Source organism: Clarias gariepinus, chromosome 7 (genome assembly GCF_024256425.1).
Source record: "Clarias gariepinus isolate MV-2021 ecotype Netherlands chromosome 7, CGAR_prim_01v2, whole genome shotgun sequence".
NCBI classification, from domain to species: Eukaryota; Metazoa; Chordata; class Actinopteri; order Siluriformes; family Clariidae; genus Clarias; species Clarias gariepinus.
The window spans coordinates 11159845-11231353 of NC_071106.1; the positions used below are offsets into that span (position 1 = coordinate 11159845).

Consider the following 71509-nt stretch of genomic DNA (forward strand, 5'->3'; position numbering starts at 1 on the left):
CTTATCGGAAAACCCAAATTCACAGTTTAATGTCTGAAGCCTCTCTGTTAACACGCACAGGCGTGAGAGGCTTTAATATAAGGGAAATTATTATTATTATTATTATTATTATTATTATTGTTTTTTTTCATAATTTATTATTTTTTTTAATCGTCATTGATCTATGCGGTGTTGAAGGGCACATCTGATGATCTGTGCCGCTTGGGTTTTAAGGGGTAGATCTAACAAAATAAACAAAATCAGACCACCGGGTCATCTCGGGTTACATTCTCTAATTCCTTCATTTCTTCTGAGGTCATTTGTAATATGAGTAATAGATGGGATCCTGACATAAATTGTGTTTTAGATAAGAAGATTATAAAGCTTGTCAAGTGAAAAAAAAACAAGATCTTGGGACCAAGCTGTGCGTTTAAATGCCGAGCGAAAACCAGACAAAATAATGATTCTGATTAACGATTTCTCTCTCTCTCTCTCTCTCTCTCTCTCTCTCAGTGGAGCATGCATGTCTCACTTCTCCATGTTTCAATGGAGCAACGTGCAAAGAAGACCAGACAGGCTTCATTTGTACGTGTGCAGATGGCTGGACTGGACCCACCTGTTCACTTGGTACAAACACATCCATGCACACTCTCATTCACATAGAGATGCATGCACACACACACACACACACACATAGGTGCACCTGCACGTACTGTCATCAGTGCTAATCAGGAGTGGCTTCCATGTCCACTGTAAAGTCCAAACAAGACAGCACCAAAATAACAATGATTCAAGTGGAAGACAATCAACACACACACACACAAGCAGGATATGATGTACAAACAGTGATGTAATGTCCTTGTTGGAGTTAATCAAAGCAAGAATGAATGCTAGCATGCTGTATGTGAACAAAACAATGCATGCGTGTGTGTGAGTGTGTGTGTGTGTGTATATGTTCAGCATTTGGTCACCGGCCAAATCCTAAAAGTGCTCATCATTAACTTCAGTTAATCCAAACACACTTCAAGGTCGACTTCCTTCTTCCTTCCTTTTTCGGTTTCCTCAATTAATGAAACCGAATCAGCTGTGATAGAGGTACACAAATGATTTTCACATTCGTAGGTTTATGTTTGTCTATGATTTTCAATACTGTTATTTTGAATACAGAGTAAAAAGTTCTTAGTTGTTATGAGGCAATCCTGGTCGTGCTATACATTGCTCTTGTTGATTTCTTCATCTTAGGAAACTGTATTCTTAAGGTCAGGTTCACTGTGACTTGAGGCTGGCAAGCACTTTTATGGCATGCCAGGCCATCACAGGGCACCATGCACACACGCACTCTTTTAACCCTACGATCAATTCAGCTTAGTTAACAACACCTACCGGCATCCTTTAGGGATGTGGGAGGAAACCGGAGAACCTGGAGGAAACCCAATAATATCTCACATGAGCACATAGAGTAACCCGAGCTCGGGATCAAAGCGGAGCTGTGAGGCGGAAACTCTACCCTCTGCACCGCTACGCTGCCTTGCCAACTTTCCTTTTACCAATTTGCCTGCACTGAAATAATAAGTGTTAGTGAAATACACATAGTACAAGTACATGTGCAATGTGACACTTGAATCTCACAGGGTGAAAAAAAAACCTGATAGGGTATAAAATAAACCACTGAAAAATTGAATTCTCACACAATCCGTTTCATACTGTAGGATTGTGGCAGGCAGCACTGTCGCCTTGCACCTCCAGAGTGCGGGTCCGATTCCCGATTCGGGTCTATGTGCATGGAGTTTGCATGTTCTCCCCGTACTCGGTGGGTTTCCATAGTGTGCGCCTCGTGCCCTAAGTCTCCTGGGATAGGCTCATGACCCTGTATACAGGATAAAGCGGTATAGACTAAATGAGCCAGTATTACGGGAATCCCTCCGACTGTCTCGCTTTCATTGACTCAGTCCTTGTGTGTTTGATTGATCACTATTTGCTCGGAATCTACACACTGTGTTAATAATACAGAGGCCTCGGGAACATCCAAGGGCACCCAGGCTCTAAGCATGACTTGTGCATGATATAGGTCCACCTGTAGCTTTTACACACGTGCAAAAAAAAAGCATGAGAACCAGCCACATGTCCACACAACTTCACAAACTGTCCGGTAGGGATATTTGCTCCCCATCAATAGATTCAAACAAATGGCTTAACCCCCCTCCCTGACACACACACACACACACACACACACACACACCCTCTCCATGTGTACAATTCAAGGCATACAAGTTTCCTCACACCACTCATGCGTGTAATAAGCCTGCCTTCAGGTTTCACACATGGGGGTCTCACACACACAAACATTCACACACACATATTCACAGCTAATAAAGTTCTTCGGGCAGGATTGCGTATTATCATAAGTATAAGCAAATTTAATATCATTATCAAATGGAGGGATGATTCAGTTGACTGAGTGTAATTTGATTTGGTTAAATGAAACAGTCATGAGTGAGTTTATAAACCAGATTCTTGCGTGGTTAGATATTGAACTTCAGTTTCCTAAACTTTTTTTTGTTTTGTTTTTGTCCTCCGTAGCTGTACAGCACTGCGACTCCCATTCGTGCGGTCATGGAGCCACATGCCTGGAGAGCGTCCAGGGCTTCCAGTGTCTCTGCCCACCAGGATGGACTGGCAAGACCTGCAAGATAGGTAAAACACAACATACACACATAAATAAACACACATGTGCATATTCTCAACTCCTCAACATATCCTATCCGCTCTCTATAATTAGCCGTACCTGCCCATACATGCCTGTGCCGCCCCTTTCTTACCGGTCTGTGCTCTCCGCTACCTGCTTGTTCTTGTCCAAGCCTGTTCATACCCGTCCTCAACCGTTCGTACCCGTCACCACGTGTTCCTCGTTGTCGCCTTTCTCAGGGCCAGTACACAATAAGGAAGCACCACAGACGGTCTTGCACTTTGGGATCAAAGTAAATAACCTCCATCTATTGAGCTGTAAAATAAACACAGCTCAAAGTGTGTGAAAATGCTTGTTATTTCCTGGTATTATTATCTGATTTGTGTTACGTTTCCTGGAGACAACAATGTCGGGTAAAACTCAAATGATGAATTTAAATAATTGAAACAAAATCATATTATAATTCATTTAAATAAATGGGGAAATAAGGAAACGAAAAACAATTCTTTTTGTTGCTACTGTAATTGTGATACACACTCTCACTTACTCATCATCTATACGCTTTATCCTGTATTCAGGGTCACAGGGGGCCTGGAGCCTATCCAGGGCACAAAGTGGGCTACTCCCTGCACATGGTGCCAGTCCATCACAGAACACACACACTCACACACTATGGGAAGTTTGGGAAGCCTTATCTGCATGTCTTTGGACTGTGGGAGGAAACCGGAGAACCCAGAGGAAACCCACCAGACACGGAGAGAACATGCAAACTACATGCACACAGAGATGGGACTCGAACCATGCCGGGAATCGAGCCCAGACCCTGGAGGTGCAAGGCGACAGTGCTAACCACTATACCACCATGCCGCCTTAGAGAGTTGTAATACTCTTAGAGAAATAATTTATTATCTCTTAGAATAATATTGCAAATATTCATAAATACCATATGAGATGGCGTCACTGTGTGCGTATGATTTAGCACCGTGGCCTCAAGATTTAAATAACTTTATTAGGGTTAAGGGTTCGAATTCTCGCCTAGGGTTTTGTCTGCGTGGAGTTTGCATGTTCTCCCCGTGCTTGGTGGGTTTCCTCTGGGTACTCCGGTTTCCTCCCACAGTCCAAAGACATGCAGATTAGACTTCCCAAACTTCCCATAGTGTGTGTGTGTGCGCATGTGTGCCCTGCAATGGACTTGTGCAAGGTGTACCCCGCTCAAGTCTCCAGGCTTCCCAAAGAAAAAAATAAGGAAAGAATGAATAGACTATATGACATTATTCAACTGTTAATTCTTTTATCATTTAAATAAAATGGAAATAAATGCAGTGGTCACCATTGTCCTAGTTGGACTACAGAAATTTCTAGCTAATTGAAAATCTGTCTGTCTGTACTTTAATTAGTCCACTATTATACAATGACTCTATTAATCAGCCATATATTAACTAAAAGCCTCCACAGGCTGGTTTTCCCACGACACCGGGGTTTCTGAGCCAGCTCTCTCCATGTATGACTCTGCTCCGGGTTAATATATAGAGTTAATACCTCTCCACATTAACCTGGATCAGACCAATTCCCGGCTCACTGTTTAATTTTTAAAGCGGGAAGAATCGCAGTGTTTGGATAGATCAGACTCCGTGGCAAGCTGAAGCACATTGACTCATGTGAGAATCTCTTTCACACTCCGTTGCCCCTCGTGCCCCACCGTGCTCCTCGTTCCCTGGAGTGCATTGCACACTTAGATGCAGTCGTGTGTCAAAGTGACACCTCATAACACCGCCGCCAGCGTCAACACTTTAAGAGCGAATTGTCTTTCAACTGGAAGAGCAACCTTCCATCAGCTACAGAGATATTTATCTTGTTTTAAATTGTCCTTTTATAAAGGAATAAAATAAATAATAAGAAGTCGTTAGTCTTTATACGACTTGATAACAGGAACAGTGGTTCATGCTCATGTTATACACTATATGTTTTGTATACACTGTATAACCTACTTTTTTCCCCCGTTCCTTCTCAGACTTGAACGAGTGTGAGACGGGCATCTGCGTCAATGCTCGCTCCTGCAGAAACCTGATTGGGGGATATCTGTGCGACTGCCTTCCTGGATGGGTTGGAATGAACTGTGACACAAGTAAGTATAGATAAGTTACTGTACAGTATATAGAGTAGATTGGGTGGATTTTAGGAAGGTTTTTAAGCTGTGATGAAGCAATAACCATAGAGCGAAGGATCCGTTTAAATTGTGACTCGTTTTTATCAATCCCAACTAAAGTGTAGTTGACGGCTCTAGGCTCACTTTAGCATTAATAATATATGCAGTAAGGCTGTAAAAAATAATAGATCCCTGAAAAATCTCGCCGTCAACGTTATAGCTGGTTACAAGACTTTGATCTTGTCTGTGATTGGTTGGATCTTCACTCACAGTGAAATGCGAGCCAGTTCTGGAGCTTAAAGGTGAGATTTACAGAAGTAGCTCAGTGGTTAAGGCATTGGATTACGGTTCGGAAGATCCCAGGTTCAAACCCCACAACCACCAAGTTGCCACTGTTGGGCCCTTGAGCAAGGCCCTTAACCCTCAACTGCTCAGATGTATAATGAGATAAAAATGTAAGTCGCTCTGGATAAGAGCGTCTGCCAAATGCCTAAATGTAATGTACACATGTTTAGGGCAGTTAAGCACTGTATTGTATCATACAATCAATTATTTAAAAAGTAAATTTAAAGATGACAAAACAATACCTTAATCATGTAGGGCAAGTAATAAAAGAAACAGAATTACAGCTGACGACCTCCGATTGGCGCAGTGGTAAAGTGTTTGCCCCATCACCAGGAGTTCGATTACCGGGTGACGTTGTAACCCCCTCGCAGTCGGAGGTCTAGAGAGAGCTGATTGGTCGAGCTCTCTCAGAGGGGATGGATGTGAGGGACTTCGTGCTCCCACATTAATCACGGCTCTACAGCCAATCAGGGGCGTCTGTGAGCTCGCGCAAGTGGAAGGAGCGGATAGCGCTGTCCTCCGAGTGTGTTACGCCACCTCCAACAGTGTGTGAGCGAGCAGTTCGTAAAAGATGTGGTTGACAGGCATCACGTGGTTTGGTGGAAACACGTGAGTCTTCAGCCCTCCCGACTGAGTGGTAGTAGTAGCCGTAATGTGGGAGCCCCCTAGTGACGGGGAGTCGAAATTACAGCTGCAAAGGACTGTGTGCTCATTTGTATTTTCTCACTCGTTCCTGGACGTTTGTTCTTATTCAGGAAACTGAGACGTGACAAATTTCAGATGTGCAAAAATTAAATGTGCAAATGTTTATTTACTTTTGTCAAGCGTAATGCCTTTCTCACGCCAGTAACTGCTGTTATAATGACTGCCTGACTCCACATTCCTTTTAATTTTCTTACGGAAAAATTACAGTGAAAGTAGTTCCCTCTAACATGGCAATACTGCTGAAAACCCAGCGCTAATCCAATAGTCATGCTATGTCTTGTCTCTGTAAGATACATTATATAAGGCTTAGACACACTGTACTGTAATATACAAGTTTAATGGCCACCAATCTAACACTTCTGTATAATTCTGTATAATAAAGGTAATTCACAGGTTTATATTAATGTGTTTATTCTAATATTAATTAATTAATACTGCTACTGTAGTAGTATTGCTGTATTTTATCAGTTTGTTGTGGATGCTTCAAATATTCTCTTATAGTTTTATAGTAAATTACTGATTTAAAAATCACATTATTTGACAAATGCCGAATCCCTCGCATGTTTGTTAGCTTTTCATGCCCGCCTGATGTATAAAACACCTTTGCTCGTCGAAGAATGTCGTTATTTAGAAATATAATTTGTATGACATTTGCTGTATCGGCTGATAACAAAGCAATAAGGAAATCCACCAGCGATGATCTTAGTATCTCAGTGTGTCTGTATCTCTGTACACTACTGTCTATTGATTGTGTTAAATGTCATCAACTCAACAGGGAACACCAGCTGTCCGGGATTGTGTCTGAACGGAGGGCGCTGTGAGGTACACTTACTTACTGTGCACTTTTTAGGAGTAGAAGCACACATTTCCACTGAGGGATCTTTCAAAGACCTAAGACAGTTTCTGGGTTCTGTGATCTCGCTGCATTGCAGAAGTCTTTATGTGTACAGCATAATAATAATAATAATAATAATAATAATAATAATAATAAAGTGTTCTAAGAGTCGAGTTGGGCAATCAGTCAACGTTTAATATTACATCTTCCAGTTCATCATCTTTAGAACAGGAACAGAACAACCACAGTGCATAATACACATCACGTGTCGGTTTAAAATTTAAATCTAGTGTCCTAAATAATTCCCTAGTGTACCCCTCTAGCTTCTAGGTAGAACCATTTATGTTTAAGTATCACACTAAACTATGGATTTTTTTTTAAGTTGTGCATCTGATTTGTACCTCACAATTTATATTCTGTGATCTACAGGACTCACGCTGTGTGTGTTTGCCGGGTTTTACTGGTAAACTTTGCCAGACAGTAGAGGGAATGTGTGACAGCGCCCCCTGCCTGCATGGAGGACAGTGTAAAGAGCAGAAGGATGAAGGGGGCATAGTCTGCATCTGTCCTCCAGGATATACTGGAGCTCATTGTGAGGTATGCAGCAGGTGTCTGGTGTACTGAATTAGTTTTTTTTTTTTTTATTATTAAAGATTTCCTAGTTTGACAGATTTCCGTGCTTTGTTTCGCAGACGAAAATAGATCCTTGTGATCCCAACCCCTGTCGGAAGGGGGAGCTGTGCCACAGCACAGAGACTGGATACATGTGTACCTGTCCGGAGGGTTACTTTGGAAACGAGTGTATAAGCCTGAAGGAATTGTGTTACGGCCCGCACTGCCAAGGTGAGAGGTTTAACCAGCGATTGAAAAAAATAAAACACACTTTTTTGTTTTGATCTAACATTAACACTTTATCTTGTCCGTATCGGTATATATTTGCAGACACATCGAGCGGGATGTTCATCATGTATATGGTGTTACTTGGCGCGTTGGCCGTGTTGGTAGCCGTCGGATGCTCTGTCTGCGCTCTTCTGCTGTCCCGTCTGCACCGTCGCCAGCGTCACAAGCATCACCCGAGCGCCACGCCACCAGATGGCGCAATCAACAACCAGCGCCAGTTCTGCGCTCTCATTCGCAACATAGAGCCCACCACAACGCTACTCGGGCAACCTCAGACCCAAACCGTTTTGTGCGGTTCCGCAAGACCAGTGCCACCCCTGGAAGAAATCGAGTTGACCTTTCCGACCACGCAGGTTCCACCCCCCAACCACAAAGCAGACTCACCCCTCGTTCTCAAACCCAACCTCGCGCCCAAAATTGACATTTGCAACCGCAAACGCGAGAAACTCAATCGCTTCCACTACTCCGATAACCAGGAAGTGGAGGCATGACCTTGTCCTGGCCTTCGGGAATATGCACTACTACAGCCGATCACTCTAAAACAGTCTCCTGCTGCAGAACTTTGACCTGTAACGTGGAAAACAAAAAGGTCAGCAGGGGTTAAAACTCTATCTAGGAAAGGAATTGCACTCCAGGCAAGAGCTGAGGATGTTGCTGCTGTCAGGTCCAGGATGTAAATGCATTATAAAGGCCAAAGAGTCAGAGGTCAAAAGGTGACTGAGTTCGTCTTGAGACCCGCGACTCTCGTTTTTAAATCATGGTTATTTAACTGTATTCGATGTGCGTTTACACGAGTGCCATCTGTATTTCTACACGTCTGCGTTTGTGTGTATGTGTGTATGTGTGTGTGTGTGTGTGCATGATTGTGAACTGATTGAGTTTTTAGGAACTGAATGCCACACAGCCATGGACATGGGTATGTTTTGGAACACCTTTACTTTTTCCCTTCTCCAGATAGAACAATGCGAGGAAGAGGTGACCCGCACCGCTCAACGACTGAAAAAGCAAAGAGGTTGTCGAGGCTGTCCAAAAGAGTGCCTCGCCAAAGTTGTAGAGATTATTGACTCGATTGTATTTTATATTGCCTGTCGTGTTGCAGCTGTAAGAGATGTATGAATTTTTTTATATTTGGATGTACATAGCATTTTTTTTTTTTTGTAAATATGTTGTATATATTGATCTGGAATTTTTGTACGGTGATTTTCTTTGGGAAATGTCACCATTTGTCATCTTTTCCATCTCCTCTCCTTCCTCTCTGCTGGTCTTTGCAGGCAAGATGGTTTGCAATTAAAGTGCATCTACCAACCAAACTGTGTGTGTATGTATTAAATGAGTCATGGTCAATAAAAGCACATTAATGAAGCTGAATATGTTTGATTTATATTCACCTAAATAAATTAAGATTTCCCTTTTTTTATTACTTTCTTTCAGATTTACTTACATTCAGTTACACCACAATTACCAGATGTTAGCTACCAAAGTAGCCAGATGTTTTAATATTTACATTTAAGCATATGGCAGATGCCCTTATCCAGAGCGACTTACATTTATCAGATTATTTTGATCTGATTAAAGGTTGAGGCCCTTTCTCAAGGGCCCAGCAGTGGCAATGTGGTGGTACTAAGGTTTGAGCGCGGGACCTTCCGATCAGTAGTCCAACACCTTAACCACCTTAACCTGCCCATAATATCAGTCAAAATAATAATGTAGCTACAGTGATGTTGAACACTTAGGCAGGAGTAACTCAGTGGTTAATGAGTTGCACTGCTGACCAGGAAGACACCGGTTCAAGCCCCGATACTGCCAGGCTGCCGCTGTTAAACCCTCGATCGAGGTCCTTTACTTTCAAGTGTTCAGATACAATTGGGCATCGAGCGAGCAGACCGACCCTGTAAGTAACTGCCACAGGAACAACAGACATTTCTCCAGGGTGAGGAGTGCCCGATGTGGCAGATGGCATGTGGACGGACCCTATCCCCCTGAACACTTAGTGCTTCGGCGTGTAGTTTGACTATGCTCCAGGTAATTAATTACTTAATATTAAAAATCCTTAAAAAGGGGAAAAAAATCTGCTTTGGTGCAGCACTCACATTATTTCATGATCACAAACATGGCAAATGCCTGATTGGCTAAAAACTACTTTTTTTTCTATGGAAATGTTTTACCTTTAGTCTAATGTACATTAAACTGTATTATTTATTTGTACTCAGGGTTCGGCTTGCATAGGGTTTTCATGCAAAATCTCAAAAATGCAACCGCTTTTTTCATATTCCATATTTTTTCCAGCATCATATTTAGTAGTCTTACTCCTAGCAAATAATATATATATATATATATATATATATATATATATATATAGTATAAATTATATTTTACATATTTATATTCTGGCACTGGGGTTTCTCACTTCCAAGGTTGTAGGTTCGAGTCCCGCCTTAGGTCTGTGTGCATGGAGTTTGCATGTTCTCCCTGTGCTTTTCGAGTTTCCTCCAGGTACTCTGGTTTCCTCCCACAGTCCAAAAACATGCATTAGGCTACTTGGCGTTTCCAAAATTGCCGCTAGTGTGCATGTGGTGCCCTGTAAGGGATTGGCACCCTGTCCAGGTCGTACCCCGCCTTGTGCCCGAAGTTTGCTGTAAGAGGCTCCAGGCCTCCTGCAACCCTGTATACCATAAATTAATTAATTATCCCCCTCAGATGAGACAATAATTTAATATAATGTGATGTATACATAATTGAAATATTCATATATCATATTTAAACATTGCCAGCTTCCAAACTCTATAGACGCAGGTTATAATCGACATCTGAATTTACAAGGCATTGAACTTCATCTAACTCAGTGCTTATTAAAGGGCTTAGTCAGAATAAAGCAGGCCACCGTGTGTATCTGAGAGTGTGTGTGTGTGTGTGTGTGTGTATCTGCGTAGTGGAGAAAGTGAATCAGTTAAAAAAGAACACAGATTCATGCACTCGACAGCGATGACCTTTGCCCCCTTACAGACTGGCAATGAACGGAAATGACTATTGCCTTCCTGTTACCACCCGTCCGTGAGGAAACGTGGGAAGTGAAGTCCCCCTAAAAAGCGCTCACACACATCGGTGCGGTCAGAACCCCCTCCCTCCACACCTGCTGCGGATCTCAGGATGTTGGCTCCTCCCTTCATTAAGTGCATTGTGCGCTTGGTAAAGCAGGTCACTATGGCTTCCTGAAAGTGTGCTGATCTTCTCCAAATCCGAGCCCCAGTGTCTTAACTTTTCCACAAGACAAGCCCTTAAGACGTGTTTGGGAACGAATGAAGTCAAGGAAACGGTGTGCATGTGATCCTGTTTGAAAATTTTTAGAACTTTCCCAGTTGTTCTGACTCAGCATGTGATGTAGGATGTTACATTCGGCTGACGGTCATGGATTTCATCAGAATTTGTTAGTCAAATATGTTTACATTATACGGTTAAATAAATAAATAAACTGACCACCGTCAGAGCTCAGAACTAAAAGATTAATGATTTACTTAGAGAATTTGCAAGGCAATTTTTTTATATTATTATTCTTTAAATATATATTTACACTCCAACTCTGATTACCAAGTGGTTCAGGTAATGTCTTATATAGTGACAGCGCCCTCTTGTGCTTGTTAGTGGAATTCATGTTGAAATACATTTACAGAACAGAGTTATGAGATTAAAAACTCCCTTTATTTCTCTTTATTATATATACTGTAATGCTTACCCCAGTGTTTCACGAGTGCTTGGACGCTGTCTCCTCTTCTTCCTCACTGCTAGTCCTTGCAAATAAATTGCATCTACCAACTCAAGTGTGTACGTGTCCATCCATCTAGAAGAGACTGGGGAGGCCAATGGCAACCATTGTACTGGATTTATTCCCATTTGTGCAACCTCCAATCAACATTCACATGCACGTTCACACACTACGGGCAATTTGGAAACACCAACTAGCCAAATTTGCATGTTTTTAGACTGTGGGAGGAAACTGGAGAACCCGGAGGAAACCCACTAAGCATGGGGAGATCATGCAAACTCCATGCACACAGACCCAAGGCGGGAATCAAAACCAGGACTAGGGGTTGCGTGACAACGCTAACTACTATGCCACTGTGCCACCATTAAATGAGCTTTGGTGCCACTTAATTTCACTCACTTTATGATCATGGCAAATATATGTGATCGCCTTAAATACTATAAAAACACTTCTCTGGGAATGCTTTACCTTTGGTCTAATGTACAATAAAAAAAAAACGGTAACCATTAATAAAATTAAGAATTTTTAATTTTAAAATATTTAAAACAAGGCACAACATTTTCTCAGTACACCAAAGCCATGATCTGACTGCCTGCTTCATTGCCTGTAACACTGGCCTCCCAGGAACTCCTTTAAAGGCCTATACATGTGGAAATGGCTTGGAGCGAAGACAGGACTGTACACAGGATGTGACAATAAACTCCCAGCTGGGTTCCTGGAATGTGCAAGTGGTGATTGTGAATGATTGTGTGTACAGTTCACACAGACAGATGCGTCTCGTCTGCAAGTTAGCGACAAGTTATCTTTAATTTTTAAGGATCAGGTGCTGAATATTAATAGAAATAACTGCGATGTCCAACCTTCTTTAAAATACATCATTCAAATGTTTTACTGCAGCTTGGAGTCTCATTGCCGTACTGTGCTTAAGGTTTTCTGTAAATGTCAATCAATTTTACGCCTTCATTCATGAGAAGTCCTACTTTGACTTGAACGCCCTTTGTATGTTGCTATATAATGAGGATATCATCTGAATTAACCACCCTATGAAAATCAGAGGGAAAATGTTCAAAAAGGTCCCGAACATGGACATTTGAGCCCCTGCGTTCTGATTGGCTGAAAAAAATGCATTATCTCTCTGAGGCTTTTAGTACAAGTTTAAAAAAAACATGGAGCGAAATTTATTCTCTGCACTCAGTTCTCACTCAATCATTCAGATGATATAAAATAATTTTTTTTTTTTAATTATACGCACTCTTTTTACAAAATACTGTTTAATCACAACTTGTGAAGATAATCAGAGATGACTTACACAAATTTGAAACAGTTAATGTAATACATAGGGATATACAGTATGTACAGGATTAAAACAAAAGACAATAGCTTGTTGCTGAGTGTAGCGAGTGCACTCCTATGGCTGTACAACACAATCACTCAGACAGATAAGCTAAAGTTTCTGAGCCACCAGACATCCAGCCTCAACAAGCCAACCCTGTTCAATCCACTTATTTCTGGGTTCCAGGTCCAAATTTTTTAGTAGGGTCAGGTCAGGTGCTGGAGAGAGGGCCACATGTAGGTGTCTGTAGAGATGCTGAACTCAGTAAGTGTTGATGTGATGAAACGCCGGTTTGTGTGGGTCGCACTATAGGACAAAAATATTTTTTAGTTCTTTATGAAATAATAAAAAAAACAAACCATGTTTAAAATGAAATCAAAGAAAAGCAGCGCGCATATATATATATATAAAATCATTTTATTTCCTCACGTCATAAATCTTGATAAATATTAAATCAAGGTCAGGATCTAATTTCAATTTACATTACAGGTCTACAATGATATTACCTGTTCTCTTGAGTTAATGGGTCACACTGTTTTATTATACAGTTGTGTTCGGCTCACCTGTATTGCTCTGGTCAGTAGACAGACCCTGACCACTCCCAGTATCCTCGCAATGCAGCAGGCGCTGAAATGCTTCGAAATTCACAGACGCATCATCCTCGGACAGCGCGTGAGAGGCCTGTCCTTCTCCGAGTCGACACACCTCGAAGCGCACCCACTGATAACTTAAACACAGAAACACCGATCTTCAGACATGTTCATGGAGTCCAGACTTTAGACTAACTTTAATTTAATGGAGACCCTAAAAGATAGAGATGTGCAAACTGACTTGCTGCACTTGCGAGCGCCAGGACAGCTTTGAATCAGGTTCTGAATGGTCGGGTCTGAGAAACCGAAGAAGTCCGCACCGTTGGGGATGATGCTGGTCAAAGGCTTGCCTCTGTGAAAGAAAAAAAAAGAAAAAGTTTGACTACAAAGGTTTAAGCAGAAAATAAACAAACACACAAGTTGTCATGGTGTAGAAAAATAAAAAGGAATAAAAAGGGGTTACTATAAACCTGTGACTGGAACTGTTCATCAACTTCCATTTGATTTCCAATCAAATTCAAGAATATTTAACTCTCACATAACTCTCAGGACTTTATGCATGCAGACAGCTCAAATTTATATATTTTTTTGTTTAGTGTTTCTGTACAAACTGAACTGACAAACTGTATTTAAAGAAATGTGTTTGGAACCATGGCTGAACAGTAGGGATGAGATTAACCAGGTACCACCTGAAACAATATTATCACGATACCCAGGTGCTGATTCGGTTAATATTGCGATTCTGTTAGTAGCCCAATTCAATATTATTTAGTTCCAATTCTAAACAAACTTGGCAAATTTGCTTATACAACGCAGGATTGCAGGACAACGCTCTGCTTGCCGACGTGTAAATACCCTAGAACACACCATCTGTAGGAATATAAAGGAACTGTAACATTTTACTACCTCAAACGCAAAATCTTTCGGTTACATTTGAGGTCTTTCGGCTGTTCCCTTTCAGGGGTCGCCACAGTGAATCAGCTGCCTCCATCTAACCCTATACTTTGCATGCTCTTCTCTCACACCGACTAACTTCATGTCCTCTTTCACTGCATCTATAAATCTCCTCTAGACCTCAGTCCTTAGTATCCGTCCCGATATATATTGACAATCTGTCCTCTTGAACATGTCCAATCTGACCTTCAAACGTTCTTTAAATACTTGATTTCGGAGGTAGTGTAATACATGAATTGCCAGAAAGAAAAAAATAATACAGTGAAACCTCGGACTGCGACTGTTCCGCAAGATGAGCAAAGATTTGTAATAAATTTTGACTTGGAAAACAAACAAGTCTTGGTTTACAAGTACCAAGTATTATATATCACGCATGCATTTGTTTGTACATGATCACGTGATCACTTAGCCAACGTTTTTTTCTTTTTCTTGCGCTGCGGAATTGTGGGTAATCGTATCCCCTGCTGGGTCTTAGTGCGCTGTAATAGTGTCTCTCACTGGTCTGTGTGTGCGTCATTGCACACGTAAAGAAAGGGTAACTGTGTAAAACGAGAAGGGGGAAAGGGGAGCTTACTTTAGATTCAAACACATACACAGCGTGCACAAACGGAAACACTTATCTGTCGGGATTTATTTTTTAATAAAGTGCAGGTTAATTTGTTTTATATTTTGTGTTAACTAGTTTTATGTATTTATGTTTTTGGGCTGTGGAACGAATAATTTTAGTTTCCTTTATTTCTTATGGGAAAATTAAATTTGGTTTACGAGTGTTTTGGAATATAAGCCCGGTTTCAGAACGAATTATGCTCGTAATCCGAGGTTCCACTGTAATCACGAGACATCTACTGGACAGTTTAATTATTATTAGATTAGATTCGGTTATTTGTCACGTGTACTTTATACCACAGTGAAATGATTTTTTTCCCACATATCCCAGTAAGTAAGCAGGGGGCAGAGCGTAGTATCAGCCAGGATACAAGGGTTAAGGCCCTTGCTCAAGAGCTTGACACTGCCATCACATGATGCTTAGGCAGAGCCGTTTCTTAAACCCCTGGCCTACCTGTTTAGTAACCCTGTGCCTTAACCGTATGAGCCACCACTGCCCCACTTAGTTTACCATTTGATACCACTTACCAGCATATGCACTGTTGTCCTTTATATAAAAAACACAACGTTATTATATGAATCTAATGCAACTACATTCCAAACACCCAAATTAGGGCTGGACACAGGAAAAAAATCAGATTTTCTCTGCTGTGTAAACAGAGTGTTGATGTTGACCTCTTGGCAGCGATGGCTTTCAGTAGCTCTGTATGGCAGCTCAGAGCTGACGAGGCCACAATGGCGTTCTGTGGGTCGTCTTCAGGCACGATCTCAAACTGCAACCACAACAACAACACGTTTTTTTTTTTCATACACCTTATATGATCACAATTCAAGCCACTGTCACCACACTGATAGATACAAAGCTTTTATAATGAAAAGATAACAGTTAATATGCCATTTGGCATGTGTGTACATGATGGCTTTAATACGAACATGTGTGCCTGAGTACAGTATGTACAGTACCTGTGGTCCCTGGTTGCCATCTTTAATCTGACAGGTGTAGAGGCACTGCTGCTCTGGGTTCTTCACGCTGGCAAATACTCGTGTGCTACAGAAGCCTACAGGGTAAATGGCGCCATCATCATGGAAGAGAGCTCTATCTGTGATGATCTAAGAACACACACCAACATTCTTCAGCTGCTCTTTATTTTGGACAAAACACAATTATTCAACAGTGCAGTGAACAGTGAACTCTCATTTTTTGTGTGTGTATGTGTGTGTGTGTGTGTGTGTGTGTGTGTGTGTGTGTGTGTGTGTGTGTGTGTGTGTGTCTGCACACGACCATCCGCCTAATGTAAAAGAAAATGTGACTCATCCATTCAGGCTGCTTTCTTCCATTGCTCTGTGTTCAGATGCTCATCACAATTTACCCCTCAGATCCTTACACTTGCAAATTTTTTTCTTCATCAACTTTAGGGACAAAATGTTCACTTGCTGTTTCCTATCCCACCCACTTCCAGTGCCCATGTAGGATGCAAATGTTATTTACTTCACTCGTCAGTTGTCGTATTGTGAATTAGAATAATGTACAGGTAGTCCCCAACCTACAAACATTCGAGTTACGAATTTCCGCAGATACAAACATTTCCGCAAGATAGTTTTACAAACATTCGCAGAAGTAGCTCAGACGTATTGTACAAAAAATAGACACTGCAGTGCACCAGATAATATTTACAATTATATAGAATATTTTCAGTGTGTAAGTGAATGTATAAAATGTCTAAAGTCCGGTATAGTGTGGAGGTGCGGGAGAAATTAGTCGGCTTTGACCGGTTTTAATCAATCAGTCCGAGAGCACGATAAAGGAAAGTGGTCCTGTAAAGTTGTCCTGACGGCGAATAATCCTAATTGATTATCCTCTAAGACAAAATGGCGTCCAGGCTTACCCTTGCGATTTAAAGGCGCTGAGACAACACTGTTACAATTTACTGTGAGATTTTTTTTCATTGGGCACGGTTATGGTTTAGTGTAGGGAAGGGGGACAAAGATTTAGCAAAGTGGATTGGTACTGTATCCGTGTTACTATACATTTATGTCAAAGGCACATAAAACTATGACTTAAGAACAGAACTTTTTTGTAAGTAGGGAACTACCTGTACAATATCTTATGTTTTTTTTTCCCACTGACACATCGTACCATGGTACAAACTAAAACCCTGTTCATGCTAAAGTGAGGAAATGGTGGAAGCTTACCTCGCCCAGGCTGTAGACAGTCAGTCCTCCTAAAACGATGGGAAAGACAGGCCTGCCGGAGGAGTCCAGTGGGATGGGCTGGACCAGTTTACGCATACCACCCTCAGCCACTTTTCTTTTCTTGGATATCTTTTTGGTCCCTGAGAGGAAAAGCATAAACAAAATGAGTAGGCGCCAAAAAAAAAAATAATCCCACTACCTACACACACTGAATATTTAACTATTCAGTTCTGGATTAAAAAGAACAAAGTGAGGAAAAATACATCTTTATAATCCAACACAAGCAATTTCTGACACGTACGGCAGTGAATCAAAACCAGGTTTCAGTAAAACAGAAACGTTGGGATCCACTCTCACCTTCTTCTCTTCCGTTCTCCTTCCCTCGCTCCTTTCGTTCTTTCTTGGGTTTCTTCAGAAGGCCATCATCAGCCGCTGAAGCACCAGAAGCCTGGCTTTGGCTAGTGGGTAAGGCAGCGCCCCCTGCTGCAGTGGAGCTGAAAGAGGCAGGAGGGTGTGTACTGCTCCCAGGGGTTGGGAGTAGCTCACCTTCTGCCAACGACTGGTACTGCAATAGAGTCTTCAACAAAAACCTGGAGGAACACAATTGGTTTGGCAATCTGTTATAGCTATCGTTCTGTTCAGGAGGAACAAACCAGGGTGTGGAAAGTGATCAGTTTGCCCTCAGAGGAAAATATTCCAACTACATGTTTCTCTTTCTCGAGATATATATATATATATTTTTTTAATTTTTTTATTTTTTGGCAAAATGTCTGAAAATCCTCTGGCTTAAAGAATTTTTTTTTTGTGGTATGTCATTTTACAATAAAATGCTTGAAAAATAAGATACCCAAATATAGACAACGTTTCAACTATTTAAACATTCTTTAAAAGTACCCTTCAAATAATTCCAATTTAACTTTTGGACGATTCTATAGAGGTGGAAAATAAAAGAACTTACAAGCTAAAAGTACGCTTTTGTTTGGACACAACAGTCTCTCTCTGTATGTGGTTAATCCAGTTAGTTTTATATATTTATATACCTTCATTCTGCACAAGCTAAGTGGTTCCCAGGCTTGACTGATTTCCGCAGTTTATCACGTTGTTCCTTTCTTCATATTTTAAATTATGTTTTCAGCTCCGTCCCCTCCTTCATTAATTTCACTTTGATTCGGAGTTCGATAAACACAGTAAATACCGTAAAAACCACTTTAAAACAAGGTAAGCGCCTCCTGCGAGAGCTTGTGTCGTATTATTCTTGGAAGAACACTTTCATTAGGTCTTACGTCAATGTTCCTGAGAGGACGATCTTCAGTCTAAATAAATGTACTCACCTCCTTTCTTCTTTTGCCCGAACAAACTTCTCCTCCAAGCGGGCGACCTCATCACCTAGAGCTGCGTTCTCCTATAAGCCAAAATTTTTTTATTTATTTTTTTTTAAACCCCACTGCACATAAGCTTCAGCAGAACTCATGTTTTTTTTCTAAACTTAATCGTATCTACACACTTCCTGATGAATAAACAATTTGTTTTGAAGCATTCGGACCATCTGAGGACTCTACTTACAAAAATCATGGCGCGAGCAGCCTTCCGGAGACGGAGGTACTTGAGCCTGTACTTCTCATTCTGGTTTTTGCGAACAGCCTTTTTGACTTTAGGCCTGTGCTCGGAGTGACGGTGAGGAGAACCAGAGGGCAGAGAAGAACCCGAGCTCGAGAAGGCTGATTGAGTGGAAAAGGCCTGCAGAGTCTGCTGTCTCTCCTCATCAGTCTGAGTGCATAAGACAAAAAAAAAAAAAAAATATATATATATATATATATATATATATACACAAATGAAAAGTGTCCAAATGTACTAAACATTATTGTGGACTTTATGTGATGATATGAATGACATCTAACAGTGATTTAAAAAAAACTGACATGGGGGGTGAACAAACTACGATAAGACAACTTTAAAAATCAAACACTCTTCCTTTACTGGCATCACTAGATTTACACTTGGACACATCTTTTTTTTTTGTTGTGGTTTTTGGCCCCATTTGATTCAGATCAGAAGCTCAGATACACTCAGGACGAACTCACCATGAGAGCAAAGACTCCGTTTCTGTTCTCAATCCTCTTGAAGCGCCTGCTCCCTTTCTGAGTCTGAAATACAGTGTGATACTGAAGCCAGTGCTACAGCTACACTTTAAAAAATTCCTCTTCTCCGATATACCCTGACACCACTTTCTGCTCACAGCTTCATTTATCAACATAAAAAAAGGCAAATCGAAACAAATAAACAGTCCAGACATCATAAAAAGAAAGCAAATGCATGTAGATGAAATGGCCATGATCATGGATCTCTGATGGAGTGCTTTAACGCTGAAGTGGAATGACGGATAAATTTCTTACCTCACGGTACATCACCGCCTCGAGGCTGGACTTTGCACTAGAAACAGAACATGTCTTTTTACAACTTAAGCTTAAACTAACAAAAAAAGCCTTCATATATGAAATACGAAGAGAATAAACAGACTTTCATACTTCGACTGCACCAATCCCCGAGCGATGATCATCTGCTTGATCTCCTTGATGTGCATCGGACGTCCTGCTTCTTCAAGAACAATCTAAAAAGTGAGATTGATAATGGATCAAAGATGTCGCTCACTGCAACGTTTTTGTGATTTTATATTTATATCTGGTGATATTTAGTTCATAAATAACTAAACTAATGAAATCTGACCTGGGCAGCATCAAGCCATGTGAGGTTAGGTTTGTCGACAACTTCTCCTGGTGGTTCACTTTAAAGAGGCAAAAAAAATAAGTCACAGAAACACATCAATAACTCTTTTGACCTCCTTTAACACCTCTCTTTTACAATTTAATCAGGGAAGAAAAACTCCACAGATTTAATAACCTGGTCATCCTGCATCAGTTTTTTTTTTTTTGCCACGCAATGTTGCTAAGCCTAGACCTGACCAACTATGTGGTATGTGGTATCTGTCCGTGTTTCCTCAAGGTTTTTTTTTTTGTTTCCTGTCCTGAATGTGCAACTCCAATGCATCCAATGCGACTTTAACCAGGACAGAGTGCTTACTGAACGGGATTTTTTCACCACAAAGTCACTGAATCTCACCTTTAACCTTAGAATGCACTGTCTGGGATAAATTCCTGCAAATTAAACAGAACTTACTTTCTACCATATGGTAATTCACAATGTTTTGAGGGAACATCTCTGCTTTTTTCAGTGTAACCTCAGGGTTATAACCCACACTCACTTTTCCAGAGTCTCTGGTGCTCCTGCCAGACTAGATATGTTGTCCAGAGCAGGAAAGAGGGAATACGAGCCCTGTCCATCAGACTCAATCTCTGACTCGAAGTTAGAGAGACTGTTCAGGGGATCCATCACTGCCAGAGAAACTGGAAGAGATAATTCACTGTGAAGCAGATTTATTTAACAAGGTTAATCTCATTTATAAACTACTGTAACTTACACACACAAACTATCTATATACATACATACATACATACATACATACACACACACACACATATATATTAGTGCTGTCAATCGATTAAAAAAAATTAACTAATTAATCGCACAATTTTTTGCAATTAATCGCGATTAATCACAATTAAAAGACTGAAACTTTTTGGATATTTAAATGTAAATAATTAATGTAAACTCAAGACAATGAAACTATTTAAATTCAAATATGATTGTTTATTGGAATTTTTGTTTAACTTGTAACACAGATTTTCTCATGTAAACAACATACCTGCAATAAACCATCAATATTCTCCAAATTAACTGTTGGCTTGAAAGCCATATTTATTACAGAAATAAAAACACAGGTATGTGCCATTTGTGTCATTTGAATTTCAAAACAATCAATGCAATTTACATTGGCGAGGCCCTGTAGAGATTGTTTCGGTGGGGTGTTTTGCTTTTAAGTGATATGTCAAAGACGAATTACTTCTCTGGTATTTAAATTCGGCTTTGCAAAATGTACAGATTACTTTTGTTTTACCCACAGAACCATCCGGCAGAGTTTTATACTGAAACCTTCCGTCTAAAAGTCCTTCCTTGGTCTTATCCATACTTCTTTGCACGTTGAACACACGTCGGCCACAACAGGAAATAAAAAAAACTGCAACCGCGTTAATTTTTTTTAATGCATTAAATATTTCAAATTAATCGCATGCGTTAACGCACTAATTTTGACAGCACTAATATATATATACACACACACACATATATATATATACATACACAGATATATATGTATACATACACAGATATATATGTATACATACACACACACATATATATGTATACATACACACACACACACACACATATATGTATACATACACACACACATATATATGTATACATACACACACACATATGTATACACACACACACACACACAAACTAGCAGTAACTAACCCAATACAGAATTAATGACTGGAAACAAGGTTTAATTAAAATCTCAAATTGGGAACTAAAGAGCAGCCTGACTATGTAGTTCCGGGAATTAACTAACGTTTAAAAATAATCCATTCTACAGCTAATTAAATCATAAGCAGATTTTTTTTTTTTTACCTGTCTTTCTGCGCCTTTATTTTACAATAACATAAACATTCAGACTACATTTAAACATCTGAGTTTTGCTCTCGCTGGTCGTGTTTATAAATGAACAGCAGGCGCAACACGAACAACGTTTTCTTTCGGGTTTCCCGGGGAAGCATTTTACTGTAACACCGTCTTCTCCTTCTTCGCCGGTTGAACTGTAGCAGCGCCGCCCAGTGGACATGTAGTGAAACGCACTTAACTTGTACATTGTCAATAAAAAGGTTAAACATACTAATATTTTTAATAAATAATATACTTAATAAGCACAGACAAGGTCATAATTTATTTCCGACCAGAGTCGCATCTATCTATTTATCTATATTATATTTGAGGGCGACATGGTGGCGTCGTGGTCAGTGGTCCATGTCTTGGTTGGTTTGCAGTTCTGCCATACGCTTTCCATTTTCAGATGATGTATTAAACAGTGATGCATGAGATGCTCAAAGCTTGGGATATTTTTTTATAGTGTATAACCTAACCTTGGTTTAAACTTGGTGTGATGCTGTTTGTTCACTAATGTTCTCTAACAAACCTCTGTGGGCTTCTACTGAGATTAAATTACACACAGGTGGACCCTATTTACCCTAATTAGGTGACTTCTGTCAGCAGTTGGTTCCACTGGATTTCAATTAGGGGTGTAAAGTTCCACTTTACAATAATGTACCACTTTGTGTTGGTCTATCACATAAAATCCTAATATTTTTATGGTTAAACATTTATGGTTGTAATATGACAAATATGTACAACCTCAAAAAAAACAATATATAAATATTTGTCCACTGTGCCGATATTTGTTTAGCAGAAATGAAGACAAAAAAACAACAACTTGTAGGCAATACTGTAGCACATAACTGCTCATAACGTCACTTCTACTCATCATCTTAATTTTTAATTATTGGAATGCAACTTCAGGCAAATATCAAAGTACTGTCAAAGTTTTATTAAATTATGTCCAGACAGTTTACAAAAGATTTTCTGAGACTGGTTTCGGGTCCTGCAGTGTAGGAAATGAATGAAGACATCATTGAAAGAGCGCGTTTGACCAACATATAGACAGAGCTTTCTTTTATTTATATAAATGTTCCTCATTGCGCTTCCTCATTCCTTATATGGTAATACTTCCTGTAGTGAATGTGCAATCAATTGATCAACCCTTAATGTGAACCTGCAATCAATCCATCTTCAGTGGGTCAGGGAGGATAAGTTATGAATCTTCCGCTCTAATTCACGGCAGTATTTCTCTTCAAGGCCTGTATCCCTGGAACAGATTAAAAAAAACAAAAAAAAACAACTAACATTAAACATAAGCAGAACTATGTTCTGTCCATACATATATCCCTCGCAGGACGATGTCTATTCCTTACATATGGAGTCCATAACCATTTATTTCATGTTTTATCATTAGAAAGTCCCCCTATATTTCATTAACAGGAAATTCCCATTCTCTAACAGGAAGTAAGACAAAGGATTCCAACCTTCCTTCATTCATTTCATGCATTAGCTAAAGCAAATTTAGAGCTTTACAAGCGTTAGGCAGCAGATAGAAGCAGACAATGTACTGTCTTCTTACTTCAGACGATTAGACCAGGAAGATAATGTGTTTGAGACTCACTTCAGCTCCTTAAGTTTCTTCTCTTTAATCTCGTCCAGGCGTGCTCTGCGGATACGCGCTTCTTCATCCAACTTCTCTCCTTCGCGGTACCTTTCTCTCCTCCGGGCGATGGCCTGAGCCTCTCTCTCCCGAACCTGCTGCCGGACCCCGTCTGCGTGGCGCAGGACCTGCTGCCGATGCTGTTCCTCTTTCTCCTTCTCCCGTTTGATGAGCTCCTGCTGAACCCTGAAGACGGAGAAGAAAAGGGCCAAAAAATTCTCATCCTGCACAAGACAAACTAAAGCACAATAAATTATTGCAGTATTTACTGTTTATGCAGTGATAATAAAATTACTTAACAAATCTGTTTATCATTGCATACGGAGCATCACATGCCCGTATCTAACTAATGAAACTGACAGATTTGTGATGTGTCATATTAAGTCAGGTATTGAGGCGTACAGGGTAGTAGGTGAAAAGTTCAAAATTTTTAAATCCCAAACATTATTTTAAAGCACTTTAATGAACACTATGCAAGCTGATTATTCCAGTTGTGAAGGGAAAGCATGCATTTTTACTCTATACATCTGCACTGCTGGGGAAAATATTTTTAGCATAGCATGGAATTCCTGATGTCAAAATGAGCCTGAGGGTTCCCTCTTTCATACTACATCACATAATCTCCATGCAAATACTCTAAAAATAGATTTCTCCGTGTGAACAAATTCAGACTGGCCATATCTCAGGAACTGGGCATGAAACAGTACTAGACGGTGCATTAAAATGGAGCTTATTGAACCAGGGGTCTAAAAATATACATAACTCAAAATCAGAAAAATGCTATTTAATACCTGATTTGATATAATTACTCAATTAGAAATAATGCTAAATAAGTAAACAATGCCATGTACATAATTATCACTACTCTGAGTTGAACTACAGGGAGGAGGCATTTCTATTACTGTTATTTTATTCTTACAAAACAATTTTCAAACATTTCAAGATTCTCAAGATTTCTGGGACTACTTGCCTGAATAGGCCCTATCATGGTTGTAAAATATGGGAATAAATACAGGGTGTCCCAAAACATTTGACATAATTCCGTAGTCTAAGAACATCGCCAATTCGTGTTCAAATTATCTAAAATTTTTAAAGTTTATTGTTTTACTTTTGGATCAGGCGTGCCAGTGATAATGATAATGCAGTGTTGAAATGGCCACCACGTTCACCTGACTTGACACATTGTGATTTTTTTCCAATAGGGCTGTGTGAAAGGACTGGTCTTTATCCCTCCACTTCCTAGAAGAACGTATGCAAAGAATTACAGAGGCGCTGGGGAATGTTCCGCAAGATATACAAAGATATTTGGAAAGAGCTGGACTACCCACTTTCAACTTAAAGCATATTTAATTATGTTTGCCAAGGACATGCAGTTACTCAGATATTCACTGTACAGTGGTCGGCATTGATCTCCAGTAGTCACAATTGGCCTCCATTGTCCCTAGTCAGACTAAATGTTCCTAGATGGATGGATGGATGGATGGATGGATGGACCTGATTGACTGAGCCTCCTTCTGTCAATCCATCACATTTCAGATCTAATCTGGCTATATTTTCTGAATTTCCTCCCTAAAAGTCTGGTTCCTCAAAGCTATACGGTTCTCCACCATGCTTCAGGGCCGGGATTAGTCCCTTAGTGAAATCTCTTAATGGGTGATTTAATTAACAGGGAAATAAAGCAATACTACAATCATTTGTTCAGTCAGTCGCAGTGAGGTTACTGATACAGGTGAGTTTGGGAAGTGTTTAAATGCATGTGATGATAATTTGCTGAAGTGATTAAATCATTTCGATTTCGAGTATAATTTAATGAAGAAATTAAATCGTTGAAAAAATTAAATATTTGCGGTTCACCTCAGCACCCTCTCGAACTCGGCTCTCTCTCGTCCAGCTTGAATAGACAGCATGTGCTCTCTCTGAGTGATCTGCTCTCGACGTTCGGCCTTCAGTCTCTCCGCCTCCTCCAGTTTTTTCTTAGTCTGCTCTTTTTCTTTCCTTCTCCATTCCCTTTCAGCATCCTCCTGGTTCCTTCGAGCCCTGACAGCATCCTGGGAAATAAAAACAAATATAAATATATATATATCCGGGTTCAATGCCAGGCTCGATTCCCGGCTCTGTGGAGTTTGCATGCTCTCCCAGTGCTTAGTGGGTTTCCTCCCACAGTCCAAAGAAGTGTAGGTTAGGTTAATTGGTGTTCCCAAATTGAACGTAGTTTGTGTTTGTGTGTGTGCCCTGTGATGGATTGGCGCCCTGTCCAGGGTGTACCCTGCCTCGTGCCCTAAGTCTGCTGGGATAGGCTCCAGGCCCCCGTGACCCTGAATACAGAATTAAGTGGTAATGACAATGAGTGAGTGATTGATATATATATTCAAAAGTTAAAAAGTTTTAGAACACTTGCAAATTTCTTTTTTTTTGTTTAGTGATTTATTTTCTACATTCTACAACAATACTGGGGATTTCAAACTATAAAATAACACATATGGGATTAGGTGATTATGTAACAACAACAAAAACAACAGTTAGTTGTTATTTTAAGACACAGAGGTCAGCCTTTCTGTAATAGTTCTTGCAAGAACAGTATTGTCAAGTGCATTTGCAAAATCCGTTAAGCACCGTAATGAAACTGGCTCTCATGAAGGCCATCCCAGGAGGGCGAGACCAAAACCTATCTCTGCCGCAGACGAGAAGTTCATTTAGAGTTATTAGCCTGAAAAATGACCAATTAACAGCACCTCAGATTAGAGGCGTTATAAAGTCTTTACAGAGCATAAGAAGCAGAAACATTGCAACATGCATTTTTTGGACGCCTTCAGCATTCCTTTACAATGTACAAAGAAATAAAAATCAGGAACCATCACGGAGTTAGAAAGTGTTCTAAAACTTTTGAATGTGTATAGTGTGTAGTGTATATATATATATATATAGCCTATATATATATATATATATATATATATATATATATATATATATATATATATATATATATATACACTGTTCAGGAAATGTTTTTTTTTTTTAAAGAATGACATGGCAAGGAGGAAATAAGGTCGGCAGGAACCCAGGCTATGTGTATTATTTCTTTATTAATGAATATTTGTCAGCTTCAGTCAATAATACAAGAGTGAGATAGTCCTGTTGTACAGTACCTGTTCAGCTTTAAGGTCTCTGTCTCTTTCCTGGAGGGCTCTCAGTCGAGCCACTTCTTTCTCTTTCTCTTTCTTTAGCCGAGTCTGTTCAGCCTCATACTCTGCCTCTCGCTCCTGCAACAAAACCCACCATAAATTTTCCTTTTTTTCAGGAGGCGTTCAAGTCAAACCGAGACTTTTGTGCAGAATAACAGATAATGAGAGTAATGAGCGTAATATCTACCTATATTTTTCTATATGTTCCCCTGCTACACTAATACACTTAACCCAGCGTTTCACTTAAGCTCTATTACCGTATGCCCTTGATGTCTTCTGATGATTTGAATTAAAGCTATTTCAAATTAGAGCTATAGAACAGGTAAGGGGAAAGGTTTGTACCAAGCCTTGCATGAAAAAATATGTTTATTTTGCAACTTGTATACATTGAATAAATAAATAAATAAATAAATAAATAAATTTACATTTATATGTAATACTGCATTGGAGCCAAAAGGTAAGTATACCAGCATTACAAAATATTTATTTCACACTTTCAACTGATGCCAATTTATGGGACATTTTATAATGATTATAATAAGGGAACATTTGTAAGGTCTAAGACACTAAATGTCTTAGACACTAAATGTCTTAGTCGTATATATTACATTGCTTTGTCTTTAGTATTTTTTTTTCACTACCTGTGAAGAACTTTCTGTATCACTAGTAACAAGGTAACATCCATGCCACTGAAATGTGACGAGGTCAAGCTTACCATTTTCTTCTGTGTATATTCCAGAGCGTGAAGGTCAGCCTGCCTCTCCTCTTCTTTCCTGCGCTCCTTGGCAATCAGATTTTCCTCATTGATTTTCTGAATTTCTAGCTGAATTTGTTTTTGCTCCTCTGCCTTCTTTTCCATAGCCTAGAACCAGAAGTCACAGGTCCAGTACACACATACACACAAACAGACCAACCAAGCTAACAATCGTGAAAAAAAGAAAACAGATGTCCCATGTAGTTGTTCCTACCTAAATAAGCTGACACTGAGCTGGACAGAAATAATTATAGACATTTCAATGGGTAACAAAGTAGTAAATTTGAGTTTCAATCATTAGTGGGTGAGTTAAACATTTCATTACATTGTCATCTTTGAAATGTTTTGGGCTTCAGAAGGTTCTGATCTCTTACTGTACCTCCAACTCCTCCAGCTGCAACCTCTCCAGCTTCTCCAGCATCTGCTGCGCTTCCTGTTCTTTCAGCATTTCCTGCAGCATGCGCTCCTCATGACGCTCCTCGATCTGTTTCAGGATGCACGTTTTCCCTCTGCAAAAAAAAAAAAAGACGCACGTGAAGAGACAACACTATTACATTTCACGTGTGAGACTAATTTCCATGATGGCAGTGGGGGAAAAGGGGGAAAAGATTTAGACAAGTGGATTGGTATGCTTTACATTAAATTTTCGTATAAGACTCACTTTGTCAGACTTAAGAACAAATCCGACTTATGAACATAACTCCACAGACAGAACTCGTTCGTAAGTTCGGGGTCTACCTGACTTCCAAGTGACGTAGTAAAAGCCCTTACTCAAGCCTCTGATTTTTGCGTAGCTCGTCAATCTGTTCCTGAACCTCAAGGGCCCGCAGACGGTCCGTCTCCATTATGGCATCCAGCCTAAGCTCCTCCTCCTGCAATTCGGACAGAATCTGCTTCTTCTCCTCGATCTGAGTGTCCCTCATCGCATGACACTGCACCCCCAGAATCAGCTGTGGAGTTAACACATTGAAGAGCACGTGTGATCACTCACTAGACTCACTAGAGTGAGAACTGAAGAGTGAGAACTAAAAAGTGTGTCAGACCTCATTAAGCTTCTTGACTTCATCTTCCTGCTCTATTCTTAGGGTGTTAGCCCTCTCCAGTAAGTACTGAGCACGCTCACTAGCTGCAGTTTCCAGATCACTCAGGGCTTGGTTCTTTTGTCGAGACAAGTCTGCTTCTTCCATGTACACTTTCCTTTTCTCAGCAGCATCCTAATACAGAAACAGAACAGGGGGTGTATCTAGATTATACAATACATAAGGTCAGACAACCATAACAGATAGTACAGAGAGAGCATCCTTCATACAACATGACAATAACAGTTACTGATAACAATTCAGCATTTTATACTATGCTTCAGATGATTGGCAAATTTGATCATCTGTGTTATACACAGTTGAAAAATCTATTATGACAAACAATGTTTAAATCAGTGTTCACACATGGTTTGTATAAAACTTCAAACGACGTTTAGGTCAAACCAGGACATGTAATGAAATTCTTCTTGTGAATGAAGACATAAATCCGATTGACATTTTCAGAAGACTTTAAGCACAGTATGATGTTGAGATTCATTTGTCATATGTTGAGAGGCATTTGAATTGTGCAGACGTTTTAAAGAATGCTGTACAACCATGACTGATGATCCCGACTGAGGTGGATCGGAACCCACTGCAGTCGTTCCTGTAAACCTGTCCAGCAAGTAAAGTTTCTGATCCTAGAGAATCGACTTGTCACCATCTTAGAGAAGAGACACATGTGTCTGAGGGAACTGTACACACAATCATACACACCAACACCACTTGCGCCTTACAGGAACTCGGCTGCGAGTTACTGTCACGTCCCCCATACAATCCTGACCTTGCTCCCAGGAGATTTTGGGAAGGCCAGCGTCTCAGACATGAGGCCAGCAGTCTGAATAATAGCTGGTGTAGCAGGCGAATATATAAAGAAATAACGGTAGTTTTTACTCTCATTACTGCATTCTGTTATTCTGCACAATCAAAAGTCCTGGTTTGACTTGAACACCCCTTGTATTATAGCTTTTAGTTCATAGCTTTCTGCTCACCATGGCCTGTTCGCGAGACTTGCGCTGACTCTCTAGTGCTGCCTCCCTCTCCTCTTTAGTGAGAACCCGAGACTTACCCATGATGCGCTGGAGTTCAGCTTGACCGAGGATGATGCTTGGTCCAGATGGCTCCTTATTGGGTATTCTATCTCAAAGGAATAAGGCATATTCCTGTCACATTTCATGTCTCTTAGAACGTACAATGTAAAATTAAATAAAGACAGTTTATATGAGGGGAACGAATAGCATTGTTTTTTCACTGAGATGTACCACTCATGTGCAGGACGTACCGGGAGTGCTTGATGAGGCCTGTTTTAAGGTTTTGTTTCTTGGTGGTCGGAGAAGAGATAGAGGGAGGTCTGGAGTCACCTATAGCAGAGCTCTTACCCTCACCGGCAGACTGATTGAAAATATATATATATGAATGTCTATTATATTAAATCAATATGCCTACAGTATGCATCCACAGCTCATTACGTACTGATTTTGCTTTTTTTTTTTTTTTTTTAAAGCTTATATATTTTTTTCACACCTGTTTGACCTTCCCAAAAAGAGTTTCATCCACTTGGGAGTTGGGGGCGAGCATCCGGTAGCGGCGTGTATAACTACAGCTACTAGACAGCCGTGTGGATGCTGATGATGATGAAGATGATGATGTTAAACTCTGAGCCTATAAAGACCATCAACATAATATCACATGTCAGATCCAAACACAAAGGAGTTGCGTTACAGGGGAGGGGGGGGGGGGTTTCCCCGATTTTCTCCTTAATTTAGTTATATGCAATATGCTCATAGCTCAGTGGTTAAGGCCAGTGGTTCGGAAGGTCCCAGGTTCACCAAGTTGTCCCTATGGGGTTATTGAGCAAGGCTCTTTACCCTTAATTACTCAGATATATATAATGAGCTAAACTGTCAGTCGTTCTGGTTTAAGGCGTCTGTCAAATAACTAAATATATGTTTCTTAGGTATTTGGGTTACCTCCCTCCAGCAGTGTGTAACTGATGTGAACCAGAGTAAAGATTATATTTAATGAAGGAAACTTCAAAGCACTTATGTAAGTCCCTCTGGATAAAAGAGAAAATGCCGAAATGTAAAGCGATATCACGCTCCAGGTCGAGCTGGTTATCATGTTTTTTTTACGAATGCATCACAGCCATGCTGATAATCCAGAACAACAGCACTTCCACTTTCATGTGTGATCTTGCTTAACTAATTAATTAATTAATTTAATTTACATTTTTTAACAAAAACTAAACAAAAACATTCCAACTCACCATACTTCAGATTTCATTAAGCACTAAACCATAAAAAACACAATTAGTCCCTGTACCGTCGCGATAGTGATGTTTAATCTATAAATATATATATATTTTTGTATTTTGTTTCATTTGTAACATTGTACTGAGGTTACCATGGTTACGGCGTCATCATTAATAACGCTACGGTGACGTCGCTACAATGTTACAACACAATAGGCATTCTGTGGTATTTTATAACGTCTCCGCTCATCCTCTCTCTTGCATTCTCATAGACACTACCACCACCTAGCGGCTGTTACCAGAATAACACCTCCTAAGGTCCTGTGCTGGATGTTTCCTGTATGTTATACAGTATAATGATGCTACTAATAGCTCTGCACTGCAACCTGTTAAAATTGAGTATACTGTTATTGAAAATATTTATTATTACAAATTTTAGGTAGATCAATTTATTAATCACTTTATTGATCCCAAAGAAAATTTCAAACATTCAATTCAACAGTAGCAAGGATAGTAACATATATACTTGTATAACATTATGACCACCCGCCTAATATTGGAAAGTTTACCCCCCCATCACCCTGCCACCAGTTCACTGTTTATTTCTTCCCTTGGATTACTTTTGGTGAGTCCTGACCACTGCAGCCTGAGAACATCTCACAAGAGCTGCGGTTTTGGAGTTGCTCTGACCTTGATGGAACGATGGAACTACGAAAGAGGATTTAAACTGAAATTTAGACAAGGGAGATCAAGGCCAGGAGGTAGCAATAATTCAACATACGAGAGCCAACTGCTGGTTTATGGTGGTTCATTAATGTCCATCAGTGCTTAAGTGGTTTGCATCAGGACAGAAAAATCCTTTAAGTTGATCAGCAAAACCTTCATCCAGTCTCCACTTGCTTATACCGCACTGCAGCTACTTACATCTTTTCATGAGAGAGAGAGATCATAAACAACTTGAACCGGACAATTAAAAAACTGAGTCTCCCGCTACTGTATTCCATGCACCTCAAGTTTAATGCAAAAGCAAAGAGTAATTATTTAAGCTAGTGTAGCTTTACTGTCAGCACTATGCAGTCTGAGCATTTATCATCAAGGTGTTTCCATGTACAGAACTGCTGCTCTATCTGTCTGTCTGTCTGTCTGTCTGTCTTCCATTCCCTTCCAACTCCAGAGATCTGCAAGATATAATACTCAAACCAACCAGACACCAACTACAAATGTTGCAGGTCACACTTTCTTATTTTATTTTTGATGTGAACATTACATGAAGCTCTTGAACTGCTGCATTGTTTTATGCACATGTTTGCTAGCTGGAAATTTGCATGAATATACAGATGTTACACCTGTAAGTGGAAAGTACAAATAATTGATCAAAATCAGATGAGCAGAGAAAACAAAGATTGGTGGCACATGTGAGGGTCAATGGATAAGGTTTTACATGATAAAAAATCAACTCTATTGTTTATAAATAATGGTAACACACTGCTTGCGCAACTGTTTTTTTTTTTTTTATTGGATTACAGAGGGTTTCATTGATGTGAATCTGTGATCATTTCTTTTTCAGCGGACCAGGGTGGGCAAGTTAAGAATCTTCCGCTCTACTTCACTGCAATATTTCTCTGGAAGTCCTGCATCCCTGGAAAAAAGATAAAAAAGACAAATAAATATATGAAAAAAATATATATAATCATTATTATTTATATGTAATGTTTGATCATTAGAAAACTCAAAAGAGATGTTATTTTCCTCATATTCCTAACGATTCTCATGGGAAAACTCTAACAGGAAGCAAGGCCAAGCATTCCAACCTTCCTTCATACATTCCATGCTATATATTTTACAGAAGCCAATTCAATTCCTTGATCCGAATCCACAGCTGGGTTGTTAAGCAGGCTGATGTATTTCCAGCTGTTGCATAAGCAGATGTGTAAGCTAAAGCAAATTTAGAGCTTTACAAGCTGTAAGCAGCAGATAGAAGCAGACAATGTACCGTTTTCTTACTGCACACTATTAAAAAAAGAAATGAATGTGTATAAGACTCACTTCAGCTCCCTAAGTTTCTTCTCTTTAATCTCGTCTAGGCGTGCTCTGCGGATACGCGCTTCTTCATCCAACTTCTCTCCTTCGCGGAACATCTCTTTCCTCCGGGCGATGGCCTGAGCCTCTCTCTCCCGAACCTGCTGCCGAACCCCGTCGGCGTGGCGCAGGACCTGCTGCCGATGCTGTTCCTCTTTCTCCTTCTCCCGTTTGATGAGCTCCTGCTGAACCCTGAAAATGCAGGAAAAAAAAAAGAAAATTCCCACTCTGCACAAGACAGATTTATTTATTTAGTCATATAGTTCATTAATTCATTCATTAGTTTATAAGTTCATTTAAACTTTCATGAACACTACCCAAGCTGGTTGCTTTTTTTTGCCATAAATCTGCACTGCTATTGAGGTTATTTTTAGGGGTAGCAGGAAAATCCAAATGTCAAAATAAGGCTGAGGGGTCCCTCTTCCTTAGTACATCACAGAATCCTCATTTAAATACTCTAAAATTAGGATTTCGAGTTTTTTAGAGGTCCTCTTTGTAAACATATTCGTACCAGCCTTTTTTCAGGAACTGGATATGATACAGTGGAGCTTATTGAAACAGGAGTCTCAATCCATCTAGAAACCTCTGTAGTCCATCTAGGGACTGTGGAGGACTAATGTATTTATTCAAATTTTAATATGAGAATATGAGTTCTTCTGGTAGCTTTGTAACACTCACTGCTTTCTATTTTTACTGAGACAGTAAAAGTGATTAAATCCCATTTGAAATTTAAGTCTCTAATCTTGATCAAATGAAGAAATGAGGTCATTCAGGCATATAGTTGCAGTTCACCTTAGCACCCTCTCGAACTCGGCTCTCTCTCGTCCAGCTTGAAAAGACAGCATGCGGTCTTTATGGGTGATCTGCTCTAGACGTTCAGCCTTCAATCTCTCCTCCTCCTCCAGCTTCTTCTTAATCTGCTCTTTCTCTTTCTTCCTCCATTCCCTTTCAGCAGCCTCCTGGTTCCTTCGAGCCCTAAGCGCATCCTAGGTGATAAAACAAATATAAACACTTTTGTAAGTCGTTCTGGATAAGAGCGTCTGCCTACTGCCTAAATGTAGATGTAAAATGTATACTGTTTAGAAAAATGTAAACACTACAGAAGTAGTGCTCTAATTTAACACACATCTTTAAATGCCAGAGAGTGAGATAGTCCTGTTGTACCTGTTCAGCTCTATGGTCTCTGTCTCTTTCCTGGAGAGCTCTCAGTCGAGCCACTTCTTTCTCCTTCTCTTTCTTTAGTCGACTCTGTTCAGCCTCATACTCTGCCTCTCGCTCCTGCAACAAAACCCACCATAAATCCACATTTCCACAAATCTGATCTTTTATACTCTCTTTGTATATTTGACTTATTTGACAATACTCAGATTATTATTATCTTTGGCCAATTCATGGGACATTTTATAATGATTATAATAAGGGAACATTTGTGAGGTCTAACACACTAAATGTCTTAGTCGTGTATATTACATTTCTTTGTCTTTTTTACTACATGTGAAGAACCTTCTGCATCCTTTTATTACAAGGAAACATCCATGCCGCCGAAATATGACGATGTCTAGCTCACCAGTTTTTTCCGCGAATATTCCAGAGCATGAAGGTCAGCCTGCCTCTCCTCTTCTTTCTTGCGCTCTTTGGCAATCAGATTTTCCTCATTGATTTTCATAATTTCCATCTGAATTCGTTTTTGCTCCTCTTTCTTCTTTTCCATAGCCTAGAACCAAAAGTAAAAACCAAGCACAAAATTGTGAGAAAATAGCTGTTGCTACATACACACTGACACTGAACTGGACAGAAAGAATTATAACCAGGGAGACATGTCAAGAGGTAACAAGGTAGTAAGTTTGAGTTTCAATCAATAGGGCGAATTAAAACTGAATCACTATCCTATATTAATATCTTGGTTAGTTTACAGTTTATGTGGGGTTGCTTCGTCTTTTCAGTAATACTTTTGATATCCACTAAGTTCAGAGTGTTGTTTTTTAGTTGTTTTTTTTTAACATTTTATCATGAAATATTTTGGGCTACAGAAGCTTCTGATCTCATACTGTACCTCCAACTCCTCCATCTGCAACCTCTCCAGCTTCTCCAGCATCTGCTGTGCTTCTTGTTCTTTTAGCATCTCCTGCAGCATGCGCTCCTCCTGACGATCCTCGATCTGCTTCAGGATGCACGTTTTCCCTCTGCAGAACACACACATCCACAAAATGCTCACTGATCTAAACAAGCACTGAGATATTAAAGAAGTTAAAGTGACATGTTAAAAGCTCTTACTGAAGCCTCTGATTTTTGCGTAGCTCGTCGATCTGTTCCTGAACCTCAAGGGCCCGCCGACGGTCCACCTCCATCATGGCATCCAGCCTACGATCCTCCTCCTGCAACTCGGACAGAATCTGCTTCTTCTCCTCGATCTGAGTGTCCCTCACCGCATGACACTGCACCCCCAGAATCAGCTGTGGAGTTAACACATTGAAGAGCATGTATGATCACTCACCAGAGAAAAAAGACATGCACGATTAAAGAGTGAGAACTAAAGAGTGTGTCAGACCTCGTTAAGCTTCTTGACTTCATCTTCCTGCTCCATTCTCAGGGTGTTTGCCCTCTCCAGTAAGTACTGAGCACGCTCACTAGCTGCAGTTTCTAAATCACTCAGGGCTTGGTTCTTTTGTCGGGACAAGTCCGCTTGCTGCATGTGCACTTTCCTTTCCTCAGCTGCATCCTAATACAGAGTTTTGATACTAAAGCTGGACAGTAAAAGCGATCTTTGTCTTTTTTTAATATTATGACAATCAAAATTTAAGTCAATGTCCAAACATGGCTTGTATAAAATACAACAGGCATTCGAGTCAGACCAAGACTTTTGGTGAAATTTACAGTAAATGAAGATGTGAATAAAATTGATGTTAGACTCTTTGCCGCAATAAAACATTTAAATGGTGCAAACTTTCTACCTTGAGGTTATTCAAGCACTATTGTATCTTTAAGTGCATTAGTGTAATGGGGATTATATAGAGAACTAGGTAAAGGTAATGCATTTTATTATTCTGCACAATCAAAAATCCTGCTTTGACTTGAATGCCCGTCATATTATAGCTTTTAGTTCAAACAGTAGCTTTCTCCTCACCATGGCCTGTTCACGAGCCTTGTGTTGAATCTCCATTGCTGCTTCCTTCTCCTCTTTAGTGAGCACGTGAGACTTACCCATGATGCGCTCGATTTCAGCTGGACAGATGATGACAGACTGTCCAGACGGGTCCTTACTGGGTATTCTAGGTCAACAGAATAAGGCACATTCCATATCAGACAGTTCATATGAGGGGAACAAATAGCATTGTTTTTCACCGAGGTGTACCACTCATGTGTTAAGTAGTACATACCTAAGGTGCCTGATGAGGTCCTTGGTAATTATAGGGACTGTCTCCGGGTTTTGTTTCTTGGTGGCCGGAGCAGAAAGAGACTGAGTTTTGGAGCCACCTTTTGCAAGGCTTTTGACTTCACATGTAGACTGAAAAATGAAACATACATGAATAAAGAAATCTAGCCATTAACATGCCTAAATTATGTACTGTATCTGCAACCCACTAATTATTGATCTTGCTTTTGTTTTTGGGAATGTAAATCAATTTTTTTTCCCCCATACCTGTTTAACATTCCCAAAAAGACTTTCATCCACTTGGGAAGTGGGGGCGAGTGTCCGGTAGCGGCGTGTGTGAGCACTGTTACTGGACAGCCGTGCAGATGATGATGTCCGACTCTGAGCCTAAAAAGACCATCAAAATAATATCACATGACAGATTTAAACATGGAAAAGGTGTGTTACAGATTTGTGGGAGATCAGTAAACAATATTGATATTATACAATTGGCAAAGAAAAAAAATTATATAATTAATTTTTACATTATGTTAAAGAAAAAATATTTGCATGCCTGTAAAGCAAGCAAGATAGTATGTGCATTCAGTTATCAGATGAAAAAAATCTAATGTAGGTTGCTGGGTTTTGCATGAAATTCTTTTTTAAAAAAAGAGCAAAAAAAATTATCCGGCACTTCCGTATCTATATCTATTTCTTGTTCTTTTTCTGTGTCGTTTAACATTTACCAGTATTAATATACTGTAATAGGTTACATTACTGCCAACTGTAGGTATCATTCTTCCTCATCTTCCGGCTCCTTAAAGCTGATGTTAAATTCCAGCCTACCTTAAAAAAGTCTAATGCATCATTCCCTGATCTTGTCTTGTCTTGTCTTGTTCTGTGTCTTCAACTCTTCATATGCTTTATCCGTTACTTCCACACACACTTTTTCTTTTCAACATGTTTCCTCTCAGTACCTTAGCACTGATCCTTTAGTTGGAGTTCTGTAAGTTGCATCACTGCCTCCTATAGATCTCACTCTCCTCAGTTTCCCTGCCCTTTAAAGCTGACTTTCCAGTCTTCCTCAAAAAAAGGAAAAAACAAAGCAAACAAAAAAACATGAAATGCTTCCTTCCCTGATCACTGACTTGTGGTCACGGCTCAATGGCTCTTCTGCATGTACTGTACTTCCGGCACAAGAGCAGTACATGCTCAACAGTCCCGTTGGGTGGTTACCTACTGTAAGATGAAGGTTGATGTTTCCAATTCTTAGACTGCTAATTAATACTTCTGCTTTTTTTTATTTCCCCCTTCCCTATCACATCTACTATTCTGGCTGTACATACAAATGATTGTAAGTGCTGTTGACTCTACAAATCACTGTATTTCAGGGACAAATCTGTTCAGCGACTCTAGTGCCATCATTAATGTATACAGCTCAACAACACATACTCTCTTGCTACTCTCTAATTTGTAACTAGGTACTATATATTTACAATTTATGTTACAATATAGGCATTTCCGAAAATAAGTAATCTATATTGAGATATTTGGTATATATTTATATGGAGGAGTGATTATACACCTTATACAATATGTGACCATACCCAACTGCTCTCTCTCTCTCTCTCTCTCTCTCTTTTTCTGTCCAGCTACCCATGGCGCTCCTGAGCTGCCATGGATGCAAACCCCCCTGCCCTCTGGACCTATCTGAATCATCCTGGTGCCCCACTTCTGGTTAAAGACCCCGTGTGTCCTGCTTGGTGTAGTGACTGACAACGATTCCATATTACCATAAAGACAGTCTGACTGGCCTCGGCTGATGCAGACAACTTGTGTCTAAAGGCTTGTGACTGCAGTCACCCAATTGATCAGGACTGAAATTGCTACAAACAGGTTTGTACCTGAGTCTACAATAAGGAAAGTCAACTCCATATAAACTTAAATACATCTATGTAATCAAACACATAGTATGACTGCTGAGCTCTGCTATCTGATATCACCCAAATGAGAACAGTTAAGTTCCCTGTTGAGTCCAGTTCCTCTCAAGGTTTCTTATTTGCCACCTCAGGGGTTTTTCACTTGCCACCGTCGCTCTCGGCTTGCTTATCAAGGACAATTTGATATTTATGATTTATACATATTTTCTCACACGTTTCATGATGATTTCACTGATTTACAATGACCATTGATAAAAGCGCTATATTGAATCAAATATATTTATTTGTAATATGATTCATATGACAACTGATTAAACCTCCCACCTCTTGGTAAACATGTTGGATAAGATACATTCTCTATAATCCACAACTTGTTTTATATAAATGTATATTAGATTAATTCATGTGTATATTTTTACATTTAAAGCATTAAAAGAACTCACCATATTCCTTTGCAGAGTTCAGCAAGCACTAAAGAAAACACGCATTATATGAGAATAAACAAATGAGAATCACACAGACAACCAGACCTACAGATGTACTGCAGCAGCTAGCATTAGCAATGCTTAAGGGGTTTGTTATGATGTTACTATGGAAACTGTAACCAGGGTTTCAGAGCGGAATGAACCCGCATGCGCATTAATACCTCCACGGATAAGTAGTGTACACACATAACGTTTCCCCCCAAATGGCAGTTTTACTACATTTATTTATTTTTAATTATTATTATAACTATTATTATTATTACACAAAATTTCACCCAACTCTCATCTCACCTCTGGGCGGTTTATTTATTTATATTTTTTTTATTCAACTCTACTTTCTATCACTAATCTCACATAATGACAACCCGGAAGTTAAGCAGTACTTCTTGCTCGCGCATTGTTTGCAGATCTACGTTCTGTGTAAACGCGTCACATAATACCTGACTACTTTCGCACACATTTGCTTTTATATAAGCCATACACTGCGTTCCATCTCATATTGTATTTTACATAAACAGTACTCCTTATTCCATGTTTTTTCCCTGCACCCCCTTAAATTCCCTTAAAAATTTCTTCCCATTAGGAGTGCAACGTCGGTAACGTAAACGTCACTTCCTTTGTGCGTTACCCTGGCAACATGCACATCTCACTTACCTGTTGCTGGAAATTTCGCATTGCTAAAATTAATTGAAATAAACTGAGACATTACAAAACGTATACTAATTACATAAAAAATCTGATTTGATTATTTATTAATATGTTCTGTGTAATTTCTAATATATTAATATTATGCAGAAAATGTTAAAAGCATTAATAATAATAGTAAATGGGTGCAATGACTAATGAGTAATTTTGCTTGTCAAGTGATGATCCATTGTTTCTGTACACTGTTTATAGTTCACTTTGATATGAGCAGTTTTGCTTCCTAATGTTTGGAATCTTCGAACACAGTTTGACGGCAGATCAATCCCTGCTATCCATTATCACCAGAATAAGGATGATTTCGTTGTTGAGTCTGGTTCCTCCAAATGCAGTAAAAGTCCAAATACTCAAAAAAAAAAAAAAAATCAGGCCAGTGCTATGATCAATGTTTCTTCGATTGTCCATTCACGCCCCTGCTATTTGTTCACATTAGAGTTTGCTAATTTAAGTCTCTAGCTAGGTGGATTTGGGGATCTAAGGACCCAGGTTCAAGCCAGGCCTTTAATGGTTGCCACATCCCATACTACCCAGCCACTGCCTGCAGTGCTGAAATGGAGGGGTTGCATCAGGAAGGGCATCTGGTGTGAAACCTGTGCTGAGTTGCTTACTCTGTAGTTCAGTTATTTACTCTGTTTATCTGCTAGAAAAAAAATAGCCTAAAATTCCCACATACTGTAAATATAGGCTACAGATATTCACAGACACAGATACATAGCTATGCATTAACTGCATAAAGACTGCAAATATCAATTACTTTCAGTAATTACAAATATTAATTACAACTTGTGGAAGAATGTATTGGTTATATAAAAAAGATTAAATCTGTGTCCATATTGTAACGTATATTTGGTAATGTTAAAAAATGTCATAGAGACTTTTAAGGAATCTTAGTCTGGACTGTCTTTTACATTTTACATGTATTAGGTTCATAAGACCATATATCTTTTTTAGTATAGCACATTATTACTAATATTAGAATTCTAGCATGGAAGTTCCTAACTAATGTGTTACTATGCCACCTGGCTCAACTTGTTGTTGTATACTATGCGTTTCACACCTGGACATTACAATGTTATTCGTTTCCAGGCGTTTCACACCTGGACATTATGAATTTTAATAGATCCAAGTTCAATGACAGCTGCAAGTATAAAGTAACATTGTAGTCATTTTAACGTTGTGTCATGTCCTGTATGTCTTCCCCAAGATTTAAGAAAGTCAGACTTGTGTAAAATTTAACCAACAAAAATGTGATCATCTTTCTTAAAAAAGTAATTTATTTTAGTACTTGAGATTGCAGAAATGTTTCAGATCCTTTTTAAACACATGATACAGTATATATTGTACCAGCCATTTCACAACTCGGTTTTAAGGACTTCAGTTGAAGCAGTCCCTAAAACCAGTGTTTCAGAAGTTGGAGCTGTGTATGACTAGTGGTTGTGCTGTCTGCTAAGTGTTTCTGCCAGTGTCCTGATCATCTCCGCCAATTCTTCTGTCTCACTGGACTTCTCCAAGAGCTCATAGCGCAAACTTGAGATGTCCTGCTTTATCTCCTTTAACTCCCCTGAAGAGAGAGAGAGAGGGAGAGAGAGACAGAAACTGTTATTACACATGCATCATATTTTATGAAAGATCTGTATAAACCTTTTAAAAAATATAATAAGCAAATCTGTATAATAATGTATTCAGAAATAATAATAATAATAATAATAATATACTGTACCTTCATTAACCTCATCACTCTCTTTGTCCATTTGTGCTTTTATGATATATCTTTTAATTAATCGTTTCATTATCCTCTGTCAGGAAACAATGTGCATTCAATATCAAAGAATTACAGTGACAAAGGTAAAATGACTACGTTTTAACAAACCTGGTGTATTCAATCCTTTTAATCAAACAGTCTTTCCCTAGCTCCAGAGCTTTCCATAATGGTTAATGAAGATGAATAAATAAATATAAAGAATAAATAAATGTAGAACCTAAATAAAAGGTTAGGAATTTAACTTTTAACTGTAATAGAACTTATAGACTACAAGCTCAAAAATTTAATAAGTTATTTATACCACATGTCACAGGTCATGGGGCCCTGGAGCCTATGCCAAGAAACCTAGAGTACAAAGCAGTATTGACCCTTTATCATCACAGGCCATCACAGGGCACTTGTACACACACTCAGGGCAATTAACTGCATGGATTTGGACTATGGGAGGAAAAATAAACTCCACCCACACATGACCGGAGACTCGACCCTCAACAAAGGCAACAATGCTAACCATAAAGCCACTAAGATAAAAACAAATTCTTTTACTTATTTATTTATGTACTCTTTGTATTAAATATGTCTTCATTATTTGTTTCCACTGTGAACAAGCCAATTTAATTAGGGAACTTTTACTACTTTTTAGTTGTTTTTTTTTCTTTCAAAAAGCCTTAGAGTTTATATCATAGTGCTACATATAATCAAATAAGGGGTTTAAAATGTATCACTTGAGTGATTTTTAATTGTATGTGAAAAAAAGTCATGGTGTAATAGTGTCAGCATTTTACCCGATAACGGCTTGATTGAGGTGATCCTGCGTAATTAGATTCTTTTTGTTCACCCAGCTGAAACAATAAATAATATCTTTTCATTATTCCTGAAAGAAACTGTGCCATGTTTCTGATCTCAGGCTACAGAATATTTGATTGTGTCTAATTGTTTGCACTTAAGCTTTTAAGTACTGCACTTAAGACTGGCTTCCCACATCACAGAGCTAATTTCTGTACAGTGTTTACAGTGTAGTGTAATTACAACCAGACTTTTAATATACTCCGGTCTCTGCATATAAGTATACATATAAATATACATATATTGTAAGTACGTAACCAAATTGTTTAGATAATAGTGTAAACCCTCTGTCACTATAACATCTGACTGCTACAATAACTGTGGTCAAAGTAAGAATCTAATCCTGATTTCATGCAAGTATATCTTATTGTAACAAATCATATTCTCTTTCATATTTCGTTCATCATCTGCTCTTACTTCATTGAGCTCGGTGTCCTCCTTCAGGCTGTCTTTTTGTCTGTGCAGAGGTGTTGGAAGTAGCTGCTTGATTTTATGAGTCAGGCTGAGGACAGACTTAGGGCTTGGAATTAAGTTAAAAGGCACAGACAAAGTTCCACCTTCCTCAAAGTAGGAGAACCACAGCTTAGCCCGGGCAAACTTCCACTCCACATCTGCGTCATCCTGTCAGAAGAGAAGAGAATCATAAAGGAAGTGTGGCCAACAACATTCTTCCTTGATGTTAAAACAATGAGAGTAATAGCAACCAGCAGAGTGACGTGAATAGGTTTAATAAAATAACTTGATCAGTTTCTCTACATGGCGTTCTAATGCTATATTAGAACAAGGGGTATTCATGTCAAACCTGGACTTTTAACAGAACACAGTTATGACAGTAAAAACTACTTTCATATCTTTAGACTTATCCTAGTGTTTCAAGGTAGCTTGAATCAAGGTAGAAAGTTCTCACAGTATGGTCTGACAGCTTCATGTCTGAAACCCCGGCCTCTCAGGAACTCATATAATGACTTCTGTAAATGTCAATCAATTTTATGTCTTCATCCATGAAAATATTCATCACAAGTCCCGGTTTGACTTAAAGACTACATGTTACAAATCTCTACAATGAAAGACTGATCAAACTCATCTACATTTTACATATTCACGTATTCATATATCCAAATATTACTCACGTTTACTCAAAGTGATTTAAAAATTGGACAAAATCTGGCATAAAAGTAATTAATGGCGTACAACCAGGATATATATAACGCTTACAATAAACAGGATATTTAAATTCTGTGTGTGTGTGTGTGTGTGTGCATATGTGTGTGTGTGGGGGGGGGGGGTCCAGATTACCTCAATTTCCTGAAACGAGCTGTTGATCATAGCGATGAGCATGTTGAGGAGGACGATAACCATGATAACATTGTAAACTCCATAAAGGACATAGCCAATATTTTCGATGAATTTATGTCCATTATTAATGACAACAGATTTGACCTCGGAAAGTCCAAAAATAGCCCAGAACAAGGTTTTAAAGCTTTCTTCAACTCTAGGAAGAGAAAGTAAAAAAAAAAAAAAAGGGATTCCATCAAAGAAAGAATTTTAGTCTATCTCTCTCAAATGCACATTGACAAAGCACATTGATAATTCAATCTGTAAGCTTATAAATGAATAAGCTTATTTTTAATTTACACTGTAACCCTTATTAATTTGCATTTATTTGAATTATGATAAATATACATATTCCTCAGAACAGCATTTACTGTAAGTAAGTGAGAGATTTTGGTACATAATTGAAATTAATTACAAAATTACATATATTGGATATAAACAAATCTTATCCAAGAGTCTATTAGTCATTTTTATAAACTGTACAGTGTGCTATTGTTTATGATTATCCAGGGTATGACTAAATTCTTATGACCAGTTTGCATAAATTGTCAAATTTATGCCAACTGCCAACACCCACATGCAGTATGTCCTTAAATGTTAGTGCCAAAGGCTTTTAATCCATGTGCCAATCTAAAACCAAGACATTTTCAAATGAATGTCTAAAAACATTTAGCAAATTTATTTTTTCAGTAATTAAATGAACAGATTAAATCCCCGGCATTGTCATAATGTTATAGCTATAGTCTAGAATCACGCACATTATAAATTATGATGTAGTAAGGTGATGCTGAATTGCTGGATTCCCTACGTATACACGTGTGTCTGTATATAAATTTACAATGATTGTTGTATTTATAATACCATAACCACAAAGGCAATTTTTTAAATTAATGTAAAGCTTGTGTGTGCGTGTCCATGTGCATTTTCTTCATTAAATTTTGTCTAAAAAATAATATAATGTAAAAAAATATTGAATCCAATCAAATTTAATCATGTTTTAAATTGATGATGCACTGAGATGGTTCTAATGGTCATTTGTAATGAGATTATTCTGAAGGCAAATATTATAACCGTGAATGTGTATGATCAGTCACTGTAAATGAATACAAGATTCTTGTTAAGTTGATAGACCTGACTGATTCTTATGGTTAACATTGCATGCCTGCGGTTACGTCTGCACTCACGTTGTGAAGGCATTGTTTTGCTTTGCTCCGAGGTAGTACGAGTAGAGGTTGAACATCCCAATCATAAAGGCTACAAACACCATAATGAAGATCACCATAAACTTAAAAATGTCTTTGACCGTTCTGCCCAGGGAGATTTGCAGGGGGCCGAAGCTTTCATTGGCTGGCAGGATGTAGGCAATCCGCGAGAAGCTCAGCACTACAGCAATGGCATACAGACCCTCTGAGATCAGCTGGGGGTCTGATGGCACCCAATGGATTCGTGCTACATAAAAAAATAATTTAAAAAAGTCAAATGCTATTTGTGCAGAACTGTAAAATGTATAAATTGCAAATAAGGAGCGACCTTACATAAGCCTTGTAATCTTTAAGGTGACTAATTTTGAGAAGATGAAGGACAACAGAAATATTTTAGAATCATCAAAAATGCAGTGTTAACATTCTAATTTGAATCAAGTTCTTTATTTTCAATCCAGAAAATTATTAATGTAAAAATAATTTAACATACAGTAATTAAATAAATGTATAGAAAAAGGTTCAGCACTGCCATATATTTCTAGTAGTGCTCCTTAAAAGCCCTTGTTCAGGGGGGTATTAATTAATAGATTAATTTATTTTTATTGCACTGCACCTAAAAATAGACTTGGTTTAAAAATAATCAAAAATAAAAATAATCAAAATGAACTACAATATACATCATTTAGCTATACCATTAAAACCATTACCATTAAAACCACCTAGGTTTAAGGTTCTCCTTGTTACACCAAAAGTTTAGGGCACTACTCTACAAGTTGTAAGGTGGGGCTTTCATGGATCAGACTTGTTTGTCCAGTACATTAGTGATGGGAAGTTTGAATCATTTTAGTGACTCATTCATCAAAATGAACAAATCTTTTTTTGAGCCATTTAGTTAATTTCGTTCTTTTAATCAGAAATAAAATAAAATGTTACATTTTTTATAAACAGACCTCCAACACGTCTGTCTACACAAATTTTGGCTCTAGTTCCAGTAATGAAAATATTACAATGCAGCTAAAGACATATTATGATAAACAGAATGAGCAGCTCACCTCTCATATCTTCTTGTCCGGGTCGTTCGTTCTTTTGAATCTACTGTACTGTATAGTGTCTATGGGAGTCACGTGACAAAAGAACGAACGATTCGGACCAAAAAACTCAAAGGTAACTACTCATTTTTGGTTTTGCGATCCTTTGCACACGCGCGCCCAGTAGAAAATAAACGAATTACTCTCCGAGACTACTCGTTCTTCTAAGCCACGTTAAAGATCGGACCAGATAGGACAGCCTTTGGTCCCCATGGACATAAATGAGCTTTGCGTGCCCATGATCCAGTTACTGGTATACAGTATAACCGATATGTTATTCAATTTACCTTGCGGTGATGATATGGTTATGGTTGATCAGGAAACTCACTTCTGTCCATCGGTTGTATTTTATTGTTGCGTTTTGGAACGTTTTTAAAAAAAATTTATAGTAAAAGTATTTGGTTTGTGATACTTGGCCCTGTTTGGCAGGAGTTCTGGGAAGTCCCTTGTAGACTTCAATTATTAAGTTATTAATTTTAGTTTACAGTATATTCATATTTAAATATTGAACATTTATAGTCAAACTAACCTAAGCGATAATACTCAATCTCGTAGGGCAGTGTTATGTTAGACAGGTCCGTGTAGTGCTCATCAACATAACTCTGTGCAGTGTAAGCATGCCAGAAAGCCATGAATCTTGCTATGAATGAAGACACAAATATGGCCAGCATCCCAAAGTCCAACAGGTTCCAGGGTTCCAACAGATATTCCCGAGGGCCTTGAGACCAGATCTCTTTGCATTCAGCCCAAATCATTCCTTTAAAATAAACACAAGGCACATTCAACTCAAATGATATCTAATACTCGCATGTATAATGTTAGGAAAACAGACAAGATAATAAATTTTAAAAAGGCCTAGGAACAAATTGTACTCTAATTTAGAAAATTAGTACAAAGCACAGAAAACTCAAAAATGAATTATCACACAGCATTATTTTAGAACAGACTCTTAATCTTTTTTGTCTTGTAGAATTATGAGTAACAATACTGTAATTCAAACACCTCTAATGTAAAACGTAAAACTAATGCGTCACCGCTGTCCTTACTACATCTAATAAGAAGCGCTTTTAAGCCAGGCTATAAATGTGGGTTGCTGATATAACCCAAATCAAATAACAAGGTTATATAGCCTGTCTCTGCATGTTCTTTAACGTTCTTGACCATTAGACATGTTATGTAAACCCTGCAGTGTGTAAAAAGTGGCCTATGACTGTGGACAGAAAGGTTATAAAGAAATACTGTAGGTAAAGGTAGGCTGGTGAGGTGGGCTTTGTGAATAGAATGTGTGGTGAAGTGTTGGAGATTCATTAGAGTTCAAGTCGTAAAAGTGTCTTTTATCCAAAAAATGACAGGGCTATTTGCTGCAGTTATGTGTTGGATCTCTCTTTAAAATAAAAAATCTATTAAATTAATCTAAAATTGCAACTGTTACCATTTTATAGTTAACCGGTTAGCCATGGGGCTAGTTTTAGGGAAAAAATAGGGTTAAATTAGTTCTAATTTTGTGCTAAATACACCCAACCATATAAAGAATCCAACATGAGTGTTGGAATGCATTTTTGCACGGCCCCAATCCATCGCAGATTACACACACTCAAACACTACGGGCAATTTGGAAAGCCAATGAGCATAATCTGTATGAATTTGGACTGTGGGAGGAAACCGGAGTACCCGGAGTAAATGCTTTATCCTGGTCACGGTGGAGGTGTGACCAGAGAACATAGAAATACACCTTGGATGGGATAGCAGTCCATCTCAGTGCACTATGAACATCCACTTTCACACTTTGAGCAATTTATTAGAATGTTTTTGTATGGTAGCAAGAAACCAGAAAACACAGAGAAAGCACACATGTACATACACAGAATATGTAACACTAAGTACAGAAAGTACAGTAATCTGGGCTTAGGATCTCAGTTGTCTCCCCAGTACCAATACTTTTGTGTAACATACTGTACATGTTTGTTCCTATATATGGTTCTGTTATCATAACTAGGCATAATTTTTTAAACTCTAGTTCTGGCTGTTTTAGTTGTAGTACATACATTTATATAACTCACCGGGCCTAACTAAACACACAGATAACAATGATAACAATATGATTACTCATGACTATTTCTTTACCATAAAATAAATTAAAAGATCATATCCTACCTATGACCCAGGAAATGATCAGCATCTCCATCCAGGTGAAAGGGGTGGTTTTCATGCGGAACAGCTGTGTAGGATGGTCATGGATGGTCATGTTTGGAAGGAGACTTGTCCCCTCAAACCGATCTGCTGCATTCATAATCAGGAGACCAAGGAAGATGGTGAACGAAGCTGCATGGGCCACAAACTTGAGAAAGGGACCACGGATGATCTTTCCCAACTGCAAAGTAGATAATACGTGGAAAGAATAGTTCATATAAAAACAAACTTGCATAATTTATTCTAATGCATTATTGAAGTTGCTTGCTTGATAAAGCCTATTTGTCATATAATCAGAACACCACTTTGCTATTGTCCTTGCTTCAGCTTGTAGTGTAAAAAGTTACCTTTTCAGGCAGATAAAATTATTGGTCTGCATCAAATAAAGAAAATAGGTAAGGAGAATGTAAAGTTCTGGAATTTGTTTAAGAACTCTTTAACACATACTCAAAAACCTAGAAGAATAGTGCTAAAATGTTAACTTTATTTAAAAAAAAAATGTGCTGGGGGGAAATATGAATGGAGCTGACTTAAACACTAGGTGAATTTGCATCGTTAAAATAACAACAGTAGAAATTAGTAGAAAGCATGTTCATTAGTGAAAGCAAGATAATTTCCATAAAGCAGAAAAAAACATTTCAGTTAGCAAGGGAGCATAAAGATTGGACTTTGGAGCAATAGACAAAGGTCATGTGGTCTGATACAGTATGTCCAGATTGACCATACTGAGATGCGATGGTTACATGGGTCCATTGTATGATCTGGGGTTGCTCAGTAACGTTATGTGGCAAAACAAAAATGAAGTCAGCTGATGACCTGAATGTACCGAATGACCAGGTTATCACATCAGTGGAGTTTTTCTTCCCTGATGACACAGGGATATACCAGGACTTGAGAAAGAAATTGTGAAAGAGTGGTTCATGAGTGAGAGTGTTTATATTGAACATAACCAAGGTTATGGATGGCCATAGGCATAAGCTAATATGGGCTCTACAGGAAACAATCATAACCATGGCAATATTCAATATACGACAATGATTGATTTACAATAATAAAAGCAATGAGGGAAATATTGCTTTTATACAACGGTTTTACCAAAACAAGATTAATATTAAGTAACTGACATTTTTAGACACGCTATGGCTTATGTAGTGTTTATTTAAAATGAGTCTTTTGATCTAAAATTAAAAGTTTCTTTATGTATATCTGTCCTTAAATTTCTATCAAAAGTGTATGAATAAATGAATAATGCTGGAACATTCTTTAAAAGCTGATTGAGGCATTTTAGGACAACAATGTCGTTACTTTTTCGAAAACCTAATGTCGAACAAGCGTTCTGTAGGCCGACCTTGCTTGAGGGCGCTATCCAGTAGAGCAGAGCCAGGATTGGCAGACCGACGGCCACCCCGAACACCACTAGCAACTTCACAGCGGTAGTCTGCTGCCGGAGCCCAGACAGATTTTCATACCAAATGGAGAGGAGCTGCTGCTGACAGTTTGGATGAGCAACAAACTGCGTGGGAGGCATCGAAACATTTAACAATGCATCAGGCAATCAGTTTATTATCTACATCTCAACTGCAGCACTGACGAATGTCACAAAAGTAATCCTAATTAAGACTTTTTTTTGTCCTTGTAAAGAATAAAAGATTTTACCTTTTTAAGCTCATACTTGATGGCCAGTTTTAGGCGAATGAGACTCGGTCTGCCTGTTTTGTCACTGCCATTTAACTCAGTGTCCCCATTCAAGATGGCTTCCACCTCCTCTGTGTTCCGGCACAAGTCCAACAGTCCAACCACAAAGTCCTTGCATTGCATAGACAGCTTCTTGTAATCATTCTGTAAATGAAAATCAGATGAAACATCATTATAGTAAAACATGCCTGTAATTGACACATTAAATTGATGCTGTTTATGAATCTCATATAGTAACAGGTTTTTTATAAATCAAGTGCATTTTCACACACAGTGACTAAGTAATTAAGGTGTCATGGAGTGCATTTGGAAATGTTAGTCATGATTGTTCGGCATCATGTGCTTTCAGCTGTATTGGAAATGAAAGACTGTACCACCCACACTTGGTTAAAGTACAAGTAAGGGCTGAGGACATTCACATCAATCCACACTCCGCACCACACATGATTTAAGCCTGTTTTACTGAATACTTTCTCCTGCATGACAGTGAGTAGTAAACGGCTGATATAACGAGTGATTTGTGGAATTTTTTTAATTTTATGATTTTATAGACATTTATACATTACTCATTTTGTCATTTATAAAAAATCCAGCATGAATAAGATACCGCATCACATGCCTGGTAAATTAATTATAAGATTATTTTTACGTATGGACATAGACAAAATCTAGCTTCATGTATATCCAAGTATGGATTTTGATGTACAGTAGATAAATAAATAAATCCATGAGATGACATGAGAAAAAAAAAGTCAAAGCAACTCATTTATATTAAATGGAACCTAACTCAGAAGCACAGATGCCAGGAAACATTGAATATTTAAACAGACAAAAATATAAAAGATAGAAAATATACTAACTAAATTGTTATAACTATTTTGTTATGGTTGGATGATGGATCTCTGTGCAAGGGGCAGGAATGCACCCTGAATTGAAATGAGGAGAACTTACAAAACTGTTTGTAGATTGTCAGGAATGAGTGGATTTCAAGAACCCTGGTGCTGCACCATAGCAATGCTCTGAACTAAAATAAAATGATTCAGTTGGAAACATTTAATTATACTGTAGCTCATTAAGTAATTGCATACTAGTACTCAACAAGCAGAACATAATGCCAACAGAAAAAAAACACGGTTGCCTACTGTATGTTGCCAACAAGTCTAATTCTTCTATAAATTAATTTGCAATGCTTCAAAATCTAACATGGGGAAAAAGCTTAAATATTGTAGACAGGAGGAAGTTGCTAACATGGCTCTCCACCAAATGTAAATGCTAATGGAAATCACATTGATTGAAGCCAGATTATTATAATTTGTCATTTTTAGCCTTTTTGGTTAGAGAAATTTCTGCCTCAGTTTTTATCAATATATAAAGTGTAGCACAAATAATAATAATGCTCTTGACACTATTTTCAGGATGCTTATACTGACATAACTATAGAATTATCTTCTTGGCACACACACACACACACATGGTCATTCACACACTAAGTGCCAATTAGCCTAACCTGTATGTCTTTGGACTGCGGGAGGAAACCAGGGTACCCACAGGAAACCCACCAAGCATGGAAAGACCCGAGGCGGCAATCGAACTCCGAAACAGGAGGTGCAAGGCAACAGTGCTAAGCACTAAGCCACCGTGCCACCCGCTACAGAATTAATTAGTGCTCATTTGGCCACCGAGTGGCGCAGTGGCTCGCCCTATCATCTGGAGATTGCTGGTTCTATTCTCGTGTGATGCTGTAACCTCTCGCAGCCGGAGGTCTGGGAAGATCTGATTGGCCGAGCTCTCTCAGAGGGGAGGTATGAGAGGGACTTCGTGATCCCATATTGATCACGGCTCTACAGCGAATCAGGGGCGCCAGTGAGCTCAGCAAGCGGAAGAAGCGGATAGCGCTGTGATCCGAGTGTGTTATGCTGTGCGTGAGCAGTTTGAAAAGATGCTGTCGGCTGGCGTCACGTGGTTCGGAGGAAACACGTGATAATCTTTGGCCCTCCCGACTGAGTGGTAGTAGTAGCCTAATGTGGGAGCCCCCTAGTGACGGGGAGGAATTGGACCCCCCCCCCCCCACACACACAAAAAAAAGAGATACACAAAAAAAAAACTATCTAACAAATGAGACCAGAGAAGAGAACAAAAAGGCTGACAGACCAGGAGATGTATATTAAGATTGAAGGATGCACAAAAGAACCTCAACCAACTATTAAGAACATGTACTGTATGCTCATAAAGAAATGTCCATGGCAAATGACCTAAAGAATTTTTAAAGGCAATTTGAAGCTGCAATTTTAATAATTATAGTTTAATTAATTAATTGTTACAATATTGTTTTATTATGCATAATAGGAAAGCAAATATACCAGATGGTAAGCTAACTTTTCTTTAGGAAACTTTTTCATGTATCTAAAGAGACACACACACACTATTAAATCATTTCCTTTGTATACTTTGATATATGCAGGACGTTTTTTAGTTTTACTATTATAATGTAGTATAGTAAGTATTACATGTTTATGAAGAATACCATAAAATTAATTTTAAAAAACACAAAGACTGTTTTATTGATTTTGTGTTCACAAGTAGGTCAGAGAGATGTTTGGTTGGATTATTTCTATCTCATTTTAATATTGTTTTGATCTGGCTTTAACAGAAGGAATGGTTGTAATTATAAAGTGTTGTCAGTTGAATACTGTTATTTATTTTGTCAATGCTAATATGTACAATTTTTCTATATACGGTATGGTACTACTGTACATACACTACCAGTCAAAGGTCTGGACATGTAACACATGTTAAATAACATCATCTTTTGCTTTAAACACTCTTGACATTTTCTCCGTCAACCTTATGAGGTCATCATCTGGAATGGTTTTCCAAAAGTCTTCAGAGGTCCCAAAGGTGTTGAGTATTTGTTAGCTGCTTTTTTACTTTGGACAATCTAAAATATAAAAAACATATTCTGGGTTGTTTAACCCTTTTTTTTTTTTTACTACATAATTTCATATGAGTTCTTTCATAGTTTGGATGTCTTCGGCGTTAATGTACAATGTTGAAAATGACAAAAATTAAAGAAAAAACACTGAAGGAGAAGATGTGTCCAAACTTTTGCCTGATAGTGTATATGCGGCAATCCTTAAAGCAAGACAAATTTTTCTTAGCTAAGGCAAAAAAGGAAACCTTGACTGTGATGAGACTGTAAATTTGACCATGTTTGGATCAATTTCAAAATATCTTTGATCATTAACACCCCAACCTTGACATATACGTAATTCCTATTGGAATCTCAGATGGATATAGTATTACTTTGTCAAGATTGGTTCCCACAGTCGTAATTACTGAGACCTGAGCACTGATTGAGCTTAGAAGGTCCTTACCTTGAACTCCTTCTCTATGTTGGCTAGCACAGCCAGCTCATTGCTCAGCTCCAGAGCAGTCAGCACAGGGTCTTCACTTGAGAGCGAGAGGTAAGCCGGGCTGGCCAGCCCCTTATAAGCATTGATACGGGACCGAGAGTGACTGAAGGAGTCATGCCTCTGGTGGTAGATGCAGGTGTTACATTTACAGAAGTAGTCATGTGGCCGCTCAATGCGAGCTCCCTTTAGTAACAGGATGTGTACAATTTCATACTCATGGCAGTGGGAAGCCAAGATGATGGGTGTAATGTCTTGTGAAAAACGCATGCCGTCATCATCGTAGGCAAAGAAGTCATCATTTATTTCAGCTTGCAGGGTGCTGTTGGTTAGCTTTGATGTGTCTGCAAAGGCCTGGTGAGCCAATATGGCCTCCACTATTCGGATGTAGCCTTTGCTGATGGCCAGAAGCAGAGCATCGCCGATCCTGGCCAGGTTATCTTTCTTCAGCAGCAGTTCTATCACCTCCAAGTGCTCATTGGCCACCGCCAGCTGTAGTGCATTCTGTCCCATATAGTCCACACAGTTGATATTAAGTTCAGGCAGTTCTTCCAACATTTTACGGACAACAGGGATGTTTCCATACTCAGCTGCCTCCAGGAATAGCTCTTCGGCAAGTGACAGGCTGTTGCAGTGGGCACTAAACATATATGCCGGGCGGCGCATAGCCAAGCGACGACTCTTCGCCAACATCTGGCTCTGGGTAATTTTTCTGTCAGCATTGGTCCTCCTATAAGAGGGGAAATGTTCAATTATACCAAAGTATTTTAGCAAATGTGACAGTCACTAAGCCAATTAATGACTGCAAAAGCTTTGCATTTGAAAAAGGTCAGGTGGCCCCAAGACGCTTTAATTTAGTTCATTTAGATATTTTTGGAGAAAGAATGTCCTTTATCTCCACAATCAAAAGGATCAGCTATGGATAAACGGGCATTTTGCTTAAATCTTTCTTTTTCATACAAATACCAATAGCAATAAAACAAGTACTAAAGTGCACACTTTTTTCTCCTTTTGGCAGAGAGATGTTCACCAAGAGTGCCACAGGAGACACAGCATGGCGAGGGACAGTGACTCAAAGTGCACAGATTTCAGAGACTGTCAGTGCAAAATGGAAACGCTCCTGCTGCCTGAGTCACAGCTAATAAACTGCCCTAAGCCCAATTAATGACAAAAAAAGTTGGGTCCAACTGATGGATCAAAAGCTTGTCATTTTCTGTATCTTTGTCTCAGCGGGATTCTCTGTGGGTGGTTGATTCGATAAACATTTCATATGAACTGTGCTTTGAGATCTTGGCACGCCCACCTTTAATTAGTAACCGTGCTGTTGTAAATAATTCTTGTCCTCCTGAAATATGAAATGATAAAGAAAATATCAAAGCATTTCAAGGATAAAGAATTATACATTCTGGTTTTAGGAGAAGCACTTGCGTCAACGAGATGATTTATGAATGTGTGGTTACTTACTGTAAGTAAAATTAAAATAACTAGAGTGCTAATATGATCTGACATAATGAGTTAGTGGTAGTAATTACATTTGGATAGAAATTGTAAAGCTGTGATTGATGCTGTGCTTGTACTCTAATGCACTTTTCAAAAGTAATCTACTTGAAATAAATTGTTCTTGTTAATGAAAAAAGATTAAAAATAAAATCAAATATGAACAAGGGTTCATGGCGTGTCTTTCTAACCTGATCCATGCAGTATTACAGTTTTAAAGTTGAAGCCCTTTTGTAATTTGGTTTGCCCTAGGATTGAACTTACAAACCCTTATCATCAGTGACACATGTTAAAATACTGTTAAGTATAGTTTCATTCAGCCATCACATGCGCAAATTAAATCAGCTTAATTAAATCAATGATAGTACATTTTCAGGTCACTACATACCCCAGCAAATAAATCAATCCATGAAATGTCAATCTATAACGAGGTGGTGATGTTAACCAAATCCAACTTGAACCTTAATGTATTCATGTAAATATAAATTGAAGGAAATATTATGTGATTATAGCTAATGTATCAATAAGACACACACACATGCCGTGCTTACTATCGATTTTCTTGCAGTCAGCCAACAAAGCAATTAGCCCTAGGTCAATGACCTCAAATTGATTTTCATTTCTATAATTAATAAACATAACTTTTTATCTTGTGCACTGGCAGAAAAAGCATGCATTATGGGTAAAAAATTTTTTCACCAAGGCATTTCTGTACCTTAATAAGGACTCTTTACATTTATGTTCTTATTATATGCAAAGATATCGACCCTTCAGTACCACTTCAGCATTAGATTTTTTAAGTTTATTTTTCAAGTCATGAAAATGGATATTAACAAATAATGCAGAATAACAGGATGAGGTTATGAGCGTAAAAAACTCCCCTTTGGTTTCTTTATATAATTCCCTGCTATATTAATGCACATATCAGCATTTAACTAGTGCTTGGCTAAAGCACGGATGTATGGCGTTCTTTTAGGGACTATCTGACTATTTTGATTCATACACAATTAAATTCCATACAAACTTAAATAATTCTTTTGATTGTGTAAAGCTGCTTTGGGACAATGCCAATTGTTAAAAGCGCTATACAAATAAAATTGAATTAAATTGAATTAAATTCTTTAAGTGTTGCACCATTCAAATGTTTTGACACGAGAACCCATGGCTAAAAACGCTTGCAGCCTTAAGAAAACCACTTATTAGTGACATTGATCTGAACATAACGCTTCAATTTACTAGAATGGACTATGGAGCATTGGAAAAAGGTCATTTGAGTCAAAAGGTCATGATGAGTCCAGATTTGGGCACATCAGGGTAAGAAGAGAGGCGGATGCAGTGCACCAATCATATCTAGAGCCTGTAGGGGCATGTGTTATAAACCGGGGTGGCTTGTTCAGGTGAAGGTTCAGAAACATTATGTGCTCAAACAAATTTCAAATAAAATCAGGTAATATCCTTCATGACCAAGTTTATCCATCAATGGATTTTTTGCTTTACTGATGCCAAGGGCACATTGCAAAATGTCAATGTGAGGATTTGTTACATTCGGAGTGGTTCAAGGAGCATGTGACATAATTTTCACAAATGGATTGGCTACCACAAAGTCCAGACATTGACTCAATTGAGAATCTTTGGGATGAGCTGGAGAGGACTTCGCTCCAACTCTCCCATCATCCATACAAGATCTTGGAGAGAAATTAATGCAACTCTGACATTTACAGGAATAAATACTGAAAAATTGCATGCGCTTATAGAAACAATGCCATAGCAGTAATTAATGTCCAAAAAAATATTAGCATGTGCGACTTTTTTTTTTTCTTTTGTATGGGCAGTGTATATTTCTTTTAAGAAAAAAAAACTACATGATGTAGAACCCTACAACCTAAGTGCCTTTATCAAAGAGTGCTTAAAGTAGACCCCCTTCAGAAAACTGGAAACTATGCAAAGAGCAATGTGTTAAAAACACATCTATGTGTTCATTGCATAAAAGAGTAGGAACCTTTCCCAGGGAACTTGGAGCACAGAGTAGGGTACACCCTGGATGGGGATTCCAGACTCAATCTAGAGGTGCAGGGTGTCAAATCTAACCACTAAGCCTCTGTGCCTCCAATGGAATGTGTTACATAGTTTAAAATAACTTGTGATCCAATTCTTTGGTTAATTCTTATTTTTAAAAAAACAAGTGACACATAATTGAGGCAGGATGTCACCGAAGGTATCTAGTTAGACAGAAGTTTCTATATGTAGCTACATTCAGCGACATCACTGGGTACTGGTACAGTGTATATTTAAAGAAACTTCACTTTAATTCCTTATTGGATTAATTCTAGATTATTAAGTAACATTACTACATTATATTCCGAGAAACCTCACTTTAATTCCTTATTGGATTAATTCTAGATTATTAATTGACATTACTACATTATATTCAGAGAAACTTCACTTTAATCCCTTATTGGTTTAATTCTAGATTATTAATTGACATTACTACATTATATTTAGGGAAACCTCACTTTAATCTCTTATTGGATTAATTATAGATTATTAATTGACATTACTACATTATATTCAGGGAAACCTCACTTTAATCTCTTATTGGATTAATTATAGATTATTAATTGACATTACTACATTATATTTAGGGAAACCTTACTTTAATCTCTTATTGGATTAATTATAGATTATTAATTGACATTACTACATTATATTTAGGGAAACCTTACTTTAATCTCTTATTGGATTAATTATAGATTATTAATTGACATTACTACATTATATTTAGGGAAACCTCACTTTAATCTCTTATTGGATTAATTATAGATTATTAATTGACATTACTACATTATATTTAGGGAAACCTCACTTTAATCCCTTATTGGGTTTGTTTGCGCATTATTAGATAAATAAATACTAATAATAAAAAGTTCAGAATTGGTGTGTGAACTGTTTATAATCGTGTTCACTTGTTATTCAATGTTATGAATTAAACTGAATTTTCATGGAGATCAATGTTTTAATGTGTCACGTTTTGTATGAACACATTTTGGCGCGTGTTCTAATTGGCGCGTGTTCTAATTAACATGAGAAAAAGAAACGAATCCAAGTGAGTGCGGATGTAACTCACCTTAAGTAAGAAGATCTTTGTCGAAAAATTGCGAGTCCTTCCTCACACAGATCATTCCGGGATGAACTTTGTTCTGGAGGTAAGCCCTCGGAGCACATCGGTCTCCTCATGACTTCAGACTCACCTGGAACAGCAGCCCGTCTGCGGCAGAACAGCCCTCATGCTTCATTCACGGTTTTTCTCACTGAATTCTCACGACTTTCATCCTGAAACCGAGTCAAATGAGATCGCTCTCCCAGCGCGTGCATAGAAAAAAGACATGCAACACCCGCGCGCACCACGCAGCGCGCACGCAGTACATCACGCATCACACACGCGGTGTGAACTGTACACAATGAAACTCTTTTAGCATTGCAATCATTAACCATTGAGTTCTCTGTGTAGATATAATAAAGAATCCATTCATAAATACAGTACACCGATCAGCCATAACATTATGACCGCCTGCCTACTGAGTACTGTACGTAGGTCCCCCCTTTGCCACCAAACCAGTGATGACACTGTGTGATCTTTCTATTGGAACCAGCATTAACTTCTTCATTAATCTAAGCTCCACCTCATCTTCTACATCTTCTATTTTCACTTCCCAGGTGCATCAGTGAGCCTTGACCGCCCATGACCCTGTCGCCAGTTCACTGGTTTTCCTTCCTTGGATTGCTTTCGGTATGTCCTGACCACTGCACATCAGAGACATCTTACAAGACCTAAAAGGCCAAAGCCTAAAAGATGGTCCTAGTGACAAAATACCCAAGAAAATTCTTAAAATTATAAAATTTTCTTAGAATTTTCCCTTAAATTTAGGACTAAATCTTAGTAAAGATAAAAATGATTCACGAAACATACAAGGTAAAAATAGTTAAGAGTAGAGAGGAGGACTTTTAAGAGGCTTAAGAGTTTCTATAGCAGAGGACAAAATGGCAGAAAGGTGAAATATTCTTCAAACACTGAACATAAAGCTAAACATAAACATTTCTCTTCTGTCCAATTTGGTTTTCTTGTTCCTTTACTTCCTTCCATCTCTCTTGGATTGTTGGCTACATACCATCCAAAAGTGCAACTTAAATAAACTGTCCTTCAATCATGTAAATTGGTAAAAGCTGAGCCATTTTGCTTCCATCAATTTAAAATGGATTAAAGTAATAAAATCATTATGGTAAATAAATGTAAGAACTTAAATATAGTAACTACTGCGTGGAGATTGGACACATTTTCAACATTTGGCTGTTTAAATTAACTTAAAGATATTTCGCCTATAACAGAACCTTGCCATAAAGTAGCCTATAGTTATGATTATTTAATTTCTTCATATACAACCATTATGATTTCACTGTCTGTTCTATTATCATATATACTATTTTCACAAAGAGCGCATTTTAAGACCTTTACAGAGGTCAGAGGTTATTTTTTATCAACCAATCACAGTCCTTGAATTGCTGCATCATCCCTAGCAACGAGGTAAACCTCGCCTCCTCACTAAGATAAAAGTTTTTTTACTCAGAGTTGCTGTGAGAAGTCACTTATAAATCACTTATAGTCTAGGACTTCCAGCTAGGACTTTTTAATATAAGATAGGAGCTCTCTGAGAGAATTCTAAGAAGCTTTGTGAATACAGGCCCAGGTCTTGTGGGATGTTCCTGATCTGCAGTGGTCAGGACATACCAAAAGCAACCCAAGGTAGGAAACCCAGTGACCTGGCGACAAGGTTATGGTGGCCAAGGCTCACTGAAGCGGACCTTCTAAATATTAGGCAAGTTGCTATGGCTGTTCATAGGACATTTGCACACCCATTCCCACTTGGGGACAATTGAGCATAAGCAGTCCACCTACATGCATGTTTTCAGACGGAGGACGTATACCTGAAGACCAGGAAGAAATCCCCACAAATCTACTAGCCATAAAATGTGGGCCACATAAATGTATAAATTAACTGTGTTAGCTGTGGTGGTATTTTGTTTACATGTTCACTTGTTCAACTGTCTACCTTTTGGTTGGACCTAGTGTAGAAACTTCTCTAAGTGTGCTACAATTCAATTTAATGTAATAGAAGTTAAATTAACTGTATTAAATAAAACAGCAGTGTAGCATACAACATACTAGACACGAAATCCTGTAAACCCTATTCAATTTTAAAAGAAACATCTTGAGCACTAGTTTGTAATAGGTTGTAATAAATGTTTGATATAATATTTTATGAATATTATTGGGCTATTAAGGCAGGATTTTACATTATATACTGTATACCATATATATATATATATATATATATATATATATATATATATATATATATATAACATTTACAATGTTACCAATTCAGATTGGCTTCTGTAGTGAAATTATGTTAGATCCATTGGCATTACTCAGCCAAGAACAACAACAAGTAGTAATGCATTAAAATCCACAAGTATACACCCTCATGGTATCAGGATTAACAAGTTCTGTTCCCAGTGATTTACAGATAGAGATGGAGAATAACCCATTAATGGCAAACCATTGGCTTGGAACTTAATGTTCAGAAGACTGTTTTTCACAAGAATTCGTTTTGAACCTCCCTCTGGCAATCTTAGCTCAAATACATCACCAAAACATTAAACATGGACAGTCCTGCTTAGTCAATGTTGTTCAAGCCCTACAATACACACACATATATAAACACATTTATTATTGCGTTCATTCTCACCTCCTTCACCTCACTCTGGTGGAGACTGCAGAGAGAATGATTGGCTGGAACCTGCTCAACTTTCACCATCTGTATAGCTCCCAGGCTATAACGAAAATTACAATTAAGATCTGTAAATGAAAGCAACAGCTGGTCCCCATGATTAACATAATTTATCAATCATGTCTAACATATGATTGATAATCACACACTTATACTGCAGTGTTGGAGTGATCACCAGGTAACAATCCTATGACTAGATATCAGTGAAAATGTGATACTGTAATAGACGCCAAGTAATGAGGCAGCGATTCAACTAAATTTAAGATAATAATCCCTGTTTTTTTAATATACAGTATTTACTTTAAGCTTAAAAAATTCTATTAGCAGAAATGATGCTTCTTTCAAGAAATAACCATCTTAAAAAGATAGTGTTTTATATTTTGTTAGTTAAATGGAATAAGTCAGCAAAATTATATGAAAATAGGCTTATAATGTTTGGTTAAATAAAAAGAAGACAGTTGGATTTGCCTATATTCAATATATTTTTACTTGTTATATGTTTCAATATAAAAAAAATTAGTTAATAAAGTGTTACTGCGCTCTATGCACAAGCAATAGATTGTAGCAATTAAACTGTTCTAGTTAAAAGAGCAGTTTAACTAATGTTTTAATCTAAAAATAAATTTACACAAGTTCTCTATCATATTTAAAAAAGTCTAAGTAAGTGCTGTTATTTCAAGTTAGTTTTCTTCTACTTTTACTTAAAAATTTTAGTATGTACTACATAGTTTTAATTTATGAACAGCAAACATACTTTTCAGTTCAGGCAATGCTCACATGTGATTTAACCATGCGTCGTGTTGCTGCACAGTTCGACCAAAGTCTGGCAAGAACTCCATCAGCGTGCCATGGATGACCCGTCCCTCATGTCGAGGATCATTAGCAATATTTGGCATATGATGATACTTGGGTGTACGGGCACGACCCTGAAACGAATCAACGTATAAAATAAAAATAACATCTTTTTGTGTCATGTATGAAATATTGTGCAGAAAGTACAGAGAAGATTAAACAGCTACATAAAAAATGATCGTAGGAACAATTTCTGTATTCTAGAAACTGGTAGCCGATGTTCAGATTAAAGTCTATTTAGAATACCAAGAGAGATAGACATGCCTAATGAACCTCATATAGAAGTAGAGAGAGAGACAGTGCAGAGTTTCGGTCACTAGGGGGCGGTAATGGAACACCTGGATGCGGACCGCCGTTAAACACCAAGAAGAAGAGGAAGGAGAAGAAGACGCAATATAGGCGGCTGATAAGGCGGCCATTTTGTAAATGCTGCTCTCGGGCCATGGCGGAGATGGATGACGGGGATGAGCCGGGATTAGTGCATACTCATAGCGGTTCGTCGTCTTCATCCAAGCCGGGAGGAGATAAAATGTTTTCTCTGAAGAAGTGGAACGCAGTGGCGATGTGGAGCTGGGATGTGGAGTGTGATACCTGCGCCATCTGTAGAGTCCAAGTAATGGGTGAGTGTAGCTAGGGCTAGGGGTTAACCGGCTGGTAAACAGTTTATGGTTTTACAGACAGGTAGTTATATAAATTAGTTATGTAGATTTATTTAGATATGCTTTCGGTTTATGCCGTTGTTTGTCTGTTGTCAGATTAAAGACTGTTAAATGTTTGGACTGTAACCCAGGATCACAATCCTGCATCCTTTCAGCAGATCTAGTTTGTTTTAAAATTTATTTATTTATTTTAATAACAACCCTTGTCGTTATTGATATTATGTGAAATATACAGTACCAGTAAAAATATTGGAAACAAGTGTGGATTTATTTTTCTTCATTCTTGAACATTAGGTTTACATTAGTTGTAAGCAACAACAACAAATAATTGTTATTTTAGGGCTGAAGGTGAGGTCTTTCTGGAATATTCCTTGCAAGAACAGTATTGTGTCACGTGCACTTGCAAATTCCATTAAACACCATCATGAAAACCATGCCTATGATGTCAGTGTGTAAAGGGCCCTCTTGTTTTTCTAAGGATTATTAGGTCCAAGCACTCTTGTTGTTATTATTACTATTGTCTTTGTTTTGTTTTTTACATTTGGTGATGCCTGTGACCAGCTCAGATAATGTTATTTTGATGCTGCTTACTGTCACATCATAGTATGACTTAAAATTTGGAGACGCTCAGCAGTTCGAGCCAGAGTTTCTGTAGATGAGCTCGGGAAGGCACAGGTTCAATTTTCCCACCCCTATCGCGAGCCATTGGATGCAGTGCTGTTCCCAAGCCTGGATAAACTGGAAGGGTTGCGTCAGAAAGGGTGTCCGGAGTAAAATCTGTGTCAAGTCTCGTGCAGATCTGTGGTAAACCCTTGACAGGAGCAGGCAAAATATTAACAGCGACAATTTCCACATTTGCTCAGGGTTGAAATTAGGCAGTGCAGAATAATAATTTTTAAAAAGTCACCTGATGATGCCATTGATTATTTTTTGCATAGTCCTTAAATCGTGGATGTAATTTGCATATTAAAAATATAAAATAATAATAAATTATTCTTATTCAATCCTTATATAAAAGGATGTAACATTTTGTCATGGCACGTTCTACATATTGTTTTAAAAACTTTTTTACTTATTTAGCCATTAAAATTATTGTAATCAATAAGCTAAACATCTGCAAAGTGAATAGTGATTAGTTGACTTGCTTAGCCACAACTCAGGCTTTTTTAAATCCTGTGATGTTAGCTGGAGATCTGTATGACATACGGGATAATCACTAATGTATAACTCGTAAATATAGGTTTTTTAAAATGTATTATTACCTTCCTACTAAAAAAAATACTGCTAAATGCTTTAACAAATCACCAGATAGATAAGGTCACAAAATGTGAATGTTCCAAAAATTACTATTATTTATGTATTTGTTTATTTTCCCTTTCAGTATCTCAAACAATGTGTTTATTGATGTAGCTTGTTTATTGTGTTCCTTGTATTAATGATGGAGAAGACATCCTTTTTGACACGGTGAACTTTTTTTATCCCAGTTCTTTCAAAGGCTCATTATTTTCCAACACACTAATCGGGTCGAAAATCATGGGCGTTAGAAGCTCTTGATCCAACGGGTGGTACACTTTAAACTATCCATACATTTTATTCAATTTTCTTTAGAAATAATAATTATGGCAGAGGACAGAGATAAACGCAGAGGACACGTACTGCTCAGTTAAATGTTAAACTATTGTATTTTTAGTTAATTTGTTTTGTTTAATTGTAACAAAATCAGGGGAAATGTGATATCGAATTGGGATATTTATAAAATATAATTTCAACAATTTTAACCGGATCAGCATTGAGGTATTGTGATGTCATATTGGGTGGTGACTGGTGATTCCCATCCCTAATATTTGGTAGGAAAGGGAATCAATCGATATAACAATACCTAGGTGATGATTTAATTTGCATTATGATTCTTTGAGTACCACAATATGTAAATTTTTTTTAATAAATATATATATAATTAAATATGCAATATATTTTTAATACATGTACTAGATGTGCCAGTCACTTTGTTTGCATGTACTATAATTTAATTGCACACTCCTACAAGCTTTTTTTTTTTAATGTACAGTACCATCTGTCGAATTTTAAGATAAACTATTGATTTCTTTTTCATTTTTATTTTTAAATAATTTAAATAATTTTATTTTTTAATAATTCACCAGGTCAAGTTGTCTCCCAATTTTTTGTTGTTTATTTATGTTACAGATGCATGTTTAAGATGTCAGGCAGAAAACAAGCAGGAGGACTGTGTTGGTAAGGAAATCACTTGCAATCAAATTAAAATGCAGTAAAGTACAGAGTTGCACCATCTCAGACACTTAAATAAGTCCACAGAAAATACATTTAATGTTATCTAAGCATCCCATTTTATCTATTAATTTTTTTTAAGTCCTGAAATCAGCTTCTAGTGCTTTTTTTTTTTTTTTTTTTTTTGGTGTTTTGTGCAAAACAAATCTTGTCACAATGTAATTTTTATATTTAAATTTAATATCTTTACTTTTTTATATTTAAAGAGAAATTTTTGTCAGAATTTGGTGTACATGTTGTCTGCTGCTCTGACTAAACAAACTTCTTCAGTTTCTGAATCTTTTTAACACTTACAGGAGTGCTGTGTATACGGTAGTGGTACCTAAATGTCTATCACCCAACAATATTCTGTTTACCTTAAGCTTGCTTTGAAGATTAGTTTTTGAGACCCTAAATATTAGTTAGAAGCTACAGGGGGTAGAATTTTGTAGTCGATTATTACACTTTCTGTGACTTTCTGACAAGGAAAGTGAGTACTTGGATACTGTAAAAAGAAAATTATCCACTTCTTAATGCTTCTTATCTTGTTTTTCCCCCTCTTTTACATCCCACAGCACACCCTATTGGAAATGTAATACCAATAGCTTAATTGGTTCACCATCAGTGTTCCCTCTCAAAGTGTAATACTCGACTACAAATAAAGAGAATTGTTTTTGGTTAAATTTCTGGGTATATGTATGTATGTGATGTGTTGATTAATGAAATGTCCTTTATTTCATTATTTTTTTCCTCTTAGTTGTTTGGGGAGAGTGCAACCACTCCTTCCACAACTGCTGCATGTCTCTGTGGGTGAAACAAAACAACCGGTGTCCACTCTGCCAACAAGACTGGGTCGTGCAGAGGATTGGCAAGTGACGGCTTCCTTACACATCCATTGTGTTCTTCATCCACTCTGGGCCCCGTCTGGATCAGGCCTGAATCTTCTGCTGCCCAACTCTGCCTGGACTTTACCAGAGCTCCAGCTGACCCTGGCTGCGTGTCCTCTGCCTCTCGGCCCTGCATTAAAACTGGAGCACTATACAGTCTGACTGGAGCGTCTGAATGATGCTGTGAATGTGTCTTTAAAGTATGTTCGAATAAAAAGTAAAGTAGTAAAAAAGCCTAACGAGTCTCCCTTGGAGAGTGAGATAACAATCACACTTTGTTACACTCACAATGTTTTAGCGCCATTTCGTTGTTCTGAATTGAACCCTGACCCTGGAGGTGTGAGGCCACACTTGAAAGCACTGTGTCATCGTGCCAAAATCTAAATCTGGATTAAGATCTTTTTGCTGAACCACTAGAATTAGGCTATGTTGACATTACCAGCCTAAAAATTAATCAATTTGTACTTTTTTTTTTGTGAATACACATTTGATTTTTTCAAATCAGATCAGCAAAATAACATTTTTTTTTCCTTTTTTTTTTTTTTTTTTTTTTTTTTTACATGTGCATGTATTGGTAAGGAACAGTTTTGTTTCATTTTTTTGTGAATTGTTTTCTAAATTCAAAATATAACTATGGTTATTTAGAGTGTATATTTAAAGGAAATGCCAACATGCAGTATTTGCAGAGCTTTAATAACTCAAATAAAACAAAATGCAAATAATTTGTGAACGTATTGTGGTAATGCTTTGGGTAAATAGCATTAAGAAATCAGTTTTGGATGGAAAAGCCCTGACTTGTAATTCTAGCCTTTAATCTTTTTTTTGGCACCAGTTTTCATATTGCTGTTGGGTAAATTTTACATTTTCACATTTATTCAAATTTATTGTAATGTGAACGTAGTCTTAATGGTGTATATTAAAGTCTTTTGGAAGAAAAAAAAATGGCTGTGTTATAAACAACTCTTAGATTTCATGATTTATTATTAAATGTCAGACCCTTGGATAAGCCACGCCCATGAGTCAAGTAGATCCCTTACATATATATACCTGTGTGTATGTGTATATATATATATATATATATATATATATATATATATACCTGTGTGTATGTGTGTGTATATATATATATATATATATATATATATATATATATATATATAATTTTTTACACAAGATGACTCTAAAACCAACAATTGAAGATGGATTAGAACCAGACTTAACTCGGCTCGAGTTTTTACTTAAGAACCGTCAGCACTCTGTCAGTCCCATTGGCCCAGAAGAAGTGTTGCCCTGAATGTCTTACTTTTCAGCGCACCACATTTTCCTCATATCACAAATGAAAGCCACTCTACGTTGCGTATCAAGTTTTCCCTGGTGTGTCTGCTTCTCTATCCGGCACAAAATGTTCTGCATATGGATTTAAAAGCGGAATTGTGTTTTGTTGTGCTGTCAGTCCAGAACCAGCAGAGGGCACTAGTTTGTTTTATTTGAAAGAAGTGAATGGAGCGCAGAGGTGACCGAACTGGATCCAGAAAGTGTGGGTGCAGGCTTTCATTCCAAACCAGCCTGTAGAATTAGTCATTCTTTGCTTTCAATAGACTATCAGGTGTAGCCCGGTTGGAATGAAAGTCTGCACCCGCATGTTTTTTTTCTGGATCCAGTTTGACACACCTGACATCACCTAGGGTCGAACCTTCACCAGTGAACAGATTGTTTTATGAGTAATTAAAACTCTTAAGCATGCTATTTACTAAAAGATGCTTCATGTCAAATTAACCAACATTAAACATGTAATAATTTAAAAACATATTTTACGAACACATCACATCTTGCACAATATTATAAGTTTAGCTGTAGGAAGAGTGAGAAGGGAATAACCTAAAATTATTACATTTGCGTACAAGGTGATCAGTGTAATGGTTAGCACTGTTGTCTCACACCTCCAGGGTCAAGGGTTTGAGGCTCGCCTTGGTTCTGTGTGCGTGGAGTTTGCATGTTCTCCCTGTGCTTGATAGGTTTCCTCTGGGTATTCCGGTTTCCTTCCAAAGTCCAAAGACATGCAGATAAGTCTAACCCGATTCCAAATTGCCGGTAGTGAGTGTATGTATGTGTGATTGTGACATGTGATGGATTCGCACCCTGTCTATGGTGTAGAGCCTGCCTAGTGCTCGAGACCACTGGGATAGACTCCAGCCCCCCGGGGCCCTGTACAGGATAAGCACTATAGGGAATGAGAGAGCGTAACTGAGTGTACAGATGTGTATCACCAGTGTACAGATGGCTTACCAACTCTTTGTCACATCCAGCTTGGGGTTCAAAATGCCCTTGTGCAACTTCAAGCTTGAAGTGTAATTTCAAACTTCAAAGTATAACTGCATTAAACAGTTTAAATTAGAAAGATCAAACAGGCCTTGTTCTTACATCAATAAATCGCCATCTACGTTACCATCAAATATTATGTTCATAATAATCCTCTCATACACTATAAAACACTTTTGTTGCTAAAAGTCTATTCATATAAACATGCTAAAGAATATGAAGATGGAGAAAGAAGCATGTGGTTTTGGACACAATGCAGATATTCGTCCTCCTCCTGCATGCTCTTGGACAACACCTCAACCATGCCGTAACCATGACCCCCCCACCCCACCCCAAGAGTCCAGTGGAAAGCTCAGGTCAAGGCATGCTGCGCGCTCTCACCAAACTTTCCGTGTCTGAGCTCTATTTGGCTGCACCCTTTTACCACACCGTCTGTTATTCTATCCTTAGTGCAAGAGGACATGGACGAATATAGCCTCTGCTGGTCTCATTAGGAAAATAAGGCTCGTCTATTTGCGTTACATGGGAGAGGAAAGGGTGAGGTTCTCACACCAGAGGTCATCAGTTTTCAACCTGGAGTTCTGTGATTAAGTCATCAAATCAAGAGTATATTCATTTATTCATTCATTCATTTATTTAAGCTGTCATTATGAACGATGGTTGGCTGCAACGACTGATGACTTCAATCAGCAATCACTGCTGTAAAGGAATTTCCTTGGACTGTGAAAAAACACTTGTTAGTTATATTAATTAGAAAAAAGAAGACATCAGTTTGCCACGGAGAATGAAGATTGGACTTTGGAGCAATGGAAAATGTGGTCTGATGACCCAATACCAGAGCAAAGGGCTCATAAGGGTATGCTTAGTGCCCTTCGTTCTGGTAGTGTTATGATCTGGGGTTGCTTGAGTTGGTCAAGTCTAGGCTCAGCAACGTTATGTGGCAATAAATGAAGTCAGCTGACGACCTGAATGTACTGATGGACCAGGTTATCACATCCATGGAGTTGTTCTTCCCTGATAGCACAGCCATATTACAGGGCTCAAACTGCTAATGGTGGTCAAATGAAATAAAGTAAGTCTTGAACATGGTGGCGCGGTGGCCAATACTGTCACCTTGCCCCTTCAGGGTCTTTGTGCATGGAGTTTGCAAGTTGTGCTTGGTGGGTTTCCTCCGGGTACTCTGTTTCCTCCCACAGCTCAAAGACATGCAGATTAGGCTTATTGGCGTTCCCAAATTGCCCTTAATGTGTGAATGCACGTGTGAATGTTGACAGGAGGTCCTACCATGGTCCATAAAATCAATAGTAATCATCATCAACCTCCACACCACATTAGTAGTTGGACTACAGAGGTTCCTAGATAAATAGATAGATAGAGGCACTTGATTATTTTTGTATTCTTTTTTTAATCACACCTCCTTTCTGGTGTAAAGGAATGTTTTAAAATGAATTTTAAATAAAATTTCCATTCACTCCGATAAGAGCTTGTGCTGCACTCGAACAGAAAAAATATGTCAGCTGGCTTTCTTTCTGGCACTGTCTTCAGATTTTTTGTTGAAATTCAAGCAGATGATGAACAGATCCAAGCTTGTCTTCTTTAGTTATTAGCAAAGTTTATAGAAACACTGTCTGCTGGAGAACGAAAGTACTAAAAATACAGACTTTTGCTGACACGTTGTGTTAATTGTCTTACAAATAATCATGTCACTTTCACTCCAATGATCCTCTCCATCTGGATCCGACAGGGCTATATGACTTGTATTTAAATTTGAGTAACACGACCCTTTTTCTCTCCCCCTCAGATACTTGGAAGGCTGTTTTATCACATGTAAGTGTTTAGATGGTAAGTTTTATATTATCCAGACATCAATCGGTAGCTCGCCACAGTTTTAGGCTCGTGTTTCCCCTTAGCCACACGGCCAGTGTCCCGTAATCTCATTTAACAAGCTGACATATGGCTGCTAACACGGGTCTAACATGAAACCTTCCACCACCAGATGCCTCATGCTTTCACACACACACACACTCACACACACACACACTCACCGTTAACACATCTAAGCAGTAATAAGCAAACAGATACCTAGCTAACAGAAAACCGTATCAGCACCTTCTGTAAAATGTGCGGCAGGGTTTTTCAAAAGGTCTGGCTGAAAGCAGTGTCCTGAAAATGGGTTAGCTGGCTTCAACAAGGTTATCAGATAACCCTAGGAAATAGAAGCAGGGGTATTCGGGAATGCTGGGTAAAAATGTTCTAAGGGCTTCCCTGATAGCACGGCCATACTCTATTACAGGACTCAAACTGCTAATGGTGGCCAAATGAAATCAAGTTTATCTAGGCTTGAACATGGCAGCATGGTGGCTTTGTGTTTAGCCCTGTTGCTTTGCCCATCCAGGGTCCAGGTTTCCTCCTGACACTCCAGGTTTCCTCCCACATTGGGTTGCTGGATTGTCATTATTGGATGATTAGGATAGCAGCAGGTGGCATAGTGATCGCCTTGCACCTCTAGGTTCCGGGTTCGATTCTCACTTCGATATCTGTGTGCATTAAGTTTGCATGCTCTTTCCGTGCTTGTTGGGTTTCCTCCAGGTTAGTCCGGTTTCTTCCCACAGTCCAAAGACATGCATATTAGACCAATTGGTGTTTCCAAATAGCTCATAGTGTGTGAGCGTATGTGTTCTTGTGTGTGCCCTAAGATGGATTGGCACCATGTCCAGGGTATACCCTGCCTCGTGCCCTAGGGTTAGTCTCATGGGATAGGCTGCAGATACTCTATGACCCTGTTTAAAAAGGTGTAGATGATGAGTTATTGAGTAGAATTCACAGGTTGTCTACTGTGGTGTCTCCTCTCCTGCTCTCCCCTCTTCTGTTCTCTCTCCCCCCCTTCTCTCTTCCCTGTCTCTGTCGAGGTTCACATGTCGTTCCTGAGCTGCCAGTGTTCCAGACTACCTCTGCCCTCCGGACCTGTCTGACCCATCCTGGTGCCCCGCTTCTGGTTGGAGTTCTCGTCACATGGATGCCCCGTATGTCTCTTTGGGATGCGTCTGGTGTCTGGGGATGGGTTTCACTCTACCATAAAGACGGTTCTGGCCTCGACTGTTGTTGGCAGCTGTTTCTCTGAGGACTTGACTTGGCTGCGGTTGCTCGATAGTTCAAGACTGCAATTGTCTCCAATAACTACCTGGACTCCATATTAACATCAACTAACATCAACTGTTATACTAAACTGCCTGCCACCTAACACACTGTATGAATGCAGATAAATTCCTGCTTTCTGTTTCACCCAAATGAGGATGGGTTCCCTGTTGAGTCTGGTTCCTCTCAAGGTTTCTTCCTATTACCATCTCAGGGAGTTTTTTCCTTGCCACTGTGGCCCGCGGCTTGCTCACCAGGGACAATCTGCTCATTTTAAATCATGCACACTCACATTCCATAAAGAAATAAATAATTTTTTTAATTGTGTAAAGCTGCTTTGCGACAATGACAATTGTTAAATGCGCTATAAAATTTAAATTGTATTGAAATTGAACTGTGAAGAGTTAGTGCAAAGGCAAGAAACCAACAGAGAAACCCAAACATTTCAACTAATTTTTGCATGCTGTAGAGCTTGGTTTAACGTCGCTATCCAGAATAGCAAGCATGCACCCTCTAATACATAAGGATGAGGTAACATCACTATGTATTAAGTTGTTATTAGAAGTTTGTGTGTGCATGTAAAGGATAAGCAGTGTAATCGTGTTCACAGGGTTTAGAGAAGCCACATTAATGGAAACCTAAGACTCAGTTTCAGAGCCTCTGAGCGGTGAGGGGAATACACAGGGAGACATCTGTGGCTCACGTGATGACAGTTAAACTCCCACCAAGATGTCTCAGGACATTTTATTTCCAGACGTGTGTGTATGTGTGTGTGCAGCTCCTTGTGAAGTCTTTGGTAAACACTCTCACATGCACACACATTTATGGTGTGTAAAGAGTGAAACATGCACTTAGTCAGCAACACGCTTGCTAACGCCTCAGAAATCTTTGAACACACACACACACACACACACACACCCATGCTTGTAGAAACAGGAGCAGTTGCTATGTGGGATCAAAGTGACAGTGTGGGTAATTTAGGAGTCGTGTTTGTGACATGATCTCACCTTCACTCTGGGAGAAGACACGGAGTACCCAAAGGAAACCCATTAAGCACAGGGAGAACATGCAAACTCCATGCACACAGACCCCAAGGTGGGAATCGAACCCTGAACCCTGAACCCTGGAGGTGCGAGGCCACAGTGCCACCTGATGTTGGTTCTTTTCTCCTCTAATCCACCAAAGTATTTACATACACTCTAAGTATATTTGTACTAAGGGTTTAATGCAATGCCACTAATCTGTATCGTTTTATGTGCTTAGTCCTCAAAGTCTGTATTCAGACTTATAAGGGATATACATGTACATGTAAAAAATTCCAGCAGGTTATCTATAAATACTGGCACTGACAGTTTCTCAACCTCAACTGCATC

At 38.5% G+C, this 71509-nt stretch overlaps 6 protein-coding genes across 7 annotated transcripts in view; 2 read left to right on the forward strand and 4 right to left on the reverse strand.

The window, feature by feature from the left end:
* Positions 1-8958, forward strand: part of LOC128528114 (protein jagged-1b) — a 57740-nt gene extending 48782 nt beyond the window's left edge. For both annotated transcript variants that reach the window (XM_053500868.1, XM_053500867.1), the window contains exons 8-14: positions 493-606; positions 2560-2673; positions 4677-4790; positions 6637-6683; positions 7126-7293; positions 7389-7539; positions 7639-8958. In XM_053500868.1, coding sequence (XP_053356843.1) covers positions 493-606; positions 2560-2673; positions 4677-4790; positions 6637-6683; positions 7126-7293; positions 7389-7539; positions 7639-8087 — 1157 coding nt within the window. In that variant the 3' untranslated portion in view covers positions 8088-8958. The remainder of the gene's footprint in view (positions 1-492; positions 607-2559; positions 2674-4676; positions 4791-6636; positions 6684-7125; positions 7294-7388; positions 7540-7638) is intronic.
* Positions 8959-12610: 3652 nt separating this feature from the next.
* On the reverse strand, positions 12611-21754 carry tbrg1 (transforming growth factor beta regulator 1). The gene is made up of 15 exons (XM_053501183.1): positions 21623-21754; positions 20292-20450; positions 19757-19814; positions 19558-19640; positions 19426-19462; positions 19114-19176; positions 18596-18799; positions 18364-18434; positions 17390-17622; positions 17033-17172; positions 15803-15949; positions 15515-15612; positions 13521-13631; positions 13253-13416; positions 12611-12995 (listed from the first exon to the last, which is right to left on the reverse strand). Exons 2-15 carry the CDS (start codon positions 20417-20419, stop codon positions 12901-12903), a joined length of 1632 nt encoding a protein of 543 aa, XP_053357158.1. The 5' UTR covers positions 20420-20450; positions 21623-21754; the 3' UTR covers positions 12611-12900.
* An 898-nt stretch (positions 21755-22652) lies between these two features.
* On the reverse strand, positions 22653-30646 carry LOC128528118 (cilia- and flagella-associated protein 45-like). Its single transcript, XM_053500872.1, has 12 exons — positions 30585-30646; positions 29843-29980; positions 29601-29710; positions 29311-29455; positions 28283-28453; positions 28011-28189; positions 27619-27748; positions 27201-27347; positions 26450-26563; positions 25158-25351; positions 23265-23489; positions 22653-22910 (listed from the first exon to the last, which is right to left on the reverse strand). Exons 1-12 carry the CDS (start codon positions 30585-30587, stop codon positions 22835-22837), a joined length of 1632 nt encoding a protein of 543 aa, XP_053356847.1. The 5' UTR covers positions 30588-30646; the 3' UTR covers positions 22653-22834.
* Positions 30647-32089: 1443 nt separating this feature from the next.
* Positions 32090-38483, reverse strand: LOC128528365 (cilia- and flagella-associated protein 45-like). The gene is made up of 12 exons (XM_053501186.1): positions 38384-38483; positions 36289-36408; positions 36026-36153; positions 35773-35917; positions 35197-35367; positions 34923-35101; positions 34702-34831; positions 34216-34362; positions 33813-33926; positions 33441-33634; positions 32616-32840; positions 32090-32208 (listed from the first exon to the last, which is right to left on the reverse strand). The coding sequence occupies exons 1-12, from the start codon at positions 38384-38386 to the stop codon at positions 32133-32135; spliced, it is 1632 nt and encodes a 543-aa protein (XP_053357161.1). The 5' UTR covers positions 38387-38483; the 3' UTR covers positions 32090-32132.
* Positions 38484-40551: 2068 nt separating this feature from the next.
* trpc6b (transient receptor potential cation channel, subfamily C, member 6b) lies at positions 40552-57389 on the reverse strand. Its single transcript, XM_053500382.1, has 12 exons — positions 57277-57389; positions 52620-53385; positions 49207-49389; positions 48899-49063; positions 47515-47731; positions 45890-46117; positions 44255-44519; positions 43032-43227; positions 42153-42356; positions 41675-41731; positions 40848-40923; positions 40552-40688 (listed from the first exon to the last, which is right to left on the reverse strand). The coding sequence occupies exons 1-12, from the start codon at positions 57384-57386 to the stop codon at positions 40555-40557; spliced, it is 2601 nt and encodes an 866-aa protein (XP_053356357.1). The 5' UTR covers positions 57387-57389; the 3' UTR covers positions 40552-40554.
* A 3842-nt stretch (positions 57390-61231) lies between these two features.
* On the forward strand, positions 61232-65404 carry rnf7 (ring finger protein 7). The gene is made up of 3 exons (XM_053499748.1): positions 61232-61470; positions 63715-63762; positions 64553-65404. Exons 1-3 carry the CDS (start codon positions 61293-61295, stop codon positions 64669-64671), a joined length of 345 nt encoding a protein of 114 aa, XP_053355723.1. The 5' UTR covers positions 61232-61292; the 3' UTR covers positions 64672-65404.
* The last annotated feature ends 6105 nt before the right edge of the window (positions 65405-71509 follow it).

Bases quoted from the DNA above. Each gene is read 5' to 3' on its own strand.
- tbrg1 (XM_053501183.1), bottom strand. From the start codon at position 20,419: ATGGATCCCCTGAACAGTCTCTCTAACTTCGAGTCAGAGATTGAGTCT. The intron at 19,815-20,291 runs GTGAGTGTGGGT...GCCTCTTTAAAG, and splicing joins GCACCAGAGACTCTGGAAAA to TGAACCACCAGGAGAAGTTG. The intron at 12,996-13,252 runs GTGAGCCGAACA...TTTGTCCTATAG, and splicing joins TACTGACCAGAGCAATACAG to TGCGACCCACACAAACCGGC.
- LOC128528118 (XM_053500872.1), bottom strand. The intron at 28,454-29,310 runs GTGAGCAGAAAG...TTTCTGTATTAG, and splicing joins AGTCTCGCGAACAGGCCATG to GATGCTGCTGAGAAAAGGAA. The intron at 28,190-28,282 runs GTCTGACACACT...TTAACTCCACAG, and splicing joins AAGTCAAGAAGCTTAATGAG to CTGATTCTGGGGGTGCAGTG.
- LOC128528365 (XM_053501186.1), bottom strand. The intron at 32,841-33,440 runs GTGAACTGCAAC...CTGCATTTTCAG, and splicing joins GAGTTCGAGAGGGTGCTAAG to GGTTCAGCAGGAGCTCATCA. The intron at 32,209-32,615 runs GTGAGTCTTATA...TCTTTTTTCCAG, and splicing joins AAGAAACTTAGGGAGCTGAA to GGATGCAGGACTTCCAGAGA.
- trpc6b (XM_053500382.1), bottom strand. From the start codon at position 57,386: ATGAGGAGACCGATGTGCTCCGAGGGCTTACCTCCAGAACAAAGTTCA. The intron at 44,520-45,889 runs GTTAGTTTGACT...TTTTTTATGTAG, and splicing joins GATTGAGTATTATCGCTTAG to CACGAATCCATTGGGTGCCA. The intron at 40,924-41,674 runs GTAAAATGCTGA...GTTTCCTGACAG, and splicing joins CTCAATCAAGCCGTTATCGG to AGGATAATGAAACGATTAAT.
- rnf7 (XM_053499748.1), top strand. From the start codon at position 61,293: ATGGCGGAGATGGATGACGGGGATGAGCCGGGATTAGTGCATACTCAT. The intron at 61,471-63,714 runs GTGAGTGTAGCT...TTTATGTTACAG, and splicing joins CTGTAGAGTCCAAGTAATGG to ATGCATGTTTAAGATGTCAG. The intron at 63,763-64,552 runs GTAAGGAAATCA...TTTTCCTCTTAG, and splicing joins CAAGCAGGAGGACTGTGTTG to TTGTTTGGGGAGAGTGCAAC.